The sequence below is a fragment of the Miscanthus floridulus genome, chromosome 5, assembly GCF_019320115.1.
Source record: "Miscanthus floridulus cultivar M001 chromosome 5, ASM1932011v1, whole genome shotgun sequence".
NCBI classification, from domain to species: Eukaryota; Viridiplantae; Streptophyta; class Magnoliopsida; order Poales; family Poaceae; genus Miscanthus; species Miscanthus floridulus.
The window spans coordinates 32995719-33067807 of NC_089584.1; the positions used below are offsets into that span (position 1 = coordinate 32995719).

At 43.7% G+C, this 72089-nt stretch overlaps 3 protein-coding genes across 13 annotated transcripts; 2 read left to right on the top strand and 1 right to left on the bottom strand.

The window, feature by feature from the left end:
- Window positions 1–8962: 8962 nt before the first annotated feature.
- LOC136449790 (vacuolar lysine transporter YPQ1-like) lies at window positions 8963–15468 on the bottom strand. 11 transcript variants are annotated; one of them, XM_066449981.1, is made up of 15 exons: window positions 15204–15468; window positions 14239–14304; window positions 13868–14119; window positions 13706–13748; window positions 13120–13146; window positions 12942–13040; window positions 12429–12604; window positions 11997–12171; window positions 11802–11921; window positions 11518–11634; window positions 11221–11241; window positions 10679–10737; window positions 10258–10348; window positions 9401–9512; window positions 8963–9257 (listed from the first exon to the last, which is right to left on the bottom strand). In XM_066449981.1, the coding sequence occupies exons 3-14, from the start codon at window positions 14104–14106 to the stop codon at window positions 9432–9434; spliced, it is 1248 nt and encodes a 415-aa protein (XP_066306078.1). In that variant the 5' UTR covers window positions 14107–14119; window positions 14239–14304; window positions 15204–15468; the 3' UTR covers window positions 8963–9257; window positions 9401–9431. The 11 variants fall into 11 exon arrangements, 7 of the variants coding, with proteins under 7 accessions (XP_066306078.1, XP_066306077.1, XP_066306079.1 ...); XM_066449980.1 differs by lacking the exon at window positions 14239–14304; XM_066449982.1 differs by lacking the exon at window positions 14239–14304 and having other exon boundaries at window positions 13868–14202.
- Window positions 15469–18885: 3417 nt separating this feature from the next.
- Window positions 18886–21348, top strand: LOC136454497 (uncharacterized). The gene is made up of 3 exons (XM_066454901.1): window positions 18886–19030; window positions 20426–20719; window positions 20858–21348. The coding sequence occupies exons 1-3, from the start codon at window positions 18886–18888 to the stop codon at window positions 21346–21348; spliced, it is 930 nt and encodes a 309-aa protein (XP_066310998.1).
- Window positions 21349–34719: 13371 nt separating this feature from the next.
- On the top strand, window positions 34720–38472 carry LOC136451916 (26S proteasome non-ATPase regulatory subunit 14 homolog). Its single transcript, XM_066452598.1, has 6 exons — window positions 34720–34938; window positions 35056–35233; window positions 36879–36960; window positions 37516–37692; window positions 37770–37937; window positions 38054–38472. The coding sequence occupies exons 1-6, from the start codon at window positions 34812–34814 to the stop codon at window positions 38243–38245; spliced, it is 924 nt and encodes a 307-aa protein (XP_066308695.1). The 5' UTR covers window positions 34720–34811; the 3' UTR covers window positions 38246–38472.
- The last annotated feature ends 33617 nt before the right edge of the window (window positions 38473–72089 follow it).

A 72089-nucleotide genomic window follows, 5' to 3' on the forward strand; every position in this document is an offset into this window, starting at 1 on the left:
GGACGAAGGGGGACATGACCAAGGGGTCCCTAGGAGTTGTGGGGCTAGGAGAGAGGTTCGTGTCCACACCACTGACCACTTCCATCACTGGAGGGGGCATCCCAGCGGGGATGTCATGGTGAGAGGGGTCAGTGGCGCTTGGGGCTAGCGAGGAGTCGTCACTGACCCTAATGTTGGTGGGCAGCAGCTCGCCCACACAGAGCGAGCCCCTACTCTAGTGTATTGATCCGCAGGATCCAACATCGATGCTTTTTACCCTTGACGATGCTGCAGAGAGCATGGAGCAGGAGAGCCTTGATGTTGGGATCGTGTCCGTGCTCGAGGCCCTAGACCACGCCACGGGCGCATTACGCGACATTGTTGTTCCCTCTAGCCAAGTATTGCTTGGTCCTGCTTCTTGACCTTTTCTTCCTCTATATACTTTTTGTATCCTGACCATCGTCGCCCTACAGTCCCTTATAGCTTGCAACTAGGGAAAATCTCAGTTCCTTCATCAATAGAAGGAAGCCTGGGGCCGCCTCGTCGAGGAGGCGTGGCTACATGGGGAGGTGACAACTCAGCTTGTTGCTGCCCAGTAGAGGGTGGTCGAGCTAACTCCCCTCACTGAGGAGGCAGCCAATCTTCGGTCATGGGTGGCTGAGGCCCATTGAGATGCTGACAAGGCCGAGAAAGCATTCGAGGCCCTATCGGTGAGGTTGCGGAAGGATGACAAACAAGCCACCAAGGTCAGGAAGGAGCGGGATGAGTTGCTCCAGAAGGACGATGAAACTCGCCAGCGGATCCTTAACCTTCTAGGTGAGGATGAGAAATAAAGGGATCTAAAGCTAGGGGCGAAGAGAAGCTCACAGCCCTGGAGAAAAGGGCGAGCCTAGATGCCACGACGGTCGCTCGGTTGCGCAAGGAGTGGGATGAGCTGATCCAAACCATAGAGAGGCTTTGCTCAAAAAGTGGTGCGGCTTGCGAGGAGTGTGACCAGGCTTTCTGTGAGCATGACCAGGCCTAACAAGAATGCGATGACGCGCAGCAGAAGGTTGGCTCCCTCTAGGCCAAGTTCAAAAGGGAGATGACCCAGATTCTAGAGGCCGAGAGCGTTTCTACCGGGCTGGCTGTGGATCTCATCGAGGTGAGGAGAAATCTTCAAGTGGAGAGTGATGAGCTTGGTATCCTGAGCACCACCCTCGGAGTAGTCTGCGATGACCTTGAGGTGGTGCAGTCGGAGGGGACCAGCACGTTCATGGCTCATGTCGTCGAGATCACGGCTCGGGTGTGCCAGCTCGGGAGGAATGCCCTTCGCACCAAGGTCAATCAGTCCTTCGTGATTGCTCGTTCTCATTATGGGGACAACATTGGTCTGGAGGTGATGAGCCACGGCTACATGCCTGGTTATGAAGTTCACGAGCTGGAGGAGATGGAAATGGCGGTGACTCCCCTTTTATAGGACCTAGCAGACAGGATAGAAGACATAGTTCTCCCTTAGAAGGGCTAGTTAGTTAAATAGGTTGGGCGGTCATTTTTGTAATAAGCAGACAAGTCCCATCCCTTTTGTTTCGTTTGAACAAGTTTGTTCTTCATTTTTGTTGAACAAATTTGTTCTTTCTCCCTTTTATGTGCAAAAAGGGGTAAAGCGCTCTGACCCTTCCTATTGTTAAGATTGTAGAGCTTGAGGTGCGGGCGAGAAACTCTGATCACGCTGGTAAGCAAGAGTGCCATAGCCGCTGGGGCATAGGTTTCTTGCAGTCCGACCAGCCTTACTCAGTCATTCGTTTCCGCAAACCTTGCCTCTAGGTTTTTAACATGAGAAAGGGGTCGGGCACGGCGACTATTTCAAAAAGGGTATATATATACCCTTATCAGCCCTCGTGTGAGACTCAACCCTTTGCCGTTGTCGGGGTCAGGTTTCACTAAAGATTGAGAAGATGATAGCGAAACTGGTAGGAGAAAGTGTTTTTTGTTTTAGAAATGTTATTCTTAATTTTCGTTCGTACCCCCTAGGATCTGAGCCATCTTTCTACGACCGCGCATTTGGTCTCCTTGCGAGTCCAACTTCTTGAGCCCTCACACATAGCGGGGGTCCGATCGAGGTTCGGCTCATCTTTGTGATCGTCACCACGTCCGTGGTTTCCGCAACTGGAGGGGTTGAGCTAACGACACTTACCCCGATGGCTCGAATGTCACACTCGGTGAGATCGCTAACAGGCATGTCCGAGTGGAATCTGGGTCCATCGATCGTAATGGGGTCGGCATAGCCCTCATGTGGCATTCCACTGCTCCTTAACCCACCTCGCTAGGATCTAAGCCATCATTCTATGATCGTGCATTCGGTCTCCTTGTGAGTCCAACTTCTTGAGCCCCCACGCATAGTAGGGGTCCGGTCGAGGGTCGGCTCATCTTTGTGATCGTTACCCCATCCACGGTTTCTATAGTCGGAGGGGTTGAGCGAACACCACTTGCCTCGATGGCTCAAGTGTCATGCTCAGTGAGCTCGCTAACGGGTATGTCCGAGTGGAATCCAGGTCCATCATTTGTAACGGGGTCGGCAAAGCCCTCATGTGGCATTCCACTGCTCCTTAACCCACCTCGCTAGGATCTGAGCCATCATTCTATGATCGCGCATTCGGTCTCCTTACGAGTCCAACTTCTTGAGCCCCCGCGCGTACCGGGGGTCCGGTCGAGGGTTGACTCATCTTTGTGATCGTTACCCCATCCACGGTTTCTATAGCCGGAGGGGTTGAGCTATGCCACTTGCCTCGATGGCTCGAGTGTCGCGCTCGGTGAGCTCGCTAATAGGCATGTCCAAGTGGAATCTAGGTCCATCGTTCGTAACGGGGTCGGCATAGCCCTCATGTGGCATTCCACTACTCGTTAACCCACCTCTCGATAGATGCCCGAGTCATTCTAGAGATTGATTCAGGTGTCCCACTGTCCTCTCCTTGATGGAGATTCTATGGGTATGGCTTGAGGTTAGGATCAAATTAGAAGGTCAAGATGACCCTGTCTGCTTCTGAGCGGGTCGGGCAAAGGCCGCGGGGCTCATCTGCATTTTCTCCCCTAGCTCTGTTTGACATGAGGTGGCCTCAAGCCCTTCATGGGCCGGCCTTCGAACCCCGGTTGGTTGTTGTCTTTGATGGGAGGTGGCCTCGAGCCCTTCATGGGCTGGCCTTCGAACCATGGTCGGTTGTCGCTCATGTTGAATGAGATGACTATCGCTTTGTGTCGCAACATGGAGCATTGTGATGCAATAATTGCATATGCGATGCTTGGATGTATGAGAATGGATGAATGAATGCTCATGCACTAGAAAAGTAAAGTGGGGGTTGGTAAAGTTACCTCGATGGCTTGAGTGATGGGTTCAAGGAGCTCTTACCAGATATGTCCTAATGGAATCCAGATCCATCGTTCATGATGGAGTCAGCATAACCCACATGGGGCATCCTACTACTCCTTACCTGTCTCTCGGCAGTGGCCTAAGCTATCCGATCGACTTGGGTGACCCACTAGCCTCTCCTCAATGGAGATTCTGCCGGTGAGCCCCTCCAAACCCTTCCTGGGAAGGTGAAGGCTAAAGCTCAGGGCGTGGGAAAAAATGTCATAGCCGCTGGGGCGTAGGTTTCTTGCAGTCCAACCAGTTTTACTCAACATTTTTTTCGCAAACCTTGCCTTTACGTTTTTAATGTGATAAAGGGTCGGGCATAGAGAATGTCTATCGAATAGATATACTCTTACTAGCCCCTGAGTGAGGCCCGACCCCTTGCCATTGTTGGGGTCGGGCGTCACTTAAAGATCGAGGAGTCGATAGCGAAACTAATACGAGAAAACGTGCGTAAATTAAGGGTGACCCATCTCTCGGTAGCGGCCCAAGCCATCCGATCAACTTGGGTGACCCGCTAGCATGGGACTTACCTTGAAGGCTCGAGTGACGGGTTCGGGGAGCTCTTACCGGATATGTTCGAGCGGAATCTGGGTCTGTCGTTCATGATGGAGTCGGCATAACCTGCATGGGGCATCCTACTGCTCCATACCCGCCTCTTAGTAGCGGCCCAAGCCATTCGATCGACTTGGGTGACCCGCTGGCATAGTACTTACCTATGGAAATAGAGGATGAGATCACCCCCTAAGAAATTAGTTAGGCGGATAAGCTAGGTGGTGAACTCATTAATAAGTGGACAAGCTCTTAAACTTCACGTAGCATGGACGTCCTAGGATGGCGTGATAGGTTCCATAGAACCTGACCACCTCGAAGGTAAGGGTCTCTATCCTGTAATTGGTTGGATCCCCAAAGGTGATGGGTAGATCGATCTGCCCAAGTGGCATGGCCTACTTTCCTAGCACGATGCCATGGAAAGGTGCCACGGTCGGCCAGATGCACGCTCAGTCGATGCCCATGGTGTCGAGTGTTTCAGCCTACATGATGTTGAGGCTGCTGCCTCCATCCATCAGCACCTTGGTGAGCCGCTTCATGCCGATGATCGGGTCGACCACGAGCGGATATCTTCCTAGCTACAGGACGCTTTTTGGGTGGTCGGTCTAATCAAAGGTTATGATGGACTCCAACCATTAGAGGAAGGTAGGCGTGGCCGGCTCGGTCATATAGATCTCGCGGCATGCAAGCTTCTGGCAGCGCTTGGAGTCGTAGGCCGCCAACCCTCCGAAGATCATGAGGCAGCCATCTAGCGTCAAAAATCTACCGTCCTTCCCCTTGGCGTCATCTATGGCTGGCTTGGGCTCCTTCCTATGGTCCCCCTTGTTGGAGCCTTCGGACAAGAACTGCTTCATGAGGACGCAGTCCTTGTATAGGTGCTTGACGGGGAAAGCATGGTTCAGGCATGGCCCTTCGAGCAACTTCTCGAAGTGGTTTGGGGTACCCTCGGCGGGCTTCTGACCCCCCTTGCGGTCGATGGTGGCCACGAGCATGCCCTTGCGCCACTGCTTGTTCTTCTTGTTGTTGGGACAATTGGAGGCGCCTTCGCCGACGTCCTCGTCCCACTTCGCCTTGCCTTTGAGGTGGTCAAAAATCATCCTGAACGCTTCCTCGCCCGAGGCATGGTTGGTGGCGATGTCGAGGAGCTCCTTGGTGGTTCATAGGCCCTTACATCCTAGCATGTGAACCAGAGACTCGTGGGTGGTCCTGGACAGGAAAGCTCCTATGACATCGGTGTCGGCGACGTTGGGCAGCTCGTTGCACTGCCGGGAGAAGCGTCGGATGTACCCACAAAGAGTTTCCCCAGACTTCTGTCGGTAGTTTTTGGGATCCCATGGGCTCCCAGGACGCGCGTATGAGCCCTAGAAGTTTTCCACGAAGATCTCTTTCTGGTCCGCCCAACTTTGGATTCGATTGGGCAGAAGGTGTTCCAACCATGTTCATGCCAAATCAGCCAAGAACAATGGAAAGTTGTGGATAATGAAATCATCATTATCTGCTCCACTGGCTTGGCAAGCAAGCCGATAATCCTTGAGCCACAGTCTAGGGTTCGTTTTCCTAGAGTATTTTGAGATGTTGGTCGGTGGTCGGTACCACGGTGGGAAGATGGTGTTGAGGATGTGTCGGCCAAAGGTCTAAGGTCCCGACAAGTCAGGGCTCGGGCTTCAGTCCTTGTCGCTGTCGTAGCGTCCACCATGACAAGGGTGGAAGCCACGGCTAGCCTCCCTCGTATCGCCGTGGGTACGCCTATAGGCGTCGAGAGTATCGCGCGCGTCATGGTGAAGGCCGATACGCTCATGCACCGGGATCGTAGTGCGTGGCCTACCGCCTTGTTGCGCCCGGTGGACTGAAATGTCCTTGTCGGGTTGCTCCGAGGGCATGCGCTGGCTGGCGTTGAGCTCACGTCGTTGAGACAGCGAGCTCTCGGCCTGCTGTGCCACAGCATGCTTGAGTAACGTGCGAATCTCATGATGGGCCCGACGATCCTCGGGTGTCGCGGGCCCTAGAAGCCCCTAGAGCAAGGCTGTCGCAGCAGCGATGTTCTGGCTTGCCCGAATGAAGTGTGGGAGGGCTTCTTCATCCTCGATGATCCTCCCATTCGTGTCGTAGGCCACGATGCGCGCACGCCCACCGTCTCTGTGGTGCTCGAGCTCTACGTGTTCCTGCTCGAGCTGGAATAGTGCTTCCTCGAGCTCTTGGTGTCGGGCCTTCAGCTGCTCTACCCGTAGGTGAGGTGGGGCCCCTGCATCCCCCTCGACCTCATCATCGAGGTCATTTGTTGGGGTAGCCTCTCCCTCGTGGATGCTTTCGACGTATCCCTCGGGGGTACCTGCCATGAAACATTCACGCGAGGGGTGATGGCTCCCCCCGCTGGAGTCAGAGTTGGAGGGCGACTTCGATTCTCCTGCTGCGGAGGTCGTGGAAAGATTCCATGACATATTCGGTCATCCCCATGAACTCATCGTTCGTAGGGGATGAGGGCGTGCGTTGCGCTGTAAGGTGGCCAACGGTCTCTGCGGCGCTGCGCAGACCAAACAGGAGGGCTATCGGGGCGCTCCAAATGAGGTATTCTAGGGAGAGCAGCTCTCCTCCGGCAAGCTGTGTCATGACATTGGCAAACGAGAAGGTGAGGCGGCCCGGGTCTTCCTAGGACGGTCAGGGTCCTAGGAAGGCGTCGAGCTGGCGCTCTAACCTCCCGTAATCAAAGCCGAGGAGCTGGTCGCTCCTGGGGGCACGGGCCTCCGGTGCGTGCAGCTGCAGCTCCTCAAGCGCATCGGCGATCGCGTAGAGGCCAGCGGAGTGGAGAGGTTGGACGACGATGGGATCCTACACCAATTCTCCCTATGTTGTGATGATGAAGTCTAGGTTCTCGAAGCGCACGTGCGCGCCTAGGACTCAGGTGACGCCGTGACTAGCCATCCGAGGTCTGATGTGGACGTCGAGACGCGCAAAAAGGCCCTACCTGGCGCACCAATTGTCGGTGTTTTCGGACCACCGATAAGTAAATTTGTATTTGCGCGTCTGGCTCGGATGGTGTGCTCGGAGGACACAAGGGTTTATACTGGTTTGGGCGGAACGCCCCTATTTCCAGTTTGTTGCTGCTTATGTTACCGACACTTGGTTTGCAGTAGGGGTTACAAACGGGCGAGAGAGGGAAATGATCCCAAGTCTCTGGTGGAAGGAGTGACCGGGTGCTAAGAGCTCGATTGTTGCTCAACCGTGTGTTCGTGTAGTGCTCTTGTGTTTTTATCTCGTGGTTCGGTTCTGTGCGGATCTGGCTCGATCTCCTTCATGGGGCGCCCTTCTTTCCCTTTTATAGGCCAAGGGAAAGCGCGGGTTACAACGGAGGAAAAGGAGAAGAACGAGAGAGAGGAAGGCTTCTAGGGTCGCTGGGTCCTTCTTCTCCTTCATGCGCGTCCCGCCGATTCTGTAGACGTCAACAGGGATGGCTCCACATCGTGGCCCTATCTGTCACTGGCGCCATGCGCAGGCGTCATCCGTCGGTCATGGCATTCCATTCTGTCCCGGTGGACGTCGTGGTGAACTGACGCGCGTGTCAGCGTTCGTACGAGGGTTAGGCAGAATAGCACCGGCACGCCTGACACTGTTCTTGATGTGAATCCTCGGGTATGGTCCGTCATGGCCACGGGTTATATCGAGTCATGTCAGTCTCTTCCCTGGTGTCAGAGTTTTGACCCAGGCCCATACGCTTGGACTTGGAGTGGTTGGCGGTGGTATGGGTCCCCGTCGAACGAGGCGGAGCCCACGGCCTCGGGGTCGGGCGAGACGGAGCCCGCAACCTTGTGGTCGGGCGAGACGGAGCACGAACCCAAGGGGCCGGGCGATACGGAGCCCGCGGCCTTGGGGTCGGGCGAGACGGAGCCCGTGGCCTTGAGCGAGACCCCCGCGGCCTCGAGGTCGGGCAAGACGGAAACCACGTACTTGGGTCGGGCGAGATGGAGCCCGCACTCATGGGGTCAGGCGAGACCCTTTAACACGTCTTGCTCCATCCGGGGAAGTTAGCGGGGGGCGCTAACTTTCTTGCTTTGGGTATCCCTAATATCGATACCCGACGAATCATTCCTCAAAATATTAGAGCCAGAGTGGCTACCGTATAGGCTAAAACTATCATCTAAACTGTCCGTGATGAAAATAAAACTGTTTTAAAACTGTCTAGGATGTAAAATGTTTTTAAAAGTTAAACTAGGTTAAACATCTTGTTTTATAGAGGGGGATTGGACTTTATGATAGCTATTGAACATTTTCCTGTTCTAATAGTAATTATAGATGGAAATGTTGCTCACCCACACATCAGGTGGTTTCCGTGCATCTCTATAAATAATACCAAGGAACGAAAATTTATTCATCCAAATTTCGATCATCGTATTCTTTTTCTGTTTAGGTGTCCCTCTACTCTTCGAAGCGTAAGAACTCAAACCGATTTTACTAAGAGTACATCATGAATTATAAATTATAGTTCTAATGTTATTATCCTAGATCCGAAATCACTCACATAATTATATGAGCTAAAATAGTTTACGTTCAACCATAGTACGGTGTCAAATTATAAAATATATTTGAACAAACGATGCAAAATGTAAATTCCGTTCAACTCGTGAACATATTTGCTAGTATTATTACTGAAGTGCCTCTTTAAAATGTAGATTTTTTTTTTCTGGATCATGTGTTTTCGCTATAAAATTCTTGTATTCCAAAAGACCTAAAGAGATAATAAGCACCGCGTCATTTGAATTTTAAGTTTGTTTGAGGTATAAACATTCGAGTTAGAGAAACCATTACATCATTTAGAGAACTTATAAACGCCAGCCTCACATGAAACAATGTACTGCTCCTTATGACGTTGTGGATGCAAATGCTTTCTACTGGGGAGCAACAAAACGATGCCAATGTCGATGAACTCGCAGGTCGCAGCCTACAAATCAAGCTGCTCCAGTACTAAACGTCTTAAGGAACCGTGGTTTGGCAAGCGTCAACATGAACCTCTGCAAGCCGTCAAAATAAAGGAACCAGCAGGCAAACTCATTTGAAATTAAAACAAGAAGAAACAATTTTACTTGACGAATGTACATTTCTCGTGCAAGTTTCTGCAGCACAAAAGATCAGGAAGGGGGAAATATAACACAACACATTTTGATACTACAAAACAAATAAGTACACAAGCCTCTCCACAAGACATGACGCCGTGAGAAATACCCTCCAAGCAGCAACCAGTGAAACGACGCTCCAAATCTGTCCTGGGTGCGAGTGGTGGCCTACAGGTAACAATGATGCTGCTACCCAGAGCCCGTTGTACGAGGTACCCATTTCAGCTTCACTTCTGTATAGGCACGTATACAATAGAACAGAATGAGCGGCTGAATATGCATATACTCAGACTGCCAATTCTGTACATAAAGGATTCCCATCAAGCAAGAACTCTACAATGTAGCATAATAAATGTTCATAATACGAGAATCACACCTTTGGACCGAAGAAGACAAATCTCTATCAGTTAAGCTTTATCAGCATCGTCGTGCTCATCCGAAAGCTCCCTTTGCTTCAGATAATGGAAATAAAGAAACTGAAGAATAATCTATGCAACATGGTTAAGGGGTTGTCCAGTAATGGTAAATTAGCAATACAACTATTCCAAATATTTTATGCAGTGGAGCATATAGGCTAACAGGTTCACATAAAACCAACATGTGCGTTGCCTGCATGACAGTCCATTTTCGTGTTTATTCTGTATCAGTGATACTCACTTCGTCCATCAATTTAGTGTGTATTTTAAAATAAGGAAGCATTTAAAGATATGGTTTCTCTTACATTTTGTTATCAATTGCCACAACATCAACGGCATCTATAAATCTTGATCAAGGGGAGAGACGTCCTCTTGACTTTAGTCTTAAAGAAGGGGCCCACCAAGCCCGGGAACAGGCACTTCTTTGGCAGCCGCGGAACCATCTTCCCTGTTTCAACCAGGGAGGCGGGCACACAACCATGCAGCACCAGAGATCGAACCCTGGTAGGAAATCGGCGGCATCTTAAATGTGATTTGAATATGAATCAACTAATGCTGTAACTATGCATGTAATTTGACTAATTATTGGTCAAAGTTTGTAATATCTAACTTTTCTGAAACAAAATGTGCCTTACATGGATTGACCTCAACCAAAAGGAATCAGGGATTGGTTACTGTGTACTCAGTACTCACCTAAGGGCCTGTCCTTTTCTGTAATTAATATTCTTCTCAAACATTTGTTTTATTTATACTCAAGACAAATATATTAGAAAGTAGAAACTTATTGTGCTCAAAGTAGAAGAGGTGTAAAGGATACAAAAGAATCCAGCAAAACACATCCTCCAGCGTCTACAAGCCACGGGAGATTTGGTCTAAGTTTCGACCAGTCCATGCTATGTACAAGTATACTGCATTGAAAAAGAAGGAATGAGAGAGCAATAATGTACGCACTAGGTTTCAAGATTACACAACAAGAGAAGCTGACGTGCTTATTCACTCGAGATTAAAATTCAAATGACATGTGACAACAGTGATAACTTGTGCAAACTACATAACACAATAAGATAAGCTAATGTCTCACAAAATCACTTTGACAGAATGGCATACAACTCTTTTTCTAAAAAAATAACAGATGCAACTAAGTTAAGAAAATTATTTTATAGAAATTGCACCGTGTAGCTTGGAAAGATACTACTGGAAAAAAAATTGAACCTATGGAACATGGGTTCATGGATTACCTTCCTACGTATGTTGAATTTCCCACTAAAGCAAAGGTAAACATTAATGGATTCAGCCCCTGAGTAAAATTATAAATCACATTAGTTAGCCATGTAACAGGGAAAAACATTCCAAACGGAAGATAGCAGATACAATTGGATATTTGACAGAAACAAAATGTTCAGAAAATTAGGTCTTATTCAAATGGTAGGTGAAGTAGGTGGCTATTAGTACAGCTCACTCTTAGGTGATATCAGTAAAACGTGAGAGACTTCTGATCTTGACTCAATCTAAGACGCTGAGTGAACATCAATCTTCTATGAACTGGAAACCAAAATGCCAACAGGCCTCGAGGTAAATGTAACTACTTTAGAATGACTGATTTTCTTTTGCTGTTCACTTTTTCAGCTAAACTTTTTCTGGATGAATTTGTATGCTCTTTGTTAAAAACTGCCTATTTAATTACTTTTATTAAATAGTGAATACAAACAAATAAGAAATAAAATGGAGGTGTTTGTAAAAACAAATCAGAGAATATATATGGAGATGAATGTAGACTTGCCTCAGCGTGGCCTCTTTGCATCTGCAGGGTAGTAAAGAAAGTTCAGAAGTCAGAACATACTATGAGGTATTATGTTATTATTTATATATAGAGAATCTCTTAACTAAAACAGCTATATATAAGTAATGGAAAAACTTTTCATTGAGATGTATGGTACAAATACGAATTGACTGGTTATGATGTCCTGGTACTAAGATTATTGCTGCTATGTGGTAACCCAGTATTGTAGTATGGAAAATGTATTTCCTGTAAGAGAAATCACGAAAAGTAAATGTTTGATTGTTTGCGAAATCTCACATTTAACAAAATCTGGGGAAGCCGCCCACCCATATAAATTATTGCCATAGCCCAACCAAGAAAGCTTCCTATTTCACTTCCACTGCCATGGCTGAGAGATGAATTTCCATGATCATCCTATTGAACAAAAACAAATAAATTAAGATGATGTTAATCACCATTGAAGTTACAGTAAAATTTATACCGGATAATAATTTAATTCATGCAAATTGATCTAGAAGCCATGTTCTGTGTCATCAACTCAGCGCACAGGTCTGAAAACTGGAGAGCAACTGTAAGCTTACCACAAACAGTAAAAGCCTTCTTCCAACTGGTATGACAGTTCCACTTGGCATTTCCTTATGTGTGTTTCCAACCAAAATGTGCAAGAGACACATACCCAATAGAAGAACCATCCATGGTGCCTGAAACATTAATAAACACTTATTTAGTTCCAAACCTCAGGACATAACATAGCAAGTTGATTGCAGTTAACTTACCACTGAGAGGGCATTTTTTGTTACAGTAGATGGTGCAGAATGTGCTGGAGCGATCTCACCAACTAAAGCTCCCCTTTGATCATTCGTTTGTGAAGGAGTTCTTGATGATTGACGATTACTGCCCAACCATGTACCAGCAGTTGGCACTGGACTACTGGACAAGGATCTTGCCGACCTGTACAATCAACTACAAACTTAAAATTTCCTGAACCTGTATTTGACTATTTGTTTGCATATATTACATAGTAGTGAAAGCAGAGCCATCCATTAGTTAAATAAGTAGCAACTTAAGAGCATACTTCTTAACTTGTCAGGTCCCTACAAATAAAGAAAAAATACATAACATCTAACATGTGTTCGAATAGATGGTGGACAATAGCTTTTATAAAGGAAAGAAATATGGGGAAACATTAAACAGCTCAAGAACATTACATGTAGTAGTAGTCGGTACTGGGGCTGCTTCCATGGTATTGGTCGACAAATTTCGTATTAACAGGAATAGGTGAGCTTGGAATAAGGATTGCAGCATCTGACTCGTTGTTGTTTCTGGATGCCGCACCATCCTTGGCTCCCAAAAGCTTTTCGCGTAATGAAGCATCACCGTGAGGCTGAAAACCACGGGTGTCCCCAAAAGAGAGGCGATAATATATTTAGAATACAGTAAAAGTTGAACTTTCGTGACAATATCAAGTCAACATCCCCTAAATTGAATAAATCTTCACATATCAAATCAAGGATAATCCAACAGGACAACAAAGAGCACATGAAGAACACTGATTACTAAGCTATGGGGTGGGAGAATTTATGAATGCACAAGTACAAGCCAAATATGGTTGCCATATCACAGTTGATAACAGAGTGCTACATCAATTTCCTAATACCCAGAACAATTTTCATAAAGAAAAGGATGCCAAAATGATTATCTACATGACTAGGAATAACCACCTTGCTAGCTGCCCTGGATTTTTTTGCTTTAAGGCGATGGTAGATGTGGCTATAGTATAGCGTCTGTCCAGTAAGAATCAGAGTTGTGATGGTATATAGCTGCATTGCAAAAGCTAAGTTCAATCATTACGCTGCAGGAATCAAAATAATGCAAGAGAAACTTGGTATAATGCCTTACCAATGCCATGTAGAACTGAGTTGGCAGCTGCAATATGAACAAAATGAAAATATTACATTTGGCATTTCAGGAAAAAAAGAGAGGAAATTCTCATGTAATCTCATGAAGAAAAAAAGGTTAACATATCAATGCACACTAGAGCAATTTAATGGCAAGCACCATAAGAATCATCTTCTACAGATGCCACTTCATTACAAATATTAATACAGATCTATTTGGAACTTGTTAATTTCAGATATATAATTGCAACACCTGTCTAACTGTCCATATTCTGCAGTGCCATAGCGTTGCCGGTTTATGAATAATTGCAAATGTACTATAGAAGCTAATAATGCTTGTTTAGGCATTCATAGAATAGTGCAGGCTGGCAGAAACAGGTGGAATAATATCCATATTTGTTAATGATAACACCTCATTACACTGTGCAAAATAAATGCTATTACTTTCGTTGAGAAGTTGGTATTCAATCAGAGAAAAAACCATTTATTCATTAGATCAAATACAGAACTGTCAATGTCCTACAATACCCATATGCCAAGTTACTGCTGGAGATGGCTCAGAAAAAAGTACAAGTAATGAATCTTACAGTAGCAGGTTCGAGGAAGCAGCCAACAAGATTAAACAAATCCCTGCATAATCATAGAAGCATAACATGGAATTATACAGGGTTCCACGCTTAACATCGAGGTACAGGACAATTATTGAGACGTAAGCATGCAAGGAGCAGAAGACATCTGAAATAGCATACCCAACAATCCAGGTCATAAGGAAGGCGACAGAGAGTCCTTCTGTTGACTTCTGTCTGTAATTTGTTATTATCTGTGGCACCTCGGCGAGGCCCCAGCTTATGACACTGATTAGCCCAAGTGCCAGGGCAGCACCTTCCTTCTGGCTGCACAAGCAGTACTTCAAGTAGATTCGGGCCCATTCTGCGCAGTGCCGGGTCGCTGGGCAGCTTGCAGGAGGTGTTCGACCGAAAACACCCATATCTGCTCCAGACCTGAGGCACAAATTGCAGGAAAAACTGGAATGTGAACAGATCGTCGTCAATTTGATCTTTATGGAGCATTATCATGCTGCTATCTGTACAGGAAACAGCTAGAGTAAAAATTGCAATACCTCTTTTATTTCTCTTTTTTACCCAAAAGATGGAACCAACAATGAAAAAAACTGCTTTAATTCAAGCTTCAGAAAAGGGTAGCATAAATTAGTAAATTACTGACCAACGTGCCCAACTATACTAAATAATAAATGGGATCAAAACAGAATATACTGGCGGGCATGAATCTTTCACGTTTTTCCCGGGACAAAGAACAAAGGTTAGCTCTCGACAATCCACGTAAAGACACAACGAAAGTTAACGTGGTCCTCATCAGTCAGCAGGGGTAAAAGGGCGACGAATCCACGTCTACCCCAAAATCAAATGCCCCAACAAATCAAATCCACGGCATCTGCAAGGATGCACCAACACACTGACAAATTTTGGATTTAAAATTTTAAATCCTCCAAGTCCAGTAGATTAAGACATCTTGAGTTAAGCAGACTATACACCCTACAATTATTTTTCATTCCACGTGAACTAACGACACACGTGAACAGTGGGGAAAAAAATTCAAACTTCCTTTGCCTCCCCTCCCCTTTGGTTGCAGAGTTGCAGACTATCTATCCGGCTAGCATGGCAATGGTTCCGAATCGACTCCGGCAACGAAGGAAAGCAGGAGCACACATGAACCAACTGGATTGTCGAAAAGAACAAAAATGCGCAGACCCAGATTCGAGGGTTTTGAACAAACCGTAGGGGATGTCCTAGCGTCATCGACTCATCGTCTTTCCTGATAAAGAAAGAAAAGAAAAAACAAGAAGAAGGATTCAAACTGAGCGCTGTCAGAGCGTCGTCGCCAAGAAGAACACGGTCTGAAAATCCCCCCATTGCGGTAAAACCGAACGCGCAGGCACACTCCCAGTCCCGGCAGCACCAACAAATCAATCTCGCCGGCGGGCGGGACGAAGCAAAGCAACAGACGAGAATTTGGCAAGCGGGAGGTGCGAACAGGAACAGGGACGAGCGAGGAGGCACGACGTACCGGGACGGGGAGGCGGGGCAGGGGAGGTGCGAGGAGCTGGTGCCAGAGCGGCTCTTCCTTCTCCGAAGACGGGAGTGGGAATGTGGGAGAAAGGTCAGATGGAGCTGGGGACAAGACGACGGGAAGGCGGGTGTGTGTGGGAAGGGAAGGGCGGAATCGAAGCCGAGACGGGGAGGAGGGAGGGGCGGTCGACGCGATCTTTATTCACCCTGCTCGCTACGCTCGATCGTTTTGATGCTGCCAGCCGCCGCTCTTCTTGCCCTTCCCTCTCGCGATGTTAATTAGTAGTAATGGTAAATATATAAATATCTCTAAAGCCGAGGGCCATCTCTTTCGGCGGGTTGCGCCGCGTGGCTGCCCGCTGCTGGTGCTGGCGCGTTGCCCTGGCCGGGGCGGGGCCAGGGCCCCTCGCGCTCGGCCTCGGCTCGTTCGTTTCTGGGACAGGCTCGAACTCCTGCAGATGGCTCGCCCCGCGCCACGTAACCTCTGATCGATGCATTTCCGGGTGTGGCACAGGCGCGCACGGCTCCGCGGACTCCGACCCTCTGCCAGACCCTATCACAAACCAACGACCAGCCAACCGTCGTATGGAAGACCGGTTCAAACTTCAATTCGTATTCACCACGATCCATACTGTACGTGTTATGATCGATGAAAGGTATAAGTTAGTTTAATTTCATTTCCAATATCTTAACATAATAAGCCCTTAAAGAATTCAGGACAAGTACCATATGACCTACACGGTACACGCATAACCCACCTTCTCAACTTTAAATTCTCATAGCAGTGCGCTTTAGTCAAATTTTACATTACAAACGGCATGTTCATTATAGGATATTAATAAACTTGGAAAGTTGTGTGTTTCCATGTATCCCGTATCCATATGACTTAGGCCTACCTTAGATTGACTAAAATAAGTTGACCGCTCTACCTGATCCAAATGATCTAGTTTATAGTCTATTTTGAACTATTCAATCACCTATCTATCTTATAAAATGTTGTTAGCTAATTCTCTCTAGCTAGTATAGCTTATAAAAAGTTTAGTTGATCTAAATGGGGCCTTAGAGCTAAACGGGGCCTTAGAGCAGCATGCATCTCTAAGACGAATTTAAAAGCATGACGTGGTCGCTGCAAGCCACTGATTGACTAGGTGACTATGCAACAAGCTATATGTTAGTACGTTACAACATACAAATATATGTGTTTGCTAATAGATCTAAAATAACGTGGGGTATAAAATGTAAATGGATGTATATCACTCATCACATATAAGTTCTAAACTAATAAGTTTGCCAAGTCACTATTCATTTTTCAGCATTTTATTTATAGAAATAAAATTGGTTTTGTAATTCTAGTCCAAGTGTTCTACGGTCTTATTTGGCAAGGCTTTAGCTCAAGAAAAAAACTTTTGGGCGGGAGCTGTGGATATTATCTCTTTTTATTGAAACTTTATCAGTTTCAGACAAATTAGTATATTAGAGAAAATGACATCAATGCCATTCATTAATATAATAATATTGTGTTCCTTTTTTAACAGTGTTGTGATCAATGCTAATTGTTCCGAGGCCAAAGAACATCCTAATCGTTTATCATCTCTCCTAAAATCAGGGAAGGGTTAAATAGTATTGGATGGACGTGAATCCACTCGAGTACGACTTAATGGGTAAGTGGTGCGCAAATACAATGCATGAAAGTTATAGGAACAGGTAGAGAAAACTAGAAATTGAATTATTTTGGGATAATCTTTTAGGTAAGTCACGCCAGAGTACTGGTAGCCAAGTCAGCAGAGCGCACTAACACCACCTTTGATTACCCAAAAGAAAGGCAAATAATTTTAATATCTTCAAATTGCAACTCGAATTGTCACAGTGTCAACTCTGATTCTCACACTGCGTAATTGTAGTGTAAGTTATGGTTCTTTAAAAATCAGGTGGTGGGAAATGAACTGATGTTTGAAGCCCTTGAAACATCTCCAATAAACCTTATGTATGGGTGTTTTTCAAAAAAAATAGAAGACAAACAAAAAAACCATGATTCAATAGACTCTCTAAATCACTCTATCTTTTTAGCTTTCCAAAATGACCTTTCTCCCTCTTCACCTTTTGAGAGACAACATGACTCTCTAATAAATGCAATATATGGTAGTTATCTCAAAAAAATTTTGGATATGAAAAATTAGATAAGTTTTGAAGTATAGCGGACAAAAATTGAAAACCCCGTTAAAGACATGAAAGATAAAGGTATAGACATTAAAATTTATAGGGGCTTCTTGGAGTTGTTACTATTTACTTATTATAAAACCCCAAAAGATAGTCATAGCGAGATGAGAAAAGGGGGACTTGATCTTGTGAGACAAGTGACCATGTGTATAAATAGATGGAATACGATCGGATATAAACGCATACGAATATGGATGGCAACAAACCTTTGATTCGGATTGGGTTATAGATATTTTAGATAAGTCATGATATGACTGAATGGCCCTGTTCGATGGTCTGAAACTTGGCTGAAACTGGCTGAAAAATACTGTTCTGGCTGAAATGTTGTGAGAGAAAAACACTGTTCCGGCTAAAAAAAGAAGCCGAACAAGCCATTTTTAAGACAAACGAAGGGGCCAATATCGACATATATACATCTAAATATAAGTATACAAATACAGATACAATACGGATACAAAATCAACATATTCAAATACGGTACATTTTATTCAAATAATGAAGCCGATCAGAGAATATCTGTACCACACCCACACCCTTGACCGGCGCGGCATCCAGGCGAGGCATGCATGCGACGGCGGCGCCCACAGTGATGTGATGTGCATTGTCAGCATCGCACGGCGTCGTGCCCCGGCGTCGCATGCATAAGTGTTGGTTGTGATTGGGTGGTTCGTTAACCGAAAATGTAAGCCCTCGTTTAGTTCTCCAAACTCCTAACTTTGGCACTATGTAAAAAAAAAATTCTTCATCACATCAAACTTATGGTACATGTATGGAGTACTAAATGTAGATGAAATCAAAAACTAATTGTATAGTTTGGTTGAACTTTGTGAGACGAATTTTTTGAGCCTAATTAGTCAATATTTAGATAATAATTCATAAATACAAACAAAATTGCTACAGTATTTACCGTCACATCAAATACTGTGTAAATATCGATTCCGGCCAAAACTAAACGCAGCCTAAGACAAAGCAAACAGACGGCAGCGGCAGCGGCAGCGTAGCTAACAAAACGACGAGCTGTCAAATCGAATGGCACCGGGACTCGGCTCAGCAAGCACATGCGCGCGGCTAGGAGAGGAATGGTGGCAGCACGCGGAGAAAAGAGCAACCCAATTAGCTCTAGGCATCTTGCTCCAGCCGCAGAAAAAGTTTGTGGCCGTGAACTGTTCGCATGTCAAATAATCTATACTTTTTAACTTATTTTTTAGCTAAAATAATATTTTTCTCTCACAACAAATTAGTCGAAACAGTGTCTCGATTTGTTCAGCGAAACGAACGGGACCTTCGAGAACTGCAAATTCGCAATGAAACACGTGGCTGTAAAGCATCAACAAGAACGCACGTTAAAATAAAAAAGGGCCAGCTGTTGTGATTTGTGAATCCCGGCCGCCACAACTCGAAAAGGGCGTGCAAATTATTGAAAAAAAGCAGCAAATTCTCACGTTGTTAGGTCCAAATGTCATATGACGTTCACTGAACACAACCTGATCAATAATACAGTACCTGTGGACATGATCATGGCCATCGACGAAAATAACACCACCAGCGAGCCCATTTCTCCTGTTGGAAAGGTGGAGGCGGCTGCGAAATGCACGTGTGGAAGGAGAGGTAAATACGAGTGCGGCCGTCCCGTAGACAACCCAGGGTTTGGAAGTGTCAGGTCCAAATACGTCGTCTGATGTTCACTGAACATAAACGCACTCAATAAAATCGCTGAACACGATAATGGCCAGCCACGAAATAGCAACACGAATGAGCTCATTTCGCATGTGTGGTGCTCTGATCTGTCCGTGCTGGCTAGTGGCCAAACACATCACCTTTTCTTTTTTGCCTCCTCGCTTTGGATTGGACCTGCATACTGCTTTAACGCACTGCGATTTGACGGGGATCAAGATATGATGCGGACAGCGGCGGATTCAACGGTGGAACGAGAGGAGGAGGGGGCTCCAGCCTCCTTACCGATACAGGAGCTCTGGAGCCCTTCTAAAGTTTTTATAAATTTTTAGGTAAAGTTCTATCGTGTAAGTGGAGTTGAGACTTAAAATCGAATAGCAGTCGAAGATACGTTGCTGTCACACTTTTGTTTAGTCCTCCCTAAAATTTTTTCTAAATCCGCCACTGGATGCGGACAATAATCAGGGAGGAATCAGAGAAAAAAAGAAAAACAGGAGGATAGAGATGGATGAATCAACCGGGAGGGCATGCATATCCGTTGTTGCATCGAGACATCGAGACACATCCCCGTTTGGCATGATGGCACAGCGCTGGAGGAGGGATAACATAAAGAAGCGCGGCTCCTGCTACGGTGTAAAGAAAGGCATGAGCCAATTTCGTTTGGTGCGTTAACCTGGCTGTGTTTTGCAATAATGTCATGTTTCAGGGCAAAAGGGATGCACGTAGGATGATTTTTTTTCTTTTTTTGCCTTGGACCATACATTGTTTTTTAGCGAAACAGAAACTTTATCTCCTACAATACAACTAAAAAGAACAAAGTATGGATATTTTTTTGTGCGACATTTATTTTGGTTCGTTCGTCTACCCACGCCTGCGATCCCACGACATCTTAATTATTGATCGATCGTGCCATTCTCCTTAATTGAATATTGCCTGTCATGTGATAGAGGAATCACGGCAAAATAGAAAGTAAAAAATTATTGTGCTATCCATATGCACATTGCATGTTTGCATGCACCAGCATACATGGCAACGAGCAAAAGGAAAGAGAATTAACACAGAAGGAAACAGAATTAAGACAAAAGGAACATCTTTGTATTTCTGAGAACCTTGTCAAATCTGTCTACATTTATTTACTTCCCCTCTTTGCATTTGCAAAAGGGATAATTTTTTTCTTCTTTCATTTGGTTTCACGCTCACGTGTTCCATCGCCTTCGCTTGCTGTTTCTTGCGTGAACCATAGTTGATGTCATCTATTTTCCATGGCTCAGCCTCCTAATCCCAAGAGAAGGTCCCTACCTCTCCCTGACTGAAGATCCAGCCTATCAGAGGATCTCCTCGAGTCCATCGGGCAGCGTCTCGCGTCAGGCCACGACGCGGCGTCCTTTCAATCCGCTTGCTCTCCATGGCGCGCTGCCATCCCGTTCACGACCTTCGGGCCGCTCCTGTCGCTCCCGTTCGACCCCGACTCGGACCGCGTCGGCTTCTACTGCGTCCCGGAGAAGAATGTCTTGTCTAAGACGCTGCCCGACGTGCGCGGCAAGATGGCGTGCAGCTCCTCGTGTGGGTGGCTGGTGCTCATGGATGAGGCGGCGTCCGTGACGCTGCTGAATCCATTCGCCGGTGCCCGTGCCCCCCGCGTTGAGCTCCCGCCAGTAGGCGAACACGTCGCGGTGGCGTCCTCATCGGAACACGTGTCTAGGGTCCACGATCGGTGGGTCCTCCATCCCACCAACGGCTACGGGGACGCGGATACCGCAGGCAGAGCCATCAAGGTAGAAGACATGAGGGACGTGTTCTTCCGTGAGATCGTGCTCTCGGCGTCGCCTGACGCCACCGGCTGCGAGTGCGTGGCCATGGCCATGCTTGGGTGCTCCACGAAGGTCGCGTTCTGTCGGGTTGGAGTTAACAGCGCATGGACACTGCTCGACACCAAACTGGAGTTCTCCGTGGGGTCCATCGTCCACTGCCAAGATAAGTTCTTGGCGATTGACTACACTGGAGAAATCTCCATCTACAGCAGCAACGTCATCGGCGCTACTCCAACCGCGACGCTGCTGCCATCGTTGTTGCCACCTGCGGGACTCTGCCACCGCAGCTACCTAGAATCAAACGGTGAGCTGCACATTGTGGGTGCCATGGTGAGCACATTTCATGAGACACAGAGCTTCACCTATAGCAGCGCGATCTACAAGTACAACCTCCACGACCATACGCCGGAGTGGTCCAGGGTGAGGGACATCGGTGATTAGACATTGTTCGTGTCTAAACATTTCAATGAAAACTTCAGTGGAACAAGTGTATCCATATCCAAGTACAAGGAAAACAAAATCTATATGTCTGAGCCATTGTATGAGGATCCATACGACTTGGTCCATCGATTGGAGATCGTTGATATTGCTACCGGCGCATCCGAAGTGAAGCCTGTTCAGGAAAAGATGTAGGGTTTCGAGGCTCTAGGTTGGATTCGACCTAATCTCTGGAAGCTCTACAGTTTGTGAGCCTACGACGCTATGCACTCCGTGACTGTGTTAAATTCATAAACTTTGCTTTTTGAATTAAATGTTACTTTAACATTGATATTTAATTTAACAGTATTGTTATCTTATCGTACGATCCATGTGTTTTTAGTATAAATTGTTAGTTATCCCATAGCAACGCACGGACACGCTACCTATTTAAAACTTAAGTCAAAAGGGGGTCGTAGTGACCAAGCCTAGGCGATTGTTTACAAAAACAACGATGTATAGTATTTCCACTGAATGCTCTCCAATTCTACCAGAAATCATATAAGAATTTGTTAGGAGTAAATTCCTTCACCGAATCGCTCATGTTATGATCTTCTACATCATAGGTCTCCGCGTTCCGTTATCTGGCTTATGTTCTTCATGTAGCATTCAGATCGAATGACTCTATGAAATTACATCGAATAATGGCAATCGTTTCAGTATGTTAAGGATACAGATGTATCTACAATTCATTTAGATCTAAGAAAGAACTCAATACAATGAAATTCCAGTAGTATACAAAAAGAGAAATAGATACAAATACAAGGTCTCTGTAATCATTCTTCAATTCCAATATTACTCTTCGTCTTTACAAGCAAGTGTGGCAATCCACTCTAGAAAACAAGAAAAAACACCTAACACTCCCTAGGCCTAATAGTAAATTGCGCTAAATCATGCGCCAAATTATTCTGAACTCTACTAATCAGAGAAAATTCAATCCTACTGTCGACATAGAATTTTTTTCCCGTGATGAGGATACACGCAGCAAGCCAAAAGGGTCTGCTCAATGGAGCTGTAGATCCGCCTAGCTTCAGCACAGGGATGGTCGATCATACGCACTCCTCCCGAGACGTACCAGTTAATTTGACCCTGTAATTAACAAGGAGAGAAAGCTTATCAGTAATTAAAGACGGAACTTGTCGGTGTTGCCAGACAGTCCAGAATGTGCGGCTCTGAGAGCCGAAATGAAAGGAGATCGACTAAACAGTCGATTCCAGCATATTTATGAGAATAAATCAGTTAAAGCTCATTAGGTTGTATAAGAAGAATCGGTTATCATTCAAGATAAATATCGTTATTTGAGCAGATATTAATCAATGACAATAAGATATCAACAATGATTGATTTATGCTGAGCCAATGATTACAAGTAACCGAACCCCTTTTATATAAAAAAACAATTCAACACCATTTAACCATTTAATAAAGATAAATCTAATAAACATGTTAGATCTCATCTATCGCTATGACCAGTGGGGCATGAGCCAGAATCATGCAGGACGTAGAAATAACAATAGACTCAACGACCCTAACTCATTACTAATATCAGTGGGGCATGAGGCAGAATCATGTAGGCCATAATACAATAATAAGATCATGGGACTAACATATCTTTCAACCTATCTTTACTTCAACGGTCTTGTGACACGAACTGCTCGTGAAAGCACTCGATATCGACTAAAACAGTCGATTTAGGCATAGCGCACAGTTAAAGTCATGCCTTATCAGGAATAGATCTACTGAATAACGATCCCCACTTCACGGTGCTAATAGTAGGGTGTGAGGCAGAATCACACAGGCCATGATAACAGACCATGGAACGTTTTTCGCTAGCTAATACATCTACTCAAGACGCAACATGCTTTAACCGCACGCTATGCACGATCAAGATTGATGTAAAACAGTCGATAAAATGTAACTCATCGTTTAATGTACATATTAGATCAGTTTTAGATTAACAAACAATGGACTAAACAGGATATAAGGCCGATCTAGATCAATCCCAATCGGGTAGAGTGATATTGTTGTAATTTAGATAAATAATGAAAGCAATAAGCAATATCGGTAACTTAATGAATCTACTAAAGACTGCCATTCTAAGGTAGATTCGATAACTTGACCTTGATCTAGTTCATGCAGTGGGGGTCGACTGGATCGATGCAGCCATACTTGAACTAGGCAAGAATCGTTAACTAACTTATACCAGAGTCGCAGTGGAGGTCGACCGGATCGATGCAGCCGTACGAATAGAGGTATAAGCCATGACAGTACTTACAACAAGCAGTGAAGGTCGACCGGATCGACGCAGCCGTACTTGCTAAAGAACTCATCGAGATCTACTCTACTCCTACTTCTAAGGGGTGGCCGGAGCCAAAAAAGTAAATGACTTGTATATTGGATTGATTGTTGTCTTTTTACAATAGCCGGGGTTTGATATTTATACTCGGACCCTGTGCATGACTCCTGTCTAAGCATGACTCATTACAATTTTTTATCCTAGAGAAAACATTCCTAACTTAAGATAACTTGGACTCTAATCTTTCCCTTTTATAGAGTCCAACATGTCTTGTCCTGGCGTTGATCATAACCTTTGTCATTATCCGCTGGCGCTATCTGAAGAAAGCCGATTCCAGTTTTGCATTTGAATCAGCTGGTTTCGATCATGCAATTGATTTCTTGATGACATGATCTTGGGAGCTTTCGAGTCCCTGTGACCCTTCTTCCAAATTTTGGTGTAAACACATGCCCCCCAATTTTGGGATAAAAGAAATTTTATTCCAAAATTATCACGTCTGTGTCCCCGATAGGTCCACAGTCACGGGTAAAGAATCTTGATCTAGGGTCTACTATTTGTCGCCGTCTATGCCAGTTTATGAGCCCATGCTTCAAAACTTTTACGAGAGCATCATTGCTTCACGGGCACTTGGATTCGTCCTTCTAGGCTGGCTATAAAATATCTATCCGACCCTAGCGAGAGTGACTCAACAATTCAGCCATGTTTCTCTTCTATCTACATCTTCGAGTGCTCCCAACTCCGTTGGACCCTCTATGGTCTATCTTATGAAGATCTTAAGTGGTTAGAAGAATTCTTGTGCATAGGGTGATTGTGTCACTTATTCTAGTGCCTCGTTGAGTAAGAAGACTAGCCATTGTAGTTAGAAGAATTCTTGTAATATCACCTGAGTCTTCTCTCCATGCTCACAAAGCTGTTCTAGTGTTTTGTGAGGGCTAGAATGTGTGGACACCTTCCCCTTGTTGCTCCTCCAAATGCCCACCGGAAAAGCCTCAGGCTTCTTTCCCATAGTTTCTTAATTTACCGAGAAATCTACTGAGCATATGTTAGGCGGACGACCTTTCCTCTTCTCTGGTATAATTTTATCGATGGGCCAATGTGACTCGGTTCGCAATGAGTTTCGGCCTTATGAAAATCCAGACTCCCTTCAATCCAAAGAAGTCTTGGTGGGTTAATCTCTGGTCAATGTATCCTTTCCACGATATTTTGTAATCTGGGGAAGAAATAAATTCGAGTCCGTTATCTCTTCATTATCCATCCCCTGAATTTCCGAAGCATTGATCTGTTTTCTGTTTCTAATTTCTATTTCACACCTCCATTGAAATCTATCTTCTCGCTTTCTTGGGCTATATATACAGGCTATGGCTGTGGATCAAAAAACAACCCATGTCGTCTTAATACTTTTTCGTGTTCAGTATATTTCCTACCTTTTCGTAGGTTCGAGGTCATGGAGAACAAGAGGTCTGCTAAAGAAGCCCTCAACGGATCTGCATCATCATGCCAATGCCTTCATCGCCAAGAGGATGCATCTTGGGGTACTCTCATCGCTTCGGGTCAGAGGGCTGGCTCCACCTAGCCTTCGGGGTCATCTTTGCCACCAATTCGCCGCCAGCTTCCTTGTTACTTGAGGCGACAGATCGATAATGACGATCTGCTAGCCTCCATCGATCGAACCGACCAGCATCTAGCCAACTGCCTCTCCCTAGCGGAATTGGCTTTGGCCATGATTGAAGACCGATCCCCCTTGAGGTCGGTCTGGTGAGAGAAAGGTTGGCCAGGGCTGAAGCTAGAATTATGGGTGAGATGTCTGCCGTTATCTCTCCATTTTTCTTAATTTTGCCCTCAAGATTTCTGATCACTCTTTTCTTGAATATTTTAGATCTAACTGCTCAGTTGGAGAGTCTTCGATCAGCGGCGGATCATGTGGTGGGATTTGTCAATGCCAGGGGCACCATTCTGGTGGTTCGCTTGCATGACATCCTGAATCGTGTCAGGGAGGTCATCCTTCATGGCGTTCGTCATGGCGTTGGCTGCTGCACAAGCCCATTCGGGCCTTAATCTTCAGCTTCTTCCCCATGGTTTTTCGGACGTAGCGTACCCTAGGGAGCATGAGCGCTTGGTTGAGGATTTTATGAGGGCCGCCAACTCTGTAGCTTTCAATACTCTGGCCGATGATATAGTAGGCAAATTGTTTTCTGGCCCATAGCTTATAATAGGTGACGTTTAGCAAACAACCTCCTCTCCTTGAGTGATTGTTTCGTGCTTCATACCCATCACCTCGTTCGTGTTTGCTTTGCTTCTATAGGCGATACACATTGTATCGGCTTTTACTCCTTTGGGTTCATTTTTGCACTGGAGACGATACCTTTCCGATATCGGCTATTAAGGCTATCGACCAAATAGATCGCTTATTAAGTATTGATCCAAACGCTAGGATAATATTTCTTTAAATACTTCCTGTTGATTGCTCGGCCAAATTCTTCCTCTCCTTTTACTGTTTCCAAAATATAAGCATTACCAGGCACACACCGTTTGATCTGATAAGGTCCTTCTCAGTTAGGTGACCATTTGCCGAATTTACTATCCTTTGATCCGATCGAAAATTTCACTTTCCAGATAAAGTCTCCTTCAGAGAATCGCTTAATCTTGACCTTTTTATTGTAATATTTCACAACCCTCAGTTTATTGGCTTCGATATTTTCAAGAGCACGCAGCCGAAGGCAACTCAAGTCTTTCAAATTGTCTATCATAAGATTCTTGTAGACTTCAGCTGACAAATCATTCTGTAGTATAATATGCCTCGATCTAGTCCGAACTTCTCAAGGAAGAACTGCATTATGGCCATACACAAGTTCGTAAGGTGATGTTTTAATTGATCCATGGCAGGCCATCCTATATGCCCACAACGCCTCATTTAGCGTTGAATGCCACTTCCTTGGTTGTTCCTCGGTCTTTTTCTTGATCAGCTTAATCATAATCTAGTTGGACGCCTCTGCCTGGCCATTAGCCTAGGCATAGTAAGGGGAGGAATTCAATAGCTTGATTCCCATACTGGTAGCAAAATCCCCAAACTCTTCTGATGTGAACATTGTCCCTTGATCGGTAGTTATGGTTTGAGGAATCCCAAAATGATACACAATGTGTTCCCTGACAAAATCAATCATGTTTTTTGAGGTTACCATCTTACAAAGGAATTACCTCAACCCATTTAGTAAAGTAATCTGTTGCTACCAATATGAACTTATGTCCTTTGCTTGAAAGCGGAAAAAATCTAGCCAATTAAATCAATTCCCCAACCTCGAAATGACCACGATTTGATTATTGGATTCATGGTCGATGCAGGCGATCTCTAGACATTACCAAAACGTTGACAGTCCTAGCACCCCTTGTAATATTTAAAGCAATCTTCCAGTATCGTTGGCCAGAAATATCCAGTTCTACGAATAACCTATTTCATCTTATAAGCCGATTGATGAGCTCCACATATCCCTTCATGCACCTCACCCATCAACACCTTAGCCTCTTCTTGGTTCAAGCATTTGAGCAACACCCCATCGACTATTTTATAATATAACTGATCATCTAACAAAACATACTTAGCTGATTTATACCTTAGCTTTCTGGTAACTTTCTAAGATGGATTTCTAAGGTAATCGGCTATTTCAACTCTCCAATCATTACTTGATGTTTCACTACTCAAGACTTCTTGAAACATTCGATGTCCTAATGCACTTTGAGCTAGACGATTAGCCTTTTGGTTTTGTGCTCTTGGAATATGTTGGAAAGAGATACAAAGAAACTCCTTGAGCAACTTTTGGCACTCACCATAATATCCTTTCAAAGTCTCTTCTTTGCACTCATACAGACCGACCAACTGATTAATAATTAACTATGAATCTCTAAATACTTCAATTGCTTCAGCATTTACTTCGTGAAGAAGTTGAAGTCCCTTGAGAATATCTTCATACTCCGCTTGATTGTTAGTGATCATTGGTTCAGTCGGAAAAGCAAACTCAAAACTTGCCCCCCGTGGCGAAATAATAACAATACCAATGCCACCACCCTGCTTGCATGATGACCCATCAAAGAACAGCGTCCAAGGCATTGACTCTACATAACTAATGCTTGGCTTGTGATGCTGGGTGATAAAATCGACCATTACTTATCCTTTGACTGCTTTAGCCGATTCGTACTTCAAGTCGAATTCCGATAACGCAAGAATCCACTTTCCCACTCTTGCATTCAATATTGGCATTGATAACATGTGCTTAACCACATTAGCCTTGGAAACAACTATACACTCGACCGATAATAAGTAGTGTCGTAATTTAGTGCAAGAGAAATATAAACACAAGCATAATTTTTCGGTGGGAGAATATCTCGTTTTTGGATCTAGTAGTCTTCTACTCAGATAGAAAACAACTCTCTCTTTTCCTTCAAATTCTTGCATCAGGGCCGATCCAATTATCTTGTCATCAATCGATATGTACAACTTAAATGGCTTACCTTGCTGAGGAGGGACTAGCACAGGTGGACACTTCATATATTCTTTTATCTCTTCAAACGCCCTTTGTTGTACGTCACCCCACTTGAATTCTTGATCATTTTTCAACTTCAACAAGGGAGAAAACGACAGGATCCTTTTTGACAAATTTGAAATGAATCTTTTGATGAAATTAATCTTACCAAGCAGAGACTGCAATTCTGCTTTGGTAGTCGGGGGAACTGCTTCATCAATTGCCTTCACGCTTTTCTAACCAACTTCGATTCCTCTCTTGTGGATCATGAATCCTAAAAATTGTCCGGCTGATACTCCAAAAGCACACTTATTAGGATTCATCTTCAAGCCATGCTTCCTCGTGCATTCTAGAGTCTCACACAAGTTAGCCAGGTGTTCTTTGTACCCTTTGGATTTTATAATCACATCATCGATGTAGATCTCAACAATCCTACCGATCAACTTATGAAAAATGTAATTCATCGCCCTTTGATAAGTTGCACCGGCATTCTTTAGACTAAAGGTCATCACAATCCACTCGAATAGACCGATTACGCTGGGGCACCTGAAAGCGATCTTTGCTATGTCTTCCTCAGCCATGAAAATTTGGTTGTATCTTGCATTATCGTCCATGAAGCTAATAACCTTGTGCCCGGCTGCTGCATCTACTAACATATCAGCTATCGGCATCGAATAACCATCCATAGGTGTGGCTTTGTTCAGATCCCTAAAATCAATGCAAAACCTCAATTTTCCATTCTTCTTATATACAGGGACAACATTCGATATTCACTCTACATATCGGCACGGTCGGATAAATTTTACTTCCAGTAACCTTTCAGTCTCCTTTTTGATATCATCAAGCACGTTTGGGTTGAATCTCCTTGGAGCTTGTTTAAATAGTCGATATCCAAGTTTGATTGGTAACCGATGTTCAATAATTGACCAGTCTAAACTAGGCATCTCATAGTATTCCCGAGCAAAGCAGTCTTTAAACTCCTTTAATAAATCAATTAATTCTCGCTTATACTCCAGATCCAACTTAGCACTTATGTATGTCGGCCTAGGTCTATCTCCAGGACCAATATCTACTTCTTCTAATTCATCGGCCGACGTGAAGCCATGTCCTAGTTTGCCATCTGTACCATCTATTGGATTATTCATTAATACAAATTTTCAAAGCCAACTGCTTGGATCGGCTGTTGGCTTTCACCATTGACTCTGAATTCTGATGACAATAGAAAAGCTATTTGGATATTAGCCGATTGTTGCTTTCTATCGGTTATTAGCCGATGGTTGCTTTCTATCGGTTATCTTGATCCCTTAACCAACGCTGATAATCTTTTTCTTTCTGTCATTGCCACTTATTCAACAGAATCCGAGATGTAACCTGTGGCTTTGTCGTCTCTGCTTTTGACGTCTCTCCCTACTCGTATCGGCTCTTTTGCTCGGCACGACGTCTCCTAATCTCTCTGTACTCGTCAGCCGATATTTGCATCTTGGGATTGACTGCTCCAACTCTTTTTGATTTGGTTGATGTTAAGACCTTAGTTTTTCCTTTGAATAGCCCAGCATCAACCATGTTTAGATCTCCTGGGAAAGGATTATCGTCAACTTTCATTTTCCGAGGCGTATCAAATTTGAGCCTCCCCTGCTGAATAGCCCTCTGTATATACTGCCGGAAGATTCTACATTCATTAGTGGAATAAGAAGTAGCATTATAGAATTTGCAGAACTTCTTATTCTTTAATTGATCAGGGGGCAACATGACGTGACCATTGGGCAACTTGATCTGCCCTTTCTCAAGTAAGAAATTGAAGAGCTTGTCTGATTTGGTAACATCAAAGTCATAGCTCTCCTCAACTCCTCTTCTCTAAGGATTTGACACCATCACTGTCTTCTTGCCCTAATTCAACTCAGCCGCATCAACCTCTTCTTCTTCATCTTCATAGCCGTCATCGACTGATTATGGATTATAAGCTTTGGCTACTATGGTACTCTTCTGGAACCGGGTATCTCTGCGCATACTCTAGAATTGGCTATTGAGCGCTGCTACTCGTAGAGCCAATTGACCCAAGTTGTCAAATTCTTGTCCCAGTAGCTTTTCTTTCCACATCGGTAGCATTCCTTGAACAGCTAAAGCAGCTAGTTGATCATCGGCCAAGTTTAAGGAGAAGCACAAGTTCCTGGTTTCTCGGAATCTCTGAAGAAATTCAGTGCCCGATTCATTAGTCTTCTATCTTATAGTTGTTAGATCGGTAATATTCTTTTCTCCAGTCCCAGTGTAAAAATATATATAAAATTTCTTCTCTAGGTCAGCCCAATTGACAATGGAATTGACTGGCAATGATGAAAACCAAAAGAAGGCTGGCCCTGATAAGGACAAGGAGAAGAAACGAACTCGATGTGCATCCTCAACCGATGCTTCACCCAATTATGTAAGATATCGATTGACATGTTCTATCGTGCTTGTACTGTCTTGGCCAGTAAACTTAGTAAACTCTGGGAGCCTGTAATTTGTGAGAAGAGCGACCAAATTATACCATTCTGGATATGGGCATTTGTACGAAAATGTCAGCCCTTTTGGCTTCAGACTGAACTGATTCTTCATCATCTCGGTCATCCTTAGCAGTAATTCATCAGCTTACGGATTTAGATTTCTTTACACCTGCTGACCTATCTATGGATTGAAATCCCATGTGCCTTAGTATCCTGGATTTGGCATCATGTAAAGGGTGTTATAATCCATGCCATAGTAATACCCCTTGTGGAATCTCGATCTGCTGGGCCCTTTGCTGGCTTATTGCTTGAAGTCTCTGATTGTAGACATAAGGATCTATATCTCTACGGATCCTTTGAATTGTTGAATTGATGGTGCTATTTTTTGAGCCGACGATGGTATGTGGCCCGATATACCAAAATTGATCACCTGGTTCTGACTTTGCCCCATTGGCTATTGCACATGCTGTACTGACGATCCAGGATTGTACTGTGTCTGATTTATAGTAGTTCCTTGAGCCTGTTCAGATGAACCCTGAACTATCTAGACATCACCACTACCAGCTGGTCCTGCTTCTTGATGGCTGGTACCGACTTGATTAGTCCCTTGGGTCGACGGATCTGGAATATTGTAATAAGCCGGTCCGCCTTGACCAACTAGAAATCCATGAATCGCCTCTCTCATGGCGTTTTGGAATATGTCCACGAAAGCTTCGTTATGGCTTGATATGGCATCATGAACAGATTTGTCTATAACTTTCTTAAAGAAATGTCTGTCTTTATCTTCAGTTGTATCTGTTTACCTATGTAGTAGAACTTTTGGTAGTGGAAATTTCTGAACAATTATGTTGTCACATGTTTTGGTGTAGGACAACAAACATTTGTTCTGAAACTCTTCTGTAGCTTTATTGATGATATCCTTATCCTCATCAGGTAGATCTTCATAATGCAGCATAAGGATGTCGTTGTTGTTGTAAACCGCCATGACAATTGTGGGGTCCCACCAGACGTGCCAGAAACGTGTGTCGACACAGAATTTTTGTCCCGTGCCGAGGACACACGCAGCAAGCCGGAAGGGTCTACTCGATGGAGCTGTAGATCCGCCTAGCTTCAGCGTAGGGATGGTCGATCCTACGCACTCCTCCCAAGACGTACCAGTCAATTTGACCCTGTAATTGATAAGGAGAGAAAGCTTATCAGTAATTAAGGGTGAAACTTACCAGTGTTGCCAGACAGTCCCGAATGTGTGGCTCTAAGAGTCAATTTGAAAGGAGATCGACTAAACAGTCGATTCCACCATATTCATGAGAATAAATCAGTTAAAGCTCATTGGGTTGTATAAGAAGAATCAGTTATCATTCAAGATAAATATCGTTATTTGAGTAGATATTAATCAATGTCAATAAGATGTCAACAATGATTGGTTTATGCTGAGCCAATGATTACAAGCAACCGAACCCATTTTATATAAAGAAATAATTCAACACCATTTAACCGTTTAATAAAGATAAATCTAATAAACATGTTAGATCTCATCTATCGCTATGACCAGTGGAGCATGCAGCAGAATCATGCAGGCCGTAGAAATAACAATAGACTCAACGACCCTAACTCATTACTAATATCAGTGGGGCATGAGGCAGAATCATATAGGCCGTAATACAATAATAAGATCATGGGGCTAACACATCTTTCAACCTATCTTTACTTCAACGGTCTCGTGATGCGAATTACTCGTGAAAGCACTCGATATCGGCTAAAACAGTCGATTCAGGCATAGCGCACAATTAAAATCATGCCTTATCGGGAATAGATCTACCGAATAACGATCTCCACTTTACGGTGCTAACAGTGGGGTGGGAGGCAGAATCACATAGTCCGTGATAACGGGTCATGGAACGGTTTTCGCTAGCTAATAAATCTACTCAAGACGCAACATGCTTTAACCGTGCGCTATGCACGATCAAGATTGATGTAAAACAGCCGATAAAACATAACTCATCGTTTAATGTACAGATTAGATCAATTTTAGATTAACAAACGATGGGCTAAACAGGATATAAGGCCGATCTAGATAAATCCCAATCGGACAGAGTGATATTACTGTAATTTAGATGAATAATGAAAGCAATAAGCAATATCGGTAACTTAATGAATCTACCAAAGACTGTCATTCTAAGGTAGAGCCGATAACTTGACCTTGATCTAGTTCATGCAGTGGGAGTCGACCAAATCGATACAGCCATACTTGAACTAGGTAAGAATCGATAACTAACTTATACCAAAGTCACAGTGGAGGTCGACCGGATCGATACAGCCGTACGAACAGAGGTATAAGTCATGACGATACTTACAACAAGCAGTGGAGGTCGACCGGATCGATGGAGCCGTATTTGCTGAAGAACTCGCCGAGATCTACTCTACTCCTACTCCTAAGGGGTGGCCGGAGCCAAAAAAGTAAATGACTTATATATTGGATTGATGGTTGTCTTTTTTATAATAGTCGGGGTTTGATATTTATACTCGAGTCCTATGTATGACTCCTGTCTAAGCACTGACTCATTATAATTTTTGAACCTAGAGAAAACATTCCTAACTTAAGATAACTTGGACTATAATCTTTTTCTTTTTATAGAGTCCAACATGTCTCGTCCTGACGCCGATCATAACATTTGTCATTATCCGCTGACGCTATCTGAAGAAAGCCGATTCCAATTTCGCGTTCAAATCATCTAATCCGATCATACAATTGATTCCTTGATGACATAATCTTAGAAGCTTTCGAGTCTCTGTGACTCTTCTTTCAAATTTTGATGTAAACACCTACACAACTGACCCCAACCGCACGCGCCTCTTCAATGAGTTGCCAAATCGACGATCGAACACGAGTGGTCTCTTTGAGTTTAGTGACCACCGAATGACAATCTGATTCTAGGATCATCGGACCCTCCGTCCATCTATGCGCCAGATGAACACCTTCCAGACAAGGACCATACAATGTTTGAAATGCCGTGTTTTTGAGAAGCGTAGTATCGGTGCAACAAACATTAGTTTTATAATAACAATAGAGGCGCAAAACAACAGTTTAGAACAATATCTGCTGCTCTTTGGTCTGTTTCCTGTTCTTGTGCCAAGGGGTCTCTAGCATCTCGCTGGGGACCCACTGTGGTGATGTAAAACTGTTTCTCTCTCAATGAAATACGCACTAAGCACGTTCGCGAAGAAAAGAGCCCAAAAACTATAGTTTTCATAATACCGTAGTTTCCAAATCTACAAAGACCGTGCATCCAAATACTTCATAATTTTAAAAAAAAACCAAAGTACAACACTTCGTTTTCACATCTACTTTTTTCATTCTAAATTATAAGTCGCTTTGATTTTTTTGACACATTTATTTTACTATGCATCTAAATATAATAGAATGTCTAGATACATGGCAAAATATGTGAACCGAAAAAGTCAAAACGATTTATAATTTGGAACGAAGAGAGTATAAAGTTTTCTGCATCCAAACACTTCATTGCACTCTAAAATCTTAATAGTTTATAAACCACGATATTATTAAAAACTCTAAATTAAAATAGGGGCAAAGCTTGAACTCATACATAATTGCCTACAACAAAGTTCCAGGTTTCTCGGATATGAGGGGGGCAAAAGGCCAAAGATACAGATTGGTAGCTTTCCTTTTCCATTTTCTTTCTATGGAAGCTAGTAGTAGCTTTAATTTTTAGCTGGAAAGTTGCTACGACTACTAGTACGACTGTAGGAGGATAGAGCTTTGCAGTGAAGCGCGGTCCGGTGGTCCAATCCAAGAATAAAATTGCGGCCCAAAAGTGGATAGCGTCTCGGGGGCAGCCCACGTAAAACCCAGCCAAGCCAATACTGGGCCGAACCAGTGCCATCTTGTTCTTTCTTTCTCCGGACAAAAGCCTGCTTCCAGACCACGCTTGTACTCCGAACCGGCCCAGCGGTGGCCGATCTGGTCCCGGCACAAGGCGTGCGGTCGAAGAAAGAAATTTAATAAAACGGCGGCCGAGGCCGCAAGCCAACCCACGATTTTTTCTCACTAGTCGCAAGCAAATCGAACGAACCCAGCCGAAGCGAGAGAGCTGAGCAAGGCGAGGCGGCGGGACCGGAGATGGAGCGGCTGCAGCGGATCTTCGGCGCCTCCGGCATGGGGCAACCGCCGACGGACTCGCCGCTGCTCGACTCCTCCGAGCAAGTCTACATCTCCTCCCTCGCGCTTCTCAAGATGCTCAAGCACGGTGCGTGGATCCTCCCTCTCTTCCCTGGAACCTAGGGTTAGGGTTCGTCTCCGTTCCCCCCCCCCCCCCCCCGCTTTCTTTCTCGCGCTCGGGCCTGACGCGTGGTTTCGGTTGCAGGGAGGGCGGGCGTGCCCATGGAGGTCATGGGCCTCATGCTCGGCGAGTTCGTCGACGACTACACCGTCAGGGTCGTCGACGTCTTCGCCATGCCGCAGAGCGGGACTGGGGTCAGTGTCGAGGCCGTTGACCACGTCTTCCAGACAAACATGCTTGACATGCTCAAGCAGACCGGCAGGTAGGGTTCCGCTGATGATTCTCTCAGTGGATCTGTAATCCATGCATGATTTTTTCCTTTCAACTTTTAGTTTTATTGGTTCACATTTAGTGCTTGATTTGCTCGTACTAGTAGTTAGTAAAATTGTGTAGGATCATGCTCTTGAACTGCACCGAGGTCCAGATATGTGTCTGTTGGTTGCGATGTTGTTTCTTGTTTGGATTAAATTGAGGCCTTTGCTTCTTGTGCATAGTAATTTTGAAGTACCACCCTAATCTGAGCTTGTCAGATTAAGATAAATAAAGGGCGTACCCAGTGCAGAGAGCTCCCGCTCTGTGCGGGTCTGGGGAAGGGTGTCAGTGGCAAGCCTTACCCTCGCCTGTGCAATGCGAGGAGAATGCGACTCGAACCCGGGACCTTCCGGTCACAGGCGGTAAGACTCTACCGCTTGCACCAGGCCCGCCCTTCCAGATTAAGATAAATGAAAATAGAAAAAAATTCAGGGCAACAATTGGCATTGGCAATGGCGTTACTACTTAGCAAGTTTGGTAAAAAAATACATGGCACATTTGACTTGGAAAAAAATACTTAACACATTTGACTTGCATGGTCTTCGATACGACTATATTCTTAAAAGTTCATGTTGTATATATAGATTAGATGATGTCTATATCTTGATGCTTTGATTACCCATGTAATTTTGTTAATTACAAGCTAATCTTACCCACAAATATTTTACTGTGATGGTGCCCACAAGTTATATGGTTTGGATCCTGATGGACTTTCTGCATAAATGATTTGAGAGATAATGATAGTGTTGTAGAAGTCTGATCACAATCCTTCAAAATCTCACTCCAGAGCAAGTTAACAGTTTATAAAACACACGGTAATGTTAAAGATCAATACACTGAAAAATTGTGGTGGCCTGAATGGGTTAAGCATTAGCCTGTTTGGGCTGAGCATTATGTTAATGTTTCATAATGTTATTAAAAATGTCCCTGCTGTGGGTTTGTTTGAGACATAATATCTGTGGCCACATATTTAGTTGTTTTTCCTAATTGTAAGACTATGCATAAATGTATCTACCAATTAATCATTAACATATTTTGTAAACATAATATATTTTTTTGGAAATTAAAAGTTGTTTGCACTTATTGCCCTAAAAATTGGTTGCACATACAGTTTTTTTGGAAGTTGACATCTCATACTTGTAAATGGAACTTTGTTATGTTGCAGCCTGCTTTAGTATTTTAATTATTATTACCAGCTTTAGATTGTGCAACTTACTTAGCTGCTATTCAATTGGAATATTTGAGAAGAGTTCGCACTGATTTTCTTGATACATCAATTATGCACTCATGTTTTTTAATTACGCAAACAGTGGGAGGTTGTTGTGGCTCATACATGGCATGTGGCACACGCCTTCTTGTGTATCATAAAAGTTTATGAACTATGTTTTTTGTTGGCCATAAATCTCTTTGCTTAATGCTGTCTTACTCAGGTATGCAAGTAGGTTTGCTTGTGCAAAATAACCCGCTTAAAATGGCCCATTTGTGGGTTCACTGACAAACCCACTTGCATCCCTAGTATTAATCATTATTGTTTTTACTCGGTTATATTCTGTAGGAAAACAAGTATGTTGAGATTTTTTTCCCTTTTATTACAGGCCAGAAATGGTTGTAGGCTGGTATCACTCACATCCTGGCTTCGGTTGCTGGCTATCAGGCGTTGATATCAACACTCAGCAGGTCTATGCAAATCCACTTGTCTTCTAAGAGGGTTCTTTTGACTTGGTCTGTCAAAATAGGATAGCTGTTGTTGTCCCACTCTGCTATATGTCGTTCCATGAAATACTGATGTGCTTTTTTCTTAATAAAACATGGATATGATAATGTGCTATACTATAATTGATCAACTGGAGGCACTAGGTATCTTTTCGTTTTCCCCCTATTGCCTATGTTTTCAGTTTCACTAACTTCATTGTGTAGGTTCCATTTCTCCCTGAAAGTTATCAGCAACTTATCTTGTTGGTAGTTTATTTAGTTAACCTCGCCAGGGATACATGTTTTTTTATTTATATATAAAAGAAAAATGGGAGACATGGCTAATTATTGATCCCAACTCACTGGAGTTTTTCTTCTATCAACTACCTTTTGTACTTTTTGCATAATCTGTTTTGTATCTTATTCTATATATCTATATGATCTGGGTATAAAAAATCCTGGTAATGATAGGATAAGTTGCATAGTGCCAACCACTGTGCACTCATATAGGCCTAAATTTGTTTAATATATAAATGTCAGAGTTTTGAAGCTTTGAACCCCAGGGCGGTTGCTGTTGTGATAGACCCCATCCAAAGTGTGAAGGGGAAGGTGGTTATTGATGCATTCCGCCTCATTAATCCTCAGACCATGATGCTTGGCCAGGAGCCACGGCAGACAACATCAAATGTTGGGCACCTAAATAAGCCATCTATTCAGGTAAATACTAAGTAATATTGTATCATATGAATTTGTTTTTCCTTATAAATAATTTGACCATATCTGTTCTTTATCAGGCTCTTATCCATGGGCTGAACAGACACTACTACTCAATTGCAATCAATTACCGGAAAAATGAGCTTGAGGAGAAAATGTTGCTGAACTTGCACAAAAAGAAATGGACCGATGGGCTAATTTTGAAGAGGTTTGACACTCATTCAAAAACCAACGAGCAGACTGTCCAGGTGCCTATACTACCCAGCTTCCTTTAGTTGTATACTGAGATGATTTTTCTCTCCTTGTTGATGCTTTATACTTGAGTATTTCTTTTGTTATTGACATTGTGTCTATTCTTGTCTAGGAAATGCTGAACCTAGCCATCAAGTACAACAATGCAGTGCAAGAGGAGGACGAGCTGCCACCTGAGAAACTTGCGATAGCAAATGTGGGTCGGCAAGATGCAAAAAAGCATTTGGAAGAACATGTGTCGAATTTGATGTCATCAAACATAGTTCAGACCCTAGGAACCATGCTTGACACGGTTGTCTTTTAGTCTGCTAATATTGTTGTTGCAAACTGAAACATAGCCACTCAAGCCTATCGAGGAATGACACACATGCAGTGAGCTTGACGCCAGATACATTTTGGTCCTAAGGTTTGTTTATGAATGGATTTGTCTACAATTCATTGTTGTTAAACTACTTGCCTTTTCTATCAAAGCTTAAGTGTGTTCTAGTTATGCTTAAGCCAATGTGAGTTCAGAAATCAGCTGTGATGTCATTGCCTTGGGAGAATTGTGTAATGCGATTATGACCTGTTGTGTGGGCCGTGGCAGATGGCTTATTTTGTTTGTTCTATATATGAATTGACACCAAATTTCTCATGCGATTCGCCGTAGCACAAGAATTTGAGTAGTCTCATAAGACAACTCAATCTATTTTGATCACGACCTTGAGATTTTAATGTTTATTAGGTGATCTATTGGTTTTCCTTGTGCTATTGCATTTGATGCTATTGCCTACATTGATAATCTCAACCTATCCACTTTTTAAACCTTTGTGGTCATTGATGACAAAGGAGAAAAACAAAGATATTAGTACATGGAGAGAAAAACAAATATATTAGTGTACTAAGATAGTGAAAAGACAACAAAGGGAAGAACTAGGAGAAGAGAGATGACAAAGGAAAGAGATCAATTAAAATTTTGAGCATACAAGTAGGGGAGCCATTTCATGAACTTGTATGATGCATTTGAATGTGCATTTCATATGTTTGCTTGCATGTCACAAGTTTTAAATTTTAATATTAATGCTTGTGTGGTATATGCTAGTTATAGGTTTGAATGATGAAATAAAAATCTAGCATGCATAGGTTATCAGTGATTTTATTTCCAAGTGGTATCGAGCTAACCATAATGCTAAGGATGGTGTATTTGTGCACTCCGATTAGTATCACGTTTCAAAGGTCCATCTTTTATACCTTAACATCATTTGGTAGACATTGTCTCCTATACTTTCTATCTAAGCATATGTGCAAACTTCAATCCAAACTCTTAGCACATATGTAGGGAGAGCAATTGCTATCATATGGAGTTCATGAAACTTATCCATATTCTTTTACACATGATAAATATGCTTGGACAAGCAACATGGATTCAATTGAATTTCAATTCATATCTTTGTGAAATGGTTGTCATCAATTACCAAAAAGGGAGAGATTGAAAGCTCTAGTTTGGTTTTGGTGAATTGATGAAACCCTAAGTGCTAACCTAGTTTATCAAGTGATCATAAAATAGGTAGCACATTCCAAGTGGTGAAGCAAATGAAGATCATGACATGATGATGGTGATGCCATGGTGATGATCAAGTGCTTGGACTTGAAAAGAAGAAAGAGAAAAACAAAAGGCTCAAGGCAAAGGTATAAATGGTAGGAGCCATTTTGTTTTGGTGATCGAGACACTTAGTGAGTGTGATCACATTTATGATCGATAGCCGTACTATTAAGAGGGGTGAAACTTGTATCGAAATGCGGTTATCAAAGTGCCACTAGATACTCTAACTCATTGCATATGCATTTAGGATTTAGTGGAGTGCTAACACCCTTAAAAATGTTTGTGAAAATATGCTAACACATGTGCACAAGGTGATACACTTGGTGGTTGGCACATTTGAGCAAGGGTGAGAAAGATAGAGTTGAAAAGGAGTTAGTCATGCTGATCACGCAGTGACCGGACGCTCAGATCCTACGTCCGGTCAATAAAAGAAGTAAAGATGCTAGCGTCGGTCACCGATCAGACGCTGGGGCACAAAGTGACCGGACGCTGATGAGGTGCGTCCTGTCCTACTGACGTGGCAACACACAATGAAGAAGGTGACTGACCGGACGCTGGGTGAGTCTGGTCAAAGGTGACTGGACATGTTCGATCGTGAAATGTCGTCTCTGGATGCTTACTGGAAATGACCGAAAACTGTGGTCCAGCGTCCGGTCACTTCACAGCAGCGCGTCCGGTCATCACTTAACTGTTGGGATCGAGCGCTCAGTATTTGAAGAGAGGGGACACGTGGCGCACATCGCGTGTGAAAGCATCTAGGCCCCTAGTTGAATTTCGGTGATTAATGACAATACAAGATTACTATGACTAACGTGTGTTTTGCAGAGGCAATTAAGTTAGGTCATGGTAATGAAGATTAATTGGGCTATCATGGTGGTCATGCCCCTACGATGAAAATCATTTTGGTTTTCAAAGGATGAACGACAAGTTTAAGGATGGACTAGTTCTAAGTGTCGTTTGGTGTTGAAGAGACACTTAGAGTAGTTTATGACTTTATTTTTCCTTTGGCCGTACTATTAAGGGGGGTATGGACGGATAGCTTGACCTAGGTGAGTCTAGTGGGTTAGGTGTGGTGCACACTTGCTAAACCTAGCACTAGGTAGCTCCTAAAAAGTCCTTAGATCCATTGGAGCAAACTTCATTCACGTACGTTCGAAAGTTGAAAGTGAATGAAGGGTCAAATACTGACCGGACGCTGCCATCGGTGTGATCGAACGCTGGCGTAGAGTTCGATCAGTTCATTTGATCAAGGTGAAGTCGTCTGGAAGTGACCGGATGCTGAGAGGTGAAGCGACCAGACGCTGAGGGCCAGCGTCCGGTCGACTCCAGTAAGGTTCTAGAGAGGGAAAATCACGACCGGACGTGTTCGGTCACTATTTGATCACTGGAATTCGGGGTGAGCTGACCGGCGCATCCGGTCAACATGACCGGAGCATCCAGTCACCCCGCAGAGGCACATAACGGTTCGTTTTTCAGCCCATATTATAAATACTTCCTCTATTCGTGTGTGGGGGTACTTTTGCTCATTCCAACAGCTGAGAAACACCTTTGAGAGTGCCAAGAAGAGCAATGTCCTAGTGAGGTGATTGAGATTTGAGAATCCCAAAGAGAGCCCTCATTAGTGAGATCAAGAGTAGCGAAGTGTGCATCCATCCTTCTCATTAGGCTTGTTGTGGTCAAGTGAGAGTTGGTGCTTGTTACTCTTGGTGATCGCCATCATCTAGATGGTTTGGTGGTGATTGGGAGCTTGGTGATCATCCGATAGAGCTTGTGGATGACCCAACTCAAGTTGTGAGCGGTTGTGGGTGATTCACCGCAACGGAGTGTCAAAGAATCAACCCGTAGAGAGCACTTGATCCTTGCGCGGATCAAGGGGGAGCTACACCCTTGCGCGGGTGCTCCAACGAGGACTAGTGGGGAGTGGCGACTCTCCGATACCTCGGCAAAACCTCGTCGCGTTCCTCCTTCTCTCTTTCCTTTGAGCATTTATTTTGAGCAATTCAATACTTGTCTTTACATTCATAGAATTGCCATGCTAGAGTAGGATTGGAACTTAGGTTGCAAGACTTTTTGTGCGATAGAACATTAGAAACACTTTTTAGGCACAGAGGGTTAATTGGGCTAACGATAGGATTTAATTATTGCAAAGAAATTTAGAATTAGCCCAATTCACCTTCCTCTTAGACATCTTGATCCTTTCAATTGATATCAGAGCCTCGTGCTCACGTATTTAGGCTTAACCGCCTAAAGAAAGATGTCTCATGGGGATGGACCTCCTCCTATCTTTGAGGGGGATGATTTTCCATATTGGAAAATTCGCATGGAGGCGTACTTAGAAGTCCTAGATGTTGGAATACTTTGAGCCGCCTCACAAGGTTTCTCAAAACCTCAGGATGCTACAAACCTACATGGCGATGAGGTGAATTACAAGAAATAGAATGCAAAGACTCGAAACACCATCTTTAGAGGCCTTTGCAAAGATGTGTTTAACCGGGTGAGGAACCACAAAGATGCCCATACACTATAGTCGGACATTTGTGCGCTCTATGAGGGAATGAAGAGTGAGCGTGAGGAACGTTATCATCTTGTCATGAAAAAGCTTAACTCCTTTGAGATGCTTCCTAAAGAATGTGCTAATGAAATGTATTCACGCTTGAATGTTCTTGTAGAGAAAGTCAATGGGCTTGGACTCACTCAAATGCAACCATCCGATGTTGTAAGAAAGATCTTGAGTGTCCTCCCCATTGATAAATATGGGCATATTGTGACCGTGCTTCATCAAAGTGATCTTTTCACCGCTACACCAACACAAATCTTGGAAAAGATCAATGCTCATGAGATGTATATGCACATCACACCACAAGATCGCTCATCCTCTATCAAGAAGAAAGACAAGGACTTAGCATTCAAAGCTAGTCAAGAGAAGGGCAAAGCAAGACTTGAGTATGAGAACTCAAGTGATAATGAAGTTGATGATGCAAGTCTTGCTCTCATGATGAGAAAACCCACCAAGATGCTAAAGAAGCTCAACAAGAGTGGCATCAAGTTCGATGGCAAGAAGAAGTTCTTCACTAGCTCTAGAAGGAAGCTAATCATCAAGATGGATTGCTACAATTGTGGAGAACTTGGTCATCTAGTACACCAATGCACCAAGCCCAAGAAAGACAAGTTCAAGAACAAGTACAAGGGCAAGAAAGATGACTCAAGTAATGAAGAAGAAGATGAGAAGAAGAAAAACAAGCCATACAAGAAGAGAGATGGTAAAAAGAAAGACTTCCATAAGAAGAAGAAGAGTGGAAAGACATACATCGTCGGTGATTGGCTCATGGACATTGATTCATCTAGTGGCTCATCCGATGATGATAGTGACAACGAGAAGGTGGCCGCCATTGTCATTGACTCTTCATCATCTTTACTGCCACCACCGCCATCATCCTCTACACACCTATGCCTTATGGCTAAGGGTGAATGCAAGGTATCAAATGATGATGATAGTAGTGGTGATGAACATGCTAGTAATGATGATAGCGATAGTGATAATGATGAATATGAATCACCTTTTTATGATGATCTTGCTAGATTGCTAAAACAATACACTAAGATCATTATAAAGACTAGATCTAAGAATGAAAAGCTAGAAGCTAAGAATGATTCACTTTTGGCAAAATGTGATATGGCGGAAAAGGCTAGTATTGAGCTTAGAGAAGCAAATGATACTATATCATCTAAACTCAAGGAGCTCAAATCTTCTAAGAAAGTGCTTAGAGATAAACATGATAAGCTTGAGAGGATACATAATGAGCTCATCACTAGCCATAACAAGCTAAAAGAAGAATATACAACTCTAAAGATCAATCATGATAATCTTGTTATTGCTCAAGAATTCTTATCCAATGAGCCACATGATGCTACTAACGATGTTGTTAAGATTGATATAGCTACATCATGTGATGATTTGATCATTGTGAGCATTGAACAAAGTTCTAGTAGCAAGGGCAAGCAAGTGGTTGAGGCCGATGATTATGATGAGTTTGTCAAGCTCAAGAATGACAATGAAAAGCTCAAGAAAGATCTTGAAGAAATCAAAAGCCACAACACTATTGTGCAAGAAACTCTTGATCATGAGGGTGACTTGATCCTTGAGAATGAGAAGCTCAAAGAAGAGAACAAGAAGCTCAAGGAAGAGAAAAACAATGATGCTCTCAAGGAAGAAAACAAGAAGTTCAAATTGGAGAAAGAGTATCTTAAGATTGGTTTAAGCAAGTTCACAAGAGGCAAGTACCTACAAAGTGAGCTACTTATGAACATCATCATGAAGATAGATAGAAGTGGCATTGGGTATTTAGCAAATCAAGAGAAGAAAGCTCAAGCTCAACAACAACACAAGTCAAAGTCAAAGCCAAAGAGATGTTTTGAGTGTGGACAAGAAGGTCACTTTGCCCATGAGTGCCAAACTCCACCACCACAACCCTTGCCCAAGCATGCTAGATCTTTTGCCTTCAATGCTCACTACATGCTTAGAAAGGATTCTAGTGGGAAAATAAAAGTCATGTTCTTAGGACCTCCCAACAAGAATAGGTCTAAGAAAATTTGGGTTGCAAAGTCACTTGTTGAGAAGGTGAAGGGCCCTCAACAAGTTTGGGTTCCTAAAGCTTGATCTCTTGTGTGTAGGTGAACTACAAGACCGGTGGAAGTCATTGGGTTATTGATAGTGGTTGCACACAATATATGACCAGTGATCCTTGTATGTTCACCACACTAGATAAAGAAGTAGATGGACAAGAAAGAATCACATTTGGAGATAATTCAAAGGGCAATATTAAAGGATTGGGCAAAGTGGCAATATCAAATGATCATTCTATCTAAAATGTGCTATATGTTGCTTCATTGAGCATCAACTTGCTATCCGTTGGACAATTGTGTGATCTTGGCTTTCAATGCTTGTTCACCGAGAAAGAAGTTGTTGTATCTAAGAAGGATGATGATCAAGTGATATTCAAAGGATTTAGATACAATAACCTATATCTAGTGGATTTCACCTCCGAAGATGCAAATTTGAAGACTTGCTTATTCACCAGAATAACACTTGGGTGACTATGGCATAGAAGACTTGCTCATGTTGTGATGAGCTCACTCAAGAAGCTAATGAAGAATGATTTGGTGAGAGGGTTGAAGGATGTGAAGTTTGAGAAGGACAAGCTTTATAGTGCATGTCAAGCCGGCAAGCAAGTTGCAAATACTCATCCAACCAAAGCTTTCATGTCAAACACAAGAGTGTTAGAACTCCTTCGTATGGATTTATTTGGACCAACAACATACAAGAGTTTGGGAGGAAATCTTTATTGTCTTGTGATTGTTGATGACTATTCAAGATATACATGGATATTCTTCCTTCATGACAAATCCGAAGTTGCATCTTGCTTCAAGAAGTTTGCCAAGAGAGCACAAAATGAATTTAAAGTGAAACTCAAGAAGATTAGAAGTGGCAATGGGAAGAAATTTGACAACACAAACATAGAAGCCTATTGTGATGAAGTTGGGATCAAGCATGATGTCTCCGTAACATACACTCCTCAACAAAATAGTGTAGTTGAGAGAAAGAACCGGACATTGATCACTCTTGCAAGAACAATGCTAGATGAATACAACACCTCCGAAGCTCTATGGGCGGAAGCTATCAACACCGCATGCTATGCATCCAATCGGCTATTCCTTCAAAAGTTCCTTGGCAAGACACCTTATGAGTTGCTCAATGGGAAAAAGCCGGACATCTCCTTCTTTAGGGTGTTTGGTTGCAAATGCTATATGATGAGGACATGGCACCTTCGGATACGAACAATGATTATAAGGTGCGCTCGTTCCTACATTTGCATAGTGGCTTTGGTTATAATTCACTTGGTTCCACGTGTACATGTCACTATTTGATTGTAGGTTCAAATGTGTTTCATAATGGAAGTTCATCAAAGTTGAACTTTCGGTTCGTCGGTAGCCCAATAGTGCCTCATTGGGAAGGCCATAACTCATCCACTCGGAGTGCGATCGAGGTCAATGAGCACTTGATGGAAAGCTTGTTTGATAAGCTTTCAAATAGATCTAGTTCCATCTCAATATCACATCAGCAAGGCCTCCAAATCACCAATATATTCTATCGCTATTTCTGGCGGGAGCTACACTGTCGTCATTGGCTTGTTAGACATCCTTGGGACCTAGGCCCAAGTTGGAGCACGCCCCAAGAAGATGGAGAATGCCTAAGAGATGGCCTTGGACATCCTCCTCCTTGGCCACCACCTTAGGAGGCCAGCAAGGATGTCTAAGCCAAGCCAGAGGCCCAGTCCAATCCTAGTTCGAGTCTGCCTCGGCCGTCAGGACCAGTCTGCAATAAAACGGACGCCCAGGATGCATCCGAACTCCGTTTTTAATGATCCACATATGGATGGAAACATAATTTCATAAGGAAACCAATGGAAGTGGTCCCACATCAAAATTCTATAATAATCAATGGGAATCGTCGAAACAAGTTGACATCTAGAATCTGTCATGGCGCTGCGTCGTCGTCTTTTGGGCCGTTGGGCCTTGTAACGTGTTGGGACACCTTTAGGATGTGAAGAGGGATCCTTGGACGTCCCTTAGGCTATATAATCAGTAGCCATCACCTACATTAGGTTTTGGGTTTTGTTTTAGATCAATCTGTCATTGAACAGTCGCTGTTATCGGTTTGCAAGACCCCAACTTCGAGTGCTTAATCATTCATCTGCAATTGTCACTTTAATTGAGTTGCTTTTTATCTTGTTCTTGCTTATGTTCTTCGATTCACAGCAGGGATTAGCCTTCTTGGTGAGGTCAATCGGATTGTGACACAGTTGATAACCAGAGGAGACGTGGTGCTAAGGTTGCAGGGTTTGGGTCTTTGTGATCTGAAGCCGGATCGGTGTGTCGCTCTCCGAACAAATCGTTGTTTATCTTGAACCTGACGGAAGATCGGGATCCCCGTCTACATTAAGTGGTAATCAGAGCTTTAGGTATACCGTCAAGTTCGCATCTTACCCTTAGTTCGAGTGTTTTTGCTTTTATCCCATAGTCCAATGCCATATTTGTTTCCTATCCTATAACCATCCGCGCCATAGCCTTTGCATGATTCAGTTTCAGAGTCCGCTTTGTTGAGTTTGTGTCCTAGGTCAAAGTCTTATTGCTGGTTTAGATTGTGTTCTTTTCTAGTTTGTGTTGATACCTCCACCCGCCGCTATTCCGTATCACCATCGGTTTGCATCATGTGTCCACTAAATCCCTGATTCGAGCAGCTTCCTTAAAACAGTCATAACTTTTGCATCCGAACTCGAAACAGGACAAATTTTATATCTATGGAGAACGCTAGAAAATTTTAGATCTATTTTATCCCAGTGTCGCTGGGTTTGCAAAAATTAGATTTGCGAAATTCGATTAGGAAAATTGAGTTTCTGGGCCCACAAATTTTGGTATGCTTTTTAGAGCACAGTCCTAATTTTCTATAGGCCACATCTTTTATTCAATTGAGCTCAAATTTTTTGTGGTTTATTCTTGTGTGCTCCTTTCTGAAAAAAATATCAAAAGAGCAAAAGCAAGAAAAAAAAGATTGGACAAAAAATAAAAGAAAAAAAATAGTAAAAGAGAATAGAAGATATCGAAAAGGAGCACATAAGGAACACTCAATAACTCTATTGTTTGTGATACCTTTTGCCTTGTTCACATCCGTTGCTACCTTTGATACTTGTTTCCTTTCATCCTTGTTTCCTCTCTTGTTTATCACAACTGGTGATAGGAACATGTATAGGCCAGCAACTAGGACAAGTGCTCTGGACATTTATTCAATATTGCTGTCTGTCACTGACTTGTGTGCCACGTATACATATTTGTTCTTTTGCGTGCCTCCCAAGCTCCATATATACTTCAGATCGGTACAGAAAAAGACCCTTGCAATCTTAGTGTCACACCTTCACAGGTATCTCGAACCAGCCACCGGTTGTACCGTCCACTGCTTTGTGTTGGTAAGAACCTTGTAAGAACTTGGTAAGACGTGTGAGAGTGTGATTCCACTGACCAATAAATAGTTGATAGGGCATTTATTTTGATTGCTAACAATGCCAAACAATGAGTTTCTTTTTAAGTGTGAAATGCAGGACATCATGGACCGACTGACTACAAGGATGGATGAAATAATTGCAAAAGCGGTCACTAGAGCGTGCACACAACCTTCCTCCTCCGCTGCTACAACAACGTCATCACCGTCACCTCCTGCATGTACTACAGAGTTTGCACAGCGCGTGCTCAGCTCTCAAATGGAGAAGGCAGAGCAAAACCAGTTCAACAACTTGTTCCAAACATACTTTGTTGTGAAGGAACGACGTTGTCGTATTATGATTGATGGTGAGACTTGCAACAACCTTGCAAGCTTAGAGATGGTTGGGAAGCTTGGTCTAACCACACAGCCACATCCACATCCATATTACATGCAATGGGTAAATTCTTGGGATAAGATAAAGGTAACTGAAATTGCTCGTATTGAGTTTTCAATTGGTCTTTATAAGGACAGCGCAGAATTTGACATAGTACCTATGCAAGCATGTCAATTATTGCTAGGCAAGCCATGGATATCTGAAAATAATGTTTTGCACAACACAACTACTAATAAATATTTGCTCAGATATAATGGTAGAAAAATTACTTTTATACCTATGACTGCTACTAAAATTTTAAGACAAGATCTCATGAGAGCAGAGAGAAGAAAAAATGAGCCTTTTAGAAAAGAATGGGCTATTTCAGATGTTACAATACCGTCATCTAAATCTGAATTTTTACAAAATGGAGATAGTGCTTTGCCTCTTGTTGGAACTAATATTTTGCAGCATGTATCCCAAAAAGAGGACAAGGTGACTGAGAAAGAACAGGTAAATGTATCAGATAAGAGCTCTCTTGATGTGCTGATTTTTTCCACCAATGATGCTAATAATTCTATTCTAAAATCTTCTATTGATTTACCTTTGACACATGGCGAATGTTCTACTGATCTTTACGATAGAGAAGAGTTGTGTGATAGTGATATGATTATTAATGTGCCACAACCAGTGAATGAGAATGATTCTTTTGTTTTGGAACCAAATACTTGTGCTAAAAATAAAAAATTGCTTCCAATTGCCACTGAACAAGATGAACTAAAATTGTTGTGTTCTCTAAATACTTTGGGGTATATTGAGTTTGAGACACTATGTGCTCTGAGTAGTTTGGAGGAAAAATTTAATTGTGCAGGATTGCCATGGTTATCTAGATGTACATGTCACTTTATTGGCAAATATAATTATAAAGGAGAGTATATGGTGCATCGTGTCTATATTTGTTCAACTCTGAAATCTCCTTTCATTGTGCAAAAATATGATCAACTAGAGGGCACCAATAGCGATAATGTTGTCATGTCGAAATCCCTAAGTTTTGTAATGAGGCAACATGTTAAATTTCAAGAAGGGGAGCAATGTTGGCTACTACCGACAACTTGTCCACCAGCTAAGCTCAAACCGAGGACGGTTTGTTGTCAAGAAGGGGAGGATGATGAGGACATGGCACCTTCAGATACGAACAATGATTATAAGGTGCGCTCATTCCTACATTTGCATAGTGGTTTTGGTTATAATTCACTTGGTTCCACATGTACATGCCACTATTTGATTGTAGGTTCAAATGTGTTTCATAATGGAAGTTCATCAAAGTTGAACTTTCGGTTCATCGGTAGCCCAACAATGCCTCATTGGGAAGGCCATAACTCATCCACCCAGAGTGCGATCGAGGTTAATGAGCACTTGATGGAAAGCTTGTTTGATAAGATTTCAAATCGATTTGGTTCCATCTCAATATCACATCGGCAAGGCCTCCAAATCACCAATATATTCTGTCGCTATTTCTGGCGGGAGCTACACTATCGTCATGGGCTTGTTAGACATCCTTGGGACCCAGGCCCAAGTTGGAGCACGCCCCAAGAAGATGGAGAATGCCTAAGAGATGGCCTTGGACGTCCTCCTCATTGGCCACCACCTTAGGAGGCCAGCAAGGATGTCCAAGCCAAGCCAGAGGCCCAGTCCAATCCGAGTTCGAGTCTGCCTCGGCCGTCAGAACTAGTCTGCAATAAAACAGACGCCTAGGACGCATCCGAACTCCGTTTTTGATGATCCACATATGGATGGAAAGATAATTTCATAAGGAAACCAATGGAAGTGGTGCCACATCAAAATTCCATCAGAATCAATAGGAATCATCAAAACAAGTTGACATCCAGAATCTATCATGGCGCTGCATTGTCGTCTTTTGGGCCGTTGGGCCTTGTAACGTGTTGGGACACCTTTAGGACGTGAAGAGGGATACTTGAATATCCCTTAGGCTATATAATCAGTAGCCACCACCTACATTAGGTTTTGGGTTTTGTTTTAGATCAATCTGTCATTGAACAGTCGCCGTTATCGGTTTGCAAGACCCCAACTTCGAGTGCTTAATCATTCATCTGCAATTGTCACTTTAATTGAGTTGCTTTTTATCTTGTTCTTGTTTGTGTTCTTCAATTCGCAGCAGGGAATAGCCTTCTTAGCGAGGTCAACCGGATTGTGACACGGTTGATAACCAGAGGAGACGTGGTGCTAAGGTTGCAGGGTTTGGGTCTTTGTGATCTAAAGCCGGATCGGTGTGTCGCTCTCCGAATAAATCGTTGTTTATCTTGAACCTGATGGAAAATCGGGATCCCAATGTAGACGGGGATCCCGATCTTCCGTCAGGTTCAAGATAAACAACGATTTGTTCAGAGAGCGACACACCAATCCGGCTTCAGATCATAAAGACCCAAACCCTGCAACCTTAGCACCACATCTTCTCTGGTTATCAACCGTGTCACAATCTAGTTGACCTCACCAAGAAGGCTAATCCCTACTGCGAATCGAAGAACACAAGCAAGAACAAGATAAAAAGCAACTCAATTAAAGTGACAATTGCAGATGAATGATTAAGCACTCGAAGTTGGGGTCTTGCAAACCGATAACGGCGACTGTTCAATGATAGATTGATCTAAAACAAAACCCAAAACCTAATGTACGTGGTGGCTACTGATTATATAGCCTAAGGGACATCCAAGGATCCCTCTTCACATCCTAAAGGTGTCCCAACACATTACAAGGCCCAACGGCCCAAAAGACGACGACGTAGCGCCGTGACAGATTCTGGACGTCAACTTGTTTCAACGATTCCCATTGATTCTGATGGAATTTTGATGTGGGACCACTTCCATTGGTTTCCTTATGAAATTATCTTTCCATCCATATGTGGATCATAAAAAACAGAGTTCGGATGCGTCCTGGGCGTCCATTTTATTGCAGACTGGTCCTGACGGCCGATGCAGACTCGAACTCGGATTGGACTGGGCCTCTAGCTTGGCTTGGACATCCTTGCTGGCCTCCTAAGGTGGTGGCCAAGGAGGAGGACGTCCAAGGCCATCTCTTAGGCGTTCTCCATCTTCTTGGGGCGTGCTCCAACTTGGGCCTGGGTCCCAAGGATGTCTAACAAGCCCATGACGACAGTGTGGCTCCCGCTAGAAATAGCGATAGAATATATTGATGATTTGGAGGCCTTGCTGATGTTATATTGAGATGGAACCAGATCTATTTGAAAGCTTATCAAACAAGCTTTCCATCAAGTGCCCATTGACCTCGATCGCACTTCGGGTGGATGAGTTATGGCCTTCCCAATGAGGCACTGTTGGGCTGCCAACGAACCAAAAGTTCAACTTTGATGAACTTCCATTATGAAACACATTTGAACCTATAATCAAATAGTGACATGTACATGTGGAAACAAGTGAATTATAACCAAAGCCACTATGCAAATGTAGGAACGAGCACACCTTATAATCATTGTTCGTATCCGAAGGTGCCATGTCCTCATCACTATATCTACAAGAAGCGGCAACACCTAGGGAAGTTTCAAAGACGTTGTGATATTGGTTTTCTTGTTGGTTACTCATCAAAGTTCAAAGCATATAGAGTATTTAATCATGCCACCGGCTTGGTTGAAGAAACATATGATGTGGAATTTGATGAATCTAATGGCTCCCAAGGAGCACATGAGAATCTTGATGATGTAGGTGATGAACCATTGAGGGAGGCTATAAAGAACATTCTGGTTGGAGACATCAAGCCTAAAGATGATGTACAAGTGATTGATCCACCTTCTTTATCAAGTGTGCCACAAGATTGTGATAAAGATGAGAGAGTAGAAAATGAAGATACTCATGTCTCCCATGATCAAATGGTGGTACAAGCACAAGATATTGATGCTCCACAACCTCCTCCTCAAGTGGTCAATAGAAGAAATACACCTCTACTACAAGATCATCCACAAGATCTCATCATAGGGAGTCCATCAAAGGGTGTAATGACTCACTCACAAAAACTTGCTTCATTTATTGCTCATCACTCTTTTGTCTCTTGCTATGATCCTACCAAGGTAGAAGAAGCTCTTCAAGATCCGGATTGGATAAATGCAATGCATGAAGAGTTGAACAACTTCACCCGCAATGAAGTTTGGACTCTTGAAGAGTGGCCAAAAGGTGTAAGAGTCATTGGAACAAAGTGAGTGTTCCGCAACAAGCAAGATGATCAAGGCATAGTTGTGAGGAACAAGGCAAGACTAGTTGCAAAGGGGTTCTCTCAAGTTGAAGGTTTGGATTTTGGAGAGACCTTTGCACCGGTTGCAAGACTAGAAGCCATTCATATCCTCCTTGCATATACATCACATCATGAAATGAAACTATATCAAATGGATGTGAAAAGTGCATTTTTAAATGGCTTTATTAATGAACTAGTCTATGTTGATCACCTCCTGGGTTTGAAGACCCTAGATATCCTAATCATGTTTATAGGTTATCCAATGCATTATATGGGCTTAAGCAAGCCCCAAGAGCTTGATATGAGTGCCTTTGGGACTTCCTCATTGAGAAGGGCTTCACCATCGGGAAGGTCGACACCATACTATTCACCAAGAAGCTTGATAGGCACATCTTCATTTGTTAAGTGAATGTTGATGATATCATCTTTGGATCATCAAATGAAGATTCTTGCAAAGAGTTCGGTGAATTGATGTTAAAGGAGTTCAAGATGTCAATGATTAGAGAGCTTACATTCTTTCTTGGTTTTCAAGTCAAGCAAATGAGAGAAGTGATTTTCATCTCTTAAGAGAAATATACAAATGATCTTCTCGAGAGATTCAAGATGGATGAATGTAAGCCAATCAAGACACCAATGCCAACTAATGGACATCTCGACCTAGATGAGGGAGGTAACACGGTTGATCAAACTATCTACCACTCTATGATTGGTAGCTTGTTATATTTAACCGCATCTAGGCCCGACATCATGTTTAGTGTGTGTATGTGTGCTAGTTTTCAAGCTAATCCTAAGGAAACTCATTTGATTGTTGTTAAAATAATCCTTAGGTATCTTAAGCACACACCAAACATTGGCCTTTGGTATCCCAAAGGAGCTATATTTGAATTAGTTGGCTATTCCAATTTAGATTATGCCAGTTGCAAAGTTGATAGAAAAAGCACATCCAGAGGGTGCCATTTGCTTGGTAGATCACTTGTGTCTTGGTCCTCCAAGAAACAAAATAGTGTGACCTTGTCCACCATCAAAGCGGAATACATTGCCACGGGTGCTTGTTGTGCACAAATACTTTACATGAAGCAAACTTTGCTAGACTATGGTGTAGTTCTAGAAAAAGTACCTCTTTTGTGCGACAATGAAAGTGTGGTAAAACTTACAAATAATCCGGTTCAACACTCTCGCACCAAGCACATAGATATCCGCCATCACTTTCTTAAAGATCATGTTGCTAAAAATGATATATCATTAGAAGGTGTAAGGACCGAGGATCAATTGGCGGATATCTTCACTAAACCGCTAGATGAGGCGACTTTTTGTCGATTGTGGAATGAGCTCAATGTTCTTAATTTTAGTAACTTCACTAAAAAATGAGCTTGTGTTGTCCCTTGCATTGCATTATAATATACAACATGTTTAATTTTTGGTAATGCATATAGGGCTTGTCTAACATGGTTAAGATAACCGTCGTAAAGCGTGTGAAGAAGCTTAATCTTAGATCAAACTTGACAAGCAACTAGATTTATTTTCAAGTATTGCATTGCATATGCATGAATGTTGCTTTGTCGTTTATCTTCAATTGCCCTCTTATTGCCTATTTTCTTAAAAAGAATTATAGCCCAAGGCAAAATATTTTGAAAAACTTGAGGGTTTGAGAGAGGTCACTCACATCAGTCCCAATTGGTGTTTATTTGGATATTATTGGAGTTGGGACTTGATTGGGAATAGGCAGCACGAAGGACTTTGAAGGTTTGCTGGAAAAAGGGTGACCGAACGCTGCACCGAACTCTGATGTCCAGCGTCCGATTAGTTCACATGAGGTGAACTGCTACTGAGAAGGAGTGACTGGATGCTGAAATAGTGTTCTACCAGCGTCTGGTCAGATGGTGATCCAGCCTTCGGTCGATCGAAGACGATGAAGGCAGCTTGCATCGGACTCTGGCTGCGTCCGATCGGTGTTCACTGGACGCGTCCAATCGTGATTCCAGAGGATTTGGACCTCTTTAGAATCGACCGTACACTGGGTGGCAGCGTCTAGTCGCTGCCACTGGAGCGTCTGGTCAGTAGAAATCGTGCGGGATTCAATTTCTTTTCCCCGTTTCCTTTTCTGACACGTTGGGAGACCCCCATATATCCCCAATCACCGTGCGCGCTTTTGACCTAACCCGCCGACTTTGCCTGCACCACCGCTCGTAGCTCCACGCCCACGCCGCCGCTCCCTGTGCTGCGCCTGTACCACCGCTAGCGGCTCTGCTCCTGCACCGTCGCTCCCTACACCGCGCCTGCGCCACCGCTCGCCACTCCATGGCCGCACCGCCGCTCCTTGCGCCATGCCTGCACCGCTGCTTGTAGCTCCATGCCCGTGCCGCCGCTCCAGCTCAGCCGCCTCACCACCGTGCCCTGCCCGTGCACCAGCACCGACGATCTCTTGCCCTAGCCCATGCTCATGCCTTTACTTCACATGCCCGAGCCACATCGTAGTGCCCTACATCCTCTGTCGCCGATCCATGCCACTGCAAACCCTAGCCATCAATTCACTACGCATTGCGAACCCTAATCTCCAGTTGCCGACCTGGTGGTTCCCCGATCTGTTTCTCTTCTCATCGTTTCGCCAGTTCATCAGGTAGCAATCCCTTATTTCTAATTTTGTGCCTAATTGCTTGCTTCTTAGGGTTTCATATCTCTAGATGAATAATTAAGATTATTTGTATACCCTCTATTCTATCGTGTAGCGAGTCGGTGTTGTTGTGGTCCTATTTGTAGTTGTCAGTCAACTCGGGGCCAAGCTCGTGAGTACGGATCGAGGCCAAGCCTCGAAAGTGACAGTTGGCAGTTGATCTTCGTCAGCGGCAGTTGTTCTTTTTAGATCCATCAGATGGTTCGTGTCAAGAATGTTGGAGGTGATCCCGGTGATGAGGATCCGAGACACCCACCTCGCTTGCCTGTAGATCCAAAAGGCAAGACGACAAAGAAACTTGCAACAAAGAAGCAGAAGTATCCAGATGCAGATAAAGCTAGAGCAGCCACAGTTGCAGTAGCAGCAGAACATGCAGAGGCAGGAGGTGCTAGGAGTGGTGTCTAGATCGTAGATCAGCTTTCTCCTTCTACTAGAGCTGCACTAGAGCAGGTTGAGCGCCGTCATGGTGGTCCAGCTGGGACTATCATGGTTGTGGGACAGTGAGTTGTCTTGGATGAGAGTTAGCCTTAGGGGGGTCACAGCAGGAGCCACAGCCAGCAACGCAGACTCAGGAAGGAGAGCAGGCCATGGAGATAGAGCAGGCATCTCAGCCACAGCTTCGCCGCTCCGGATGTACCCATGTGCCAGTCACTCCAAGGTCAGAGACTCAGCGGAGGGGTTCACGTCCATCGCCTAGACCACAGGGTCCGCCCCCGGTGACCCACTTGGATTTGAGGACCGCCACGGCCAAGCAGGTTCAGCGGCTCAGATTTGTGGATTTTGAGCAGTGGTTTCCACCTAGGCAGGATGAGCGTGCTTCAGAGGGTTTCTACACACCTCTACAGGAAGATTTCTACAATGCATATCTTAACAGTGGGGCTGTATTCAGATCTCAGAGGGTGTGTAACATTGAGACCATTGTTGTAGCAGCTGGAGAGCACATTCGCCCCTACCTATCTTACCTGCTAGGGCTGACAGATTTACTTGGACGGACAGGCTTATATATTTCATCTTGGGTCCATCAGTTCTATGCTTCTCTCTGGATTGACCCGCAACACAGATTTATACACTTTGCATTCAGTGGCAGAGATTATAGGTTGATGAGCACTAGGGTCAGAGAGATACTCAGGCTTCAGGAGCAGCCTGTCCGGCTACATGAGGTTTGCTATGGACTGACAGTGCCCCCTAGATGCCCTCATGGCAGTATGGTGCCCCCTACAGATCTAGTCCGCCACTGCTTCACAGAGCCATTCGAAGAGGGGTCTAGCAGGACACCTAGTGATCTTACTCCCATTGCTAGAGTGCTTGATGCCATTATGAGGAGGACACTACTTCCGAGGATGGGGTATCATGAGGGTTTGACTTGCATACAACTGTGGTTACTGAACTCTCTGATGCAGCAGACAATGTTTGATATTTGGGATCTCCTTCTATCAGAGATGGAGGATACTATTGTAGAGGGGTTCAGGGGTCAGAGGCAGCTATCGTACGCTCACTGGATTACATTCTTGATCCACAGGGCAATTACTGTGAGGCCACCAGAGATGCTGGCAGAGTACAGTGGTGCCACTATAGAGTTCCCTACATACAACATGACTCAGATGATCAGACATAGTGCAGTGAGGACACCTAGCCAGCCAAGCCAACGTCCAGAGGTGCCAGAGACTGCAGCTCAGCAGGATGAGACTATTAGGGGCATAGTAGCTATAAAGGAGGAGCAACTTGATGCTTAGTAGGAAGGGATGGTTGAGAGCGACCCCAGTGACAGCTCAGATGAGGACTACTGAGACATTCCTTAAATGCCTCTGCATCAACATGACCATGAGGCAAGTAGCTCTAGTTCAGCTCCACCTGCACCGCAAACAGACCCTGCTCTACTTGCTATACTTGAGCGGATGAGGCAGGATCAGGCTCGCCAGGCTCAGGAGACCGCCACCACTTTTGCATAGTTTCAGACTTGGTAGGATGAGTTTCAGCGGCAGCAGCAGGCCATGCATCAGTAGTAGCTCCTCATGTAGCAGCAGCTCCTTGGATTTATGCAGCATGTAGTGACAGCTATTGGGGTTCCACCGCCATAGCCTTCACCCTAGCTTGGTCAGCCTGCCACCACTTCTATGACTCTAGCTTTATAGCTTAGTGGGCTTTAGAGTCAGGGATAGCCACCAACACAATTTGTTTCACCTACAGAGCAGGTGTCCCAGTGGTATACTTCGCTAGTGTTAGCCTCGCAGTTCACACCTCTTCAGACGGGCTTCACACCAGCTCAGACTTCCTCGCTACTAGTGCTAGATACCTTAGTCTCCAGGAGCCTTGGAGTGACTTTTAGTGAGTTGACAGGGCAGCCTACTCTGCCATATTTGCATGTCTCAGGTCCTTCTATAGTTGCACCTATTACCAGGACTACAGAGATGCTCCCTTCCTCAATGGCATCATCAGAGCCGGCTGCTCCAGTCATACCTACACAGTCTACAGCAGTTCTAGTTGTTGATCCGACCTAGATTGCTTCAGCGTCACTTCCAGCTATAGAGGGTCAGACTGCTCAGAGCTCTGGTTCAGATGATGATGGCACTCAGTTCTAGCTTGCTCCTCATACCTCAGCGCCTGACTCGTCTGTTGTAGCCCCATCGACCGACCCTTAGGTTTTGGTGTTTGATGCCAAAGGGGGAGAGGGATCGAGTATGTTAGTCTTAGGGGGAGCGACATATCTAGGGGGAGCTTAGTTTATCTATTAGATTATCTATTACATTTGGAGTTTTATGTGTGATACACTATTATGCATTCGTGTGTTTACTTTTATGCATCAAACTATATTTATGTGATAGTGATATCTACGTGATCGTGATATATGACATGTGTGCTCTCTACTTTGAATTATTTAGATGTCATATCACTTGTGCTATGCTCATTTGCTTTGCTTCTGCATTTTACTCCGATGCAAATGAGCTTTATTTCTTGTACTCATGCTTATTTTCATATCTTTTGAGTACATCATGTTGGCTTGGGTTATATAAGCTTGCCTAACTCTTTTGTTCTTACTGTCAAAAGCTTATATGAACCAAGCATGTTAAAAACCTCAACTCTTTCACATACTCGAGGTGGTATTGTCATCAATCACCAAAAAGGGGAAGATTGAAAGCATCTAGGCCCCTAGTTGGGTTTCGGTGATTAATGACAATACATGATTACTATGACTAACGTGCATTTTGTAGAGGCAATTAAGTTAGGTCATGGTAATGGAGATCGATTGGGCTATCATGGTGGTCATGCCCCTATGATGGAAATCATTTTGGTTTTCAAAGGATGGATAACAAGGTTAAGGATGGACTAGTTCTAAGTGTCGTTTGGTGTTGAGGAGACACTTATAGTAGTTTAGGACTTTGTTTTTCCTTTGGCCATACTATTAAGGGGGTTATGGACAGGTAGCTTGACCTAGGTGAGTCTAGTGGGTTAGGTGTGGTGCACACTTGCTAAACCTAGCACTAGGTAGCTCCTAAAAAGCCCTTAGATCCATTGGAGAAAACTTCATTCATGTACGTTCGAAAGTTGGAAGTGAATGGAGGGTCAAATACTGACCAGACGATGCCTTTGATGTGACCGAACGCTGGCGCAGAGTCCGGTCAGTTCATTTGATCAAGGTGAAGTCGTCTGGAAGTGACCAGACGCTAAGAGGTGAAGTGACCGAACGCTAAGAGCCAGCGTCCGGTCGACTCTAGTAAGGTTCCAGAGAGGGAAAATCATGACCGAATGCGTCCGATCAGTGCTGACCGGACGCTGTCCAGCGTTCGGTCACTATTTGATCACTGGAATTCAGGGTGAGCTGACCGGCACGTCTGGTCAACATGACCGGAGCGTCCGGTCACCCAGCAGAGGCACATAACGGTTTGTTTTTCAGCCCATATTATAAATACTTCCTCCATTCGTGTGTGGGGGTACTTTTGCTCATTTCAACAGCTGAGAAACACCTTTGAGAGTGCCAAGAAGAGCAAGGTCCTAGTGAGGTGATTGAGATTTGAGAATCCCAAAGAGAGCCCTCATTAGTGAGATCAAGAGTAGCAAAGTGTGCATCCATCCTTCTCATTAGGCTTATTGTGGTCAAGTGAGAGTTCGTGCTTGTTACTCTTGGTGATCACCATCACCTAGATGGCTTGGTGGTGATTGGGAGCTTGGTGATCATCCGGCGGAGCTTGTGGATGACCCAACTCAAGTTGTGAGCGGTTGTGGGTGATTCACCATGACGGAGTGTCAAATAATCAACCCGTAGAGAGCACTTAATCCCTGCGCGGATCAAAGGGGAGCTACACCCTTGCGCGGGTGCTCCAACGAGGACTAGTAGGGAGTGGAGACTCTCCGATACTTCGACAAAACATCGCCGTGTTCCTCCTTCCCTCTTTCCTTTGAGTATTTACTTTAAGCAATTCAATACTTGTCTTTACATTCATAGAATTGCCATGCTAGAGTAGGATTGAAACTTAGGTTGCAAGACTTTTTGTGTGATAGAACATTAGAAACACTTTCTAGGCACAAGGGGTTAATTGGGCTAACAATAGGATTTAATTAATGCAAAGAAATTTAGAATTAGCCCAATTCACCCCCCCCTCTTGGGCATCTTGATCCTTTCAGCGTGACCGGACGCTGAGGTCCAGCGTTCGGTCAATCTGACTAGAGCGTCCGGTTGGCCCGTGTTCAGTGCAGTGAGGAGCCCAATGGCTCTATTCGTAGGGGCTTTCTATTTAAGCCCCATGGCCAGCTCAAGCTCACTCTCTTGGCCATTTTCATTGACATAGCAACCTTGTGAGCTTAGCCAAAGCCCTCCCACTCATCTCCATCATAGATTCAATATCTTTGTGAGATTGGGAGAGAATCCAAGTGCATCTAGACATCTTTCATATTTAATAGGCTCATTCATGAAAATCAAATAAATTTGATGATTATATGGTACCACTATTGCTTCTATGCTTATTTTGATCTAGTGGTAGCATGTGACATGTTTGTGGGCTTGTAAACCTAGTGTTTGATCTATAAAATGAGCTCTAAGTGTTTAACTTAACATGGTACAAGATAACCCTTATTTGGAGGTGTGAAGAAGCTTGTCCTTGGATCAAACCGAGTTAAATATCTTTGGCAAATTATCTTGATTGGACCAAATTTAGGAATATGATCCTTACCCCATTGATTGACATTGATAATCTCAACTTATCCACTTTTTGAACCTTTGTGGTCGTTGATGACAAAGGGAGAGAAAAACAAAGATATTAGTACATGGGGAGAAAAACAAATATATTAGTGTACTAAGATAGTGAAAAGATAGTGAAAAGACAAAAAAGGGGAGAACTTGACATAGGGGAAGAGATATGACAAAGGAAAGAGATCAATTAAAATTTTGAGCACACAAGTAGGGGGAGCCATTTCATGAACTTGTATGATGCATTTGAATATGCATTTCATATGTTTGCTTGCATAGCACAAGTTTTAAATTTCAATATTCATGCTTGTGTGGTGTATGCTAGTTATAGGTTTGAATGATGAAATGAAAATCTAGCATGCATAGGTTATCAGTGATTTCATTTCCAAGTGTTTCCAAGTGGTATCGAGCTAACCATAATGCTAAGGATGGTATATTGGTGCACTCCAATTGGTATCACACTTCAAAGGTCCATCTTTTATACCTTAGCATCATTTGGTAGACATTGTCTCCTATACTTCCTATCTAAGCATATGTGCAAACTTCAATCCAAACTCTTTGCACATATGTAGGGAGAGCAATTGCTATCATATGGAGTTCATGAAACTTGTCCATATCCTTTTACACATGATAAATATGCTTGGACAAGCAACATGGATTCAATTGAATTTCAATTCATATCTTTGTGAAATGGTTGTCATCAATTACCAAAAAGGGAGAGATTGAAAGCTCTAGTTTGGTTTTGGTAAATTGATGAAACCCTAAGTGCTAACCTAGTTTATCAAGTGATCATAAGATAGGTAGCACATTCCAAGTGGTGAAGCAAATGAAGATCATGACATGATGATGGTGATGCCATAGTGATGATCAAGTGCTTGGACTTGAAAAGAAGAAAGAGAAAAACAAAAGGCTCAAGGCAAAGGTATAAATGGTAGGAGCCACTTTATTTTGGTGATCGAGACACTTAGTGAGTGTGATCACATTTAGGATCGATAGCTGTACTATTAAGAGGGGTGAAACTCGTATCGAAATGCGGTTATCAAAGTGCCACTAGATGCTCTAACTCATTGCATATGCATTTAGGATTTAGTGGAGTGCTAACACCCTTAAAAATGTTTGTGAAAATATGCTAACACATGTGCACAAGGTGATACACTTGGTGGTTGGCACATTTGAGCAAGGGTGAGGAAGATAGAGTTGAAAAGGAGTTAGTCACGCTGGTCACGCAGTGACCGGATGCTGAGGTCCTGCGTCCGGTCAATAAAAGAAGTAAAGATGCTGGCGGCGGTCACCGATCGGACGCTGGGGCACAAAGTGACTGGACGCTGATGAGGTGCGTCCGGTCCTACTGACGTGCCAACACATAGTGAAGAAGGTGACTAACCGGACATTGGGTGAGTCCGGTCAAGGGTGACCGGACGCGTCCGATCATGAAAAGTCGTCTCTGGATGCTTACTGGAAATGACTAGAAACTGAGGTCCAGTGTCCGGTCACTTCGCAGCAGCGCGTCCGGTCATCACTTAACCGTTGGGATCGGGCGCTCAGTATTTGAAGAGAAGGGACACATGGCACACATCGTGTGTGAAAGCATCTAGGCCCCTAGTTGGGTTTTGGTGATTAATGACAATACATGATTACTATGACTAACGTGTGTTTTGTAGAGGCAATTAAGTTAGGTCATGGTAATGGAGATCAATTGGGCTATCATGGTGGTCATGCCCCTACGATGGAAATCATTTCAGTTTTCAAAGGATGGACGACAAGGTTAAGGATGGACTAGTTCTAAGTGTCATTTGGTGTTGAAGAGACACTTAGAGTAGTTTAGGACTTTGTTTTTCCATTGGCCATACTATTAAGGGGGGTATGGACGGGTAGCTTGACCTAGGTGAGTCTAGTGGGTTAGGTGTGGTGCACACTTGCTAAACCTAGCACTAGGTAGCTCCTAAAAAGTTCTTAGATCCATTGGAGCAAACTTCATTCACGTACGTTCGAAAGTTGGAAGTGAATGGAGGGTCAAATACTAACCGGACGCTGCCTTCGGTGTTATCGAACGCTGGCGTAGAGTCCGGTCAGTACATTTAATCAAGGTGAAGTCGTCTGGAAGTGACCGGACGCTGAGAGGTGAAGTGACCAGACGCTGAGGGCCAACGTCCGGTCGACTCCAGTAAGGTTCTAAAGAGGGAAAATCACGACCGGACGCGTCCGGTCAGTGCTGATCGGACGATGTCCAGCGTCTGGTCACTATATGATCACTAGAATTCGGGGTGAGCTGACCGGCGCATCCGATCAATTTCACCGGAGTGTCCGGTCACCCCACAGAGGCACATAACGGTTCGTTTATAAATACTTCCTCTATTCGTGTGTGGGGGTACTTTTGCTCATTCCAATAGCTGAGAAGCACCTTTGAGAGTGCCAAAAAGAGCAAGGTCCTAGTGAGGTGATTGAGATTTGAGAATCGCAAAGAGAGCCCTCATTAGTGAGATCAAGAGTAGCAAAGTGTGCATCCATCCTTCTCATTAGGCTTGTTGTGGTCAAGTGAGAGTTGGTGCTTGTTACTCTTGGTGATCGCCATCACCTAGACGGCTTGGTGGTGATTGGGAGCTTGGTGATCATCCGGCAGAGCTTGTGGATGACCCAACTCAACTTGTGAGCGGTTGTGGGTGATTCACCACAACGGAGTGTCAAAGAATCAACCTGTAGAGAGCACTTGATCCTTGCGCGGATCAAGGGGGAGCTACACTCTTGCACGGGTGCTCCAACGAGGACTAGTGGGGAGTAGAGACTCTCCGATACCTCGGCAAAACATCGCCGTGTTCCTCCTTCTCTCTTTCCTTTGAGCATTTACTTTAAGCAATTCAATACTTATCTTTACATTCATAGAATTGCCATGCTAGAGTAGGATTGGAACTTAGGTTGCAAGACTTATTGTGCGATAGAATATTAGAAACACTTTCTAGGCACAAGAGGTTAATTGGGCTAACAATAGGATTTAATTAATACAAAGAAATTTAGAATTAGCCTAATTCATCCCCCCTCTTAGGCATCTTGATCCTTTCAGCGTGACCGGACGCTGAGGTCCAGCGTTCGGTCAATCTAACCAGAGCGTCCAGTCAGCCCATGTTCAGTGCAGTGAGGAGCCCAATGGCTCTATTCATGGGGGCTTTCTATTTAAGCCCCATGGCCGGCTCAAGCTCACTCTCTTGGCCATTTACATTGACATAGCAACCTTGTGAGCTTAGCCAAAGCCCTCCCACTCATCTCCATCATAGATTCAACATCTTTGTGAGATTGGGAGAGAATCCAAGTGCATTGCTTGAGTGTTTGCATCTAGAGGCACTTGGTGTTCGTGTTTTGCTGTGGGATTCACTTGTTACTCTTGGTGGTTACTGCCATCTAGATAGCTTGGAGCAACAAGGATCATCGAGCGAAGGCTGGTGATTGTCTCCGGCTTTGATCGTGGTGATTGTGAGGGGTTCTTGACCTTTCCCCAATGGAGAGCCAAAAGGTACTGTAGTGGATTGCTCGTGGCTTATGTGATCCTCATCTTGTATTGGTTGTGCGGCACCCTATTGAGGGTTTGGCGTGTGATGCTAATTAGCGCGTGAACCTCCAAGTGAGTGAATCGCCACAACGAGGACTAGCTTGCCGACAAGCAAGTGAACCTCGGTAAAAAATCATTGTGTCATCATTTGATTCCAAGGTGATTGGTCTTCATCGTTATTAATTCTTGTGATTGATTGGCTCCTTCCTCAATACGGCGGTATAACCTTCTTGCTCACTCTCTTTACTTTACCGCAAACTAGTTGTCAAGCTCTTTAGTGTAGCTAGTTATGAGAGCTTGTTAGTTTGGTTAGTGTGGCTCTTTAGTTAGCTTTTGAGAGCACACTAACTTAGTGTAGTGTTATAGCTATTGTGGGGATAGAAACTATATAAACTAGAATTCTAGTAGGTGGCTTGCTTTTTAGTAGGCTAGCGCAACACTTGCTTCGCCTCATAATTGTCTAACCGGTTTGTTAAGTGTTGTTGTAGAAATTTTTAATAGGCTATTCACCCTCCTCTAGACATTAGGACCTTTCACTTCTCATTCTCTAGAATCAAATCACCATCATGATCAAGAGTTTCTAGCACTATAGTGTTGGTGGTTTTGAGCTCTTCAAGATCTTTCTTGAGCTTTTCATTATCATGCTTGAGCTTGACATACTCATCATAGTTGTCGGTTTCAACCACTTGCTTGCCTTTGCCACTAGATCCTTGCTCAATGCTCTCAACAATTAAATCATCACATGATGTAGCTATATCAATCTTAACAACATTGTTAGTAGCATCATGTGGCTCATTGGATAAAAATTCTTGAGCGATAACAAGATTATCATGATTGATCTTGAGAGTTGTTACATTGCAGCAACTTCTACTTTAGTTAGCACGGCGATAGTAGTGGAAAGGGAAGAAGAAGGCCGTGTGTATAAAGTACAACGCTCAGTATACTACATCAGCGAAGTACTGTCAGAATAAAAAATCTGGTACCCGCATGTGCAAAAACTACTCTACGCCCTACTGATCACTTCATGCAAGCTTCATCACTATTTTGAAAGCCACAAGATTACCGTGGTGACAGATTTCCCACTAGGAGACATCATACACAACAAAGACGCAACAGGACGCATATTCAAGTGGGCGGTTGAACACGGTGCTCTCAACATCGATTTCACCCAGCAGAAAGCAATTAAATCTCAAGCCCTTACTGATTTTGTTGTCGAATGGATAGAAATTCAACAACCCGTGTCAAGCGCCATCCTTGATCATTGGAAGATGTACTTTGATGGATCACTCAAGCTAGGCGGAGACGGCATAGGCGTCCTCCTAATTTCTCTGGATAGAAAACAACTAAAGTATGTCCTTCAGATATTATGGCAAGCTACCAACAATGAAGCAGAATATGAAGCTCTCATACACGGACTAAGAGTAGCTATTACCCTCAGAATCAAGAGGCTACTCGTATACGGCGATTTGGCAGTAGTCATCAACCAAGTCAACAAAGATTGGGATTGCACCAAGGAAAACATGGGTGCTTACTGTGCTGAAATTCGAAAACTCAAAAAACATTTCCAAGGATTAGAAATTCTACATGTCCTGCGGGATTCCAACATTGCAGCTGATGTTCTTGCCAAGCTTGGATCCGACGGGGCAAAGGTCCCACCCGGCATATTCATAGAGGAGTTATCAACTCCTTCTATCAAACAACCCGGTGAGACAACCATAGAACTCACAGCCAAAGGCAACTAGATTATGGTGATCAACACTTCATGGACACAGGTTTTTATTGATTACATCAAAGAGAATAAGTTGCTAGTGGAAAAATAGGAAGCCACACGAGTCGTTCGCAGAAGCAAGAATTACATTCTAGTAGGAGACAAGCTATACAGAAGAGCTGCATCATCAGGTGTACTCCTAAAATGTGTCTCATTTGAAGAAGGCAAACAAATCCTAGACGAAATACACTCAGGTTGCTGTGGAAATCATGTCGCTTCAAGAACACTAGTCAGCAAAGCATTTCGCACTGGTTTCTACTGGCCAACCGCCTTAAAAGACGCAGAAGAACTCGTCAGAAGATGCAAAAGTTGTCAGATGTTCATAAGATAGGCTCATGTGCTAGCCCACAACCTCATCTGCATCCCACCCGCTTGGCCTTTCTCCTACTGGGGGCTGGATCAAGTAGGACCTCTCAAGAAAGCAAAGGGTGGTTTTGAGTACATCTTTGTAGCAATTGACAAGTTCACCAAGTGGATTGAATACAAACCACTCGCAAAATATAGCGCAGCCAAAGCAGTCGAGTTCATCCAAGACATTATGCACCGCTTCAGCATGCCCAATCAAATCATCACAGACTTGGGTTCTCCCTTCATAGCTACAGAATTCAAAAGTTGGGCACAGGATTGTGGCTTCAGCATAGATTACGCGTCAGTCGCACATCCAGAAGCCAACGAACAGGTAGAAAGGGCTAATGGACTCATACTAGCCAGATTGAAACCAAGACTGTACAAAGAACTAGTAGACTATGGATCAAAATGGATTGAAGAATTACCCAAGGTTGTATGGGGGCTACGGACTCAAATGAGCAGAGCCACCGGATACTCACCTTTCTTCCTGGTGTACGGATCAAAAGCTGTACTACCCGTAGACTTGATCTGGACGTCACCAAGGATAGAGCAATACGACGAAGGAGAAGCAGAACACACCCAAAGATTAGAACTCGACAGTACAGAAGTTAGAGTAAATGCTACCCTACAATCAGCAAGATACCTCCAAGGACTAAGACGCCACTACAACAAGAATACTAGTCTCGATCATTACAAGTCGGAGACCTAGTACTAAGAAGAATACAAAAAACCGACGGACGCCACAAACTACTCAGTCCATGGGAAGGTCTTTTTATTGTCACAAAAGTCATCGGACCAGGCACATATAAGCTCATAACTGAAGATGGAAAAGAAGTCAACAATACATGGCACATCAGTCAGCTACGAAGATTCTATGCATAAAAACAACTCAAGGGAAAAATATGTATACAAGACACAAGAGATCAACGTTCATGATCAACAAAGATAGCGCTATGTATCATTGTAACACATCAATATTCATGATCAATAAAGATGATTATCTCTCGACAAACGTATGTCTTATGTCTCTCTCTGAGTTGTTTCTTAAATGCAAAATGGCTGAAAATACGCCTGAGCATCCCGGCCGAGAGCAAAATAGCTGAAAAGACGCTTGAGCCCGCCGATGAGGGTAGCTAACAAGCTAACACCCAAAATAAAATGCAAAATGGCTGAAAATACGCCTGAGCATCCCGGCCGAGAGCAAAATAGCTGAAAAGACACTTGAGCCCACCGATGAGGGTAGCTAACAAGCTAAAACCCGAAATAAAAAGCAAAATGGCTAAGAAGACGCCTGAGCATCCCGGACGAGAGTAAAATAGCGGAAAAGATGCTTGAGCCCGCCGATGAGGGGAGCTAACAAGCTAACACTCGAAACAAAAAGCAAAACGACTAAAACTAAACCTGGGCATAGAACAGAGCAATTTCAAGACAAGACCCTCTAGCTACTTGTTCCAAATAGCAAGAGGCTCAGGGGCTACACTAGAGATACCCAAGAACACAAAGACCTACATATAACGAGTTGTTTACATGGCACAGAAGAAGGCCAGACAAGCACTCGACAGATTAGGAAAGGTTGTCAACAAAAAGACCTACATATAACGAGTCATTTACATGGCACGGAAGAAGGCTAGACAAGCACTCGACAGGTCAAGAAAGGTTGTCAGCACAAAGATCTATATATACAACGAGTTGTTTACATGGGACAAAAAAGTACTCGATAAATCAAGAAAGTTTGTCAAAATAGCGCGCAGAGTTGTTTACAAGGCAAAGACGAAAGCAAGATAAAGTACTCAGCAAGTCAAGTAACTCTGACCAATTGGACAAATCATCCAAGGAATAGACAAGGCATCCAGGCAGAGAAGACATCAACAAAAATCTTCATTCAAAAGAAGCATAATGTCGTGTTACAAGGCACGGGCATAAAGGTCAAATACATCAAGCCTCATCATCAGGAGGAGAGAGAATAATATTAAGATTATCTACTATTCTACTAGCTAAGTCTTCAACCTCAGGCTCCATCCTCTCAATAGCATCAATGTATTCTTGACTATCAGCTTCCTCTGCTATCTTGGACAAAGGAGCCGCTGGAGAAAGAACCCGGACCTAGGCTAGGACATTCTTGGTACATAGTTGAGCACACCTCTTCACAAACTCTTGGAAACGAGTCGGAACTTGAGGAATCAACTGAGCCCAAGATTGCCCGTCATCCGCTGGAGTTCGAAGAACATTGGCTACTGAACGAAAGGATTTCCACAAAGCCTTCCAGTTTTCAGTAGCAGTCGCCAACTTGCCAGACAAGTCTTCAATAGTTTTTTGGGCCTACACAAGATCTCTATCAGCTCCACGCCTAATCAACTTAGCAAGCGTGAGTTCCTCCTTAGCATGAGTAATTACCTCCTCAGCCTTGTTGTGACTTGTACGAACAAGAGTCTTCATTTCTTCAACGCCCTCCGAGAGCTTCTATTTTTCAACCCAGAGAGCTGGATGAGACAGCAAACAACAAGTCAGCAGAAAGGAGAATTTGAATGCAGAAAGAAACAAAAAGAACCCTCAATACCGTTGCACTCCTTCCTCACGGCCTCCAAGTTCTTCACGGCCTCCGAGTTCTTTTGAACCTCCTAAAAAGCGGCATCCCTCTGCTTCTTGGTCTTAACAACCCAGGCATGGAGAGATTTTTCCTCATCCTAATGCGTTTGACACTCAGCCTCCATCTCGGCCCAGAGGAGGTCAAGATCAGCTTTCAGGGCACTCACTTCGGAAGACAACTTTTTCTTATTTTTGGACGAGAAAAAGAAGCTGGTATGATCGTGAGAAAAGGACTGAGCAGAAAGAGATGAAGAAAAACAAAGCATAAGGACAGAAGAAAAGCGAACATTCAAAGAAGGAATGGCGGAAAACTTACCTAGAGCTTTTCTCCAAAAGAAGTCGCAAGGGACGATAAGCTTCCCTAGGCAGCAGTTAACTCCGATAGCCGATGTGTAGCATCAAACTGCTGCACCACATCATCAGCAAAAAGCAGACCACCAGAGGCAAGAGAAGGAGAAGGAGAAGCCAGCCGAGGCAAAGAAGGCACGACTAGAGCAATCTCACGGGAAGAAGAGGCCAATCCTTCAGAAGGACCCACTGCAATGGCCACGGTCACCTCCGGGGCAACCAAGTCAGCAGCAGCATCACCACCAGAAAGCCTTGTTGCCCCCGCAACCACTTCACCAGCAGTGTGCTGCGAGTCTTGAGGCTCAGTACTCGGTGGCACAACAGAGGGCTGAGAAGAAGTCGACGCAGGGATGACAGAAGACGAAGGCCTGAAAGTTAATAAAAGAACTCGCCGACGAGAACAAGAGAAAAGGAAAATAGAAGCAAAGAGACGAAACCAGAATCCACTCACCCAGCTATCTTCTTCTTCACAAAACAAAAAGAGGACCTCGTAGGGGGGACCACAGCGACAAAAACGTCCTCGCCACTTGGCAGCAGCAGCAGGATAGCTGGTACCAGAGCCCTAGAAGAAGCTGGTACTGGATCCCCAGAAGAACTCGACACCAGAGCTTCGAAAGAAGTCGGTACCAGAGCTACCAAAGGACTCAACACCAGAGCTACCGAAGAAACCAAAGTAGGAACCTCAGAAGAACCCATACCCGACGTCCGATTACTACAAAAAGATCAAGACTAAAGTCAAAACAAAGAGGGGGAATTCAACGGCAGGAGAATATGAAAACAACTCACCGCCGCATGATAAGGGGTACTTCATCATCCTCTTCCTCCTCGGTCTTGACCAAGGCCACCAGGGCTGTTAACACTGGATTTTGGTCGATTCTGGAGGATGACAGGTGGACCCGCATGCGGGAAGAAGGGTATTTGGCAAACAAAACAAGCGGTCGGCTAAATGCTTGTGTGGTCGGTTACTCCAGAAGGCGGTAACTCCATTCGGGAAAGCAGAAGATGGCAGGCGAGGCCGATCGAAAAGATGAAAGTTGTAATAATAAAGGACTCTAAGAGTTTAGGGTAAGGAATCGTAAGTTTCCAAATTTGTTTAAAAGTTCCTTTGTAAATCGTAGTCTTCTAGGACTCGTGTTTTGTCTAGGGTATAAATATTGACCCTCAACCATTGTAATAGGGGTTCACAACCAAATCAATACAACCGGCCCCATGCCAACTTTCGAGTCCTTTTGTCGTGTTGTCGAGTTCTTCGAGAGGAGTCATCGATCCATCGACCTCCGTAAGTTCCGACAACCTTGTTATCATGTTTAGTATCATGCGGTGGATTTAGACGTGATGCAAGTAGTCTTGTTTGTTTTCAATGGTCGTGCGGCGGATCTTTGCTTGACAATCAAGAAGTCTTTGCTTATGCTTTGTTTACGAGTAGATACCATGCGGCAGGCGTTTGCTCAATATGCTTAGTGAAAGCAAGATAGTTATCGGCTCTATTAGATATGGCAAATCTAAATAGATTCATTAAGTTATCCAGTGTTGCATGTTTTAAATATTTTATATATTTGTAACACACTTTTGCCCAATCTAGATTGATATTGTTCGGCTCTCTCTTATGGTTTTATTCGTGCTTTAACGATCATTGCTTTTCATATTACCTTTGCAAATAAATAACATGCTCATAATGGCTAAATTATTCTAATCTAGGTTGTCACATGTCGTGGGTTCATGTATGTTAATTACGTTTAAGCTTTAATGAAACTAGGTGTCATGCAGCAGATGTAGGTTTTAGATTAGTTTAATCGTGTTTATTTGCATGTTCCTTCTTCATGGACCCCAACTCGGCTAGATTGCTGAGCTTGGTTGTGCATTAACTCATAATTAATTTCACTTGTTCAAACATGTCTTCCCATGCACATGTATTCGGCAATCGGACCTTTACGTGCATTCATCTTACGATTAGCTGAATGGTTTATAAACTTATTGACAGACAGCTTCCTATAGCTGTATGCCATTGTAAGTGGCTTCAGGGCCATATATATGGAACTGTCTGGTCTCACCTGACATGTTCCAGTTTGGCATTTAATTGTTTTATCCCTTGTTAGTTTTTAGGTCAAACTGACTGGCACGCTTCTGGATCACGAAGCACTCGGGAACCCGATTGAAGCCACGCTTTCCAGCTTGTTGTGTGTGAGGCACAGTGTGTCACATTTTGTGTCAACACACTTTTTGGCACGCCCGGTGGGACCACCTGTTAGTTCAAGATGGCGTCTGAGATCAACAATGATCATGTTCTGGATGTGAGCATGGCAGAATTGCCAGATAATTACAGGGATTTAGTGCTACAAGCATGTGAGCAATACCAACGGAAGTGTTTGATGTCTTTTTCCAAAAACAAGAGCAATAAAGTGTTTTAAAAGCAGTCAATGCCAAGGGTTCTTCTTCCGCATCAAACTGATTACACTGAAGAGGAGGATGCTCAGAAGATGGCAGCCCTGGTCTATAAAGCCATGGGAGAAACCATGACAGACCATCACACAGCTTTTCTGAATACCTTTCGGGCAATCATGATCAGTACTTTTGGTCCAATGGTTGATAAATACTTTGAAGAAAATGTTGGACCACTCAGTGGACTGACGCTTTTCAATGTTCCAAAGCATCAAGAGAAGCCTGTTGGAAAAGAAGTAGCGTCGCCTTCAAATATAGGTGGATTGACTTACACTGAAAAGCAATCACATCCCACCTATGGCCAGGTGACATTTGGTACCACAGGAGAAGTGCCACCTTCAGCTTATAGAGTTTCTCCAGCATCAAATAGGTTGCAGAAGAATATGTATGGAGATGGGTATCAAGAATTTACTGATTACAATGCTATCAATGCTGTGCCAAATCCAGGGTATAGGAGTGTTTCAAGATTGCCTTCTGGAGTGCAAGTACAAGGAAATTAGGATCTAGGCATTGATGTTTTGATGCACAGGATGGCTGATATGATGCAAAATCAGTTCGGCTTGAAGCCAAAAAATCAATCCTATTCATACAAGTCTCCTTATCCAGAGTGGTACAACAGAGTAGCGTTACCTCCAAGGGTGAAGCCTCCAACAGATTTGACCAAGTTTTCTGGTCAAGATGATACTAGTACCATAGAGCACGTCAGTCGGTACTTAATGCAGCTTGGAGAAGCTGCTTCAGATGAAGCTTGGAGGATTCGATATTTTCCTTTGTCTCTTACAGGACTAGCTTTCACCTGGTTCACGTCTTTACCAGCTCATTCCATTGGTACGCGGGCAGAGCTAGAGCAGAAGTTTGATTCATATTTCTACACGGGTACTAATGAGAAGAAGTTGGTTGATCTCATGAGTCTGAGGATGAGAACAAATGAGACACCATTGGAATATCTTCACAGATTTAGGGAGACCAAGAATATGTGTTATTCTCTAAATTTACCAGATGATCAACTACCTGG

Bases quoted from the DNA above. Each gene is read 5' to 3' on its own strand.
- LOC136454497 (XM_066454901.1), top strand. From the start codon at position 18,886: ATGACGTTCACTGAACACAACCTGATCAATAATACAGTACCTGTGGAC. The intron at 19,031-20,425 runs GTAAATACGAGT...CCAGCCTATCAG, and splicing joins ATGCACGTGTGGAAGGAGAG to AGGATCTCCTCGAGTCCATC. The intron at 20,720-20,857 runs GTGCCCGTGCCC...CGGATACCGCAG, and splicing joins GCTGCTGAATCCATTCGCCG to GCAGAGCCATCAAGGTAGAA.
- LOC136449790 (XM_066449978.1), bottom strand. From the start codon at position 14,194: ATGATAATGCTCCATAAAGATCAAATTGACGACGATCTGTTCACATTC. The intron at 13,041-13,119 runs GTAAGGCATTAT...TTTGCAATGCAG, and splicing joins CTCAGTTCTACATGGCATTG to CTATATACCATCACAACTCT. The intron at 11,242-11,517 runs GTGAGATTTCGC...ACTACCCTGCAG, and splicing joins TTCCCCAGATTTTGTTAAAT to ATGCAAAGAGGCCACGCTGA.
- LOC136451916 (XM_066452598.1), top strand. From the start codon at position 34,812: ATGGAGCGGCTGCAGCGGATCTTCGGCGCCTCCGGCATGGGGCAACCG. The intron at 35,234-36,878 runs GTAGGGTTCCGC...CTTTTATTACAG, and splicing joins ATGCTCAAGCAGACCGGCAG to GCCAGAAATGGTTGTAGGCT. The intron at 37,693-37,769 runs GTAAATACTAAG...GTTCTTTATCAG, and splicing joins TAAATAAGCCATCTATTCAG to GCTCTTATCCATGGGCTGAA.